Here is a 70,496-nt window from a genome sequence, read left to right on the forward strand (position 1 = left end):
GATCCGATATTGCTTTTGGTTTCTGCAAATTCCTATGTTCCAAACTTTGAGTGCAACATTTCCGACAAAATTGAGTGAATATGACTACATAGCATTCCCATATTCACGAAAAACAACGAGCTTGAAGTACTTTGGGGCTTATTATCTGTATCTTTCCATCGCATTTCCTCTATTTTCTCTTTCAGTACGAGACCATGACACACAGAGCTAAGGAAATTTAGCAAACTGAAATTGTGATTGTAAACCCTAACGTTAACATCCAACGTACGGCAGAGGATCTTCATGCCGTGGCCCTCATCTTTTGCGTCGTACGTTGCGCTTCATTTCTGATGCGCGCATGCATGCTGCATGTGTCTAGTCATAAGTCATAACACTCGTCAGTACAGAAATACATAACTAAGCATCCGTGTGCGTAGAGCATTCAACTACACTTCTGCAGCTCCGTCGGTCGATCTAATATATATTTGCTCTTACGGTAGATCATACAGTATATGGTACTCTCTCTTGTTCTAAATACTTGTCGCATAGGTAAAATATAGGCTAAAATCTATCTATATTTATTGAACCCGTGACAAGTATGGAGTGGTATAAAATTAGTGAAGATGCATGCACATGTGTACTCCTACTGGCCGTAGAGAGATAGTATATGCTTTGACCGTCGTTGAAGCATAGAGGACTGAATACCGCAGACCAAAGCTAGCTAGCATTCTTAATTTGCTGGTGGTTCAGTTCAATCAATTCGATGCTTAATTTGCCAGGGTGACCCATAAGTCCCCAACAGTGTCTGGTGTCAACTGTACAGTACCACACAAACAGACAATGAGGGTGGAAACTCCTTTTGCCACTCGAGCACTAGTACTGCTTGCCTGTGGAAGATATTTTTCTGCATCCCAGAACAACTTGAAAAGAAAAATATTCGCCCATGCATATGGAAATGTTGCCATATGCTAATTTTCGTGGAGAAAACAACCTTTTTATGAGATGGGCCAGGACGGCTTTGAGCCCAAAAGCGATTAAATATTCCCGTCTCTATTTGGACTCCAATTTTTTTTATCTTATTTTTTTTTGAGGTAAAATAGTGGGTAAAACCCACTGCAATTTTTATTATTTATTTATAATAAGGAAAGAACAGAGTACTGAATACAAAGAGAGAGTGAGAAACTCTCTAAAAGAAGAAAAGAAAAAAGAAAAGAACAAAGACAACAAAGGAACTAAGAAAGAGTCTGAATCCAATCCTTGAAGAGAGATAAGTGTTTTTTCTTCATTCTATGCACTAGTAGCCTCAGTTCTTGATAGAGTATAGCTTTCCAACTAGCGAAGTCCGCATTCTGTTCTTTAAAAACTTTGTTATTTCTGATAATCCAAATGCCCCAAGCTGACAGCATAATGATCTCCATAGCAAAAGGTAGAATAATCCTTTTTTTCATTTCCTCTAAAGCCTCCAGTATTGATAATCTTTTATTTCGTTGCGGGCATACAAAATCCCAGCATTGGTCTGCAAATGGACATGCCCAGAAAAGATGCACAAGTGTTTCTTCTGTATTGCAGCTTCTTACCACACAATTATGAGATTGTAGCTGAAAGTTCTTTCTTCTCAAAAGGTTTCTTATATTTAATCTGTCATGAAGTAGTAACCAAAAGAAGAACTTATGCTTTGCTTGACAAGAAGACTCCCAAATTGAGGTAAAGATCTTTGGGGTTGGATTTTTTTTATCTTAGACTGACATGATACGGAAAATACAAGGTTATTTCTATAAAGTTGGGTTGTACATCCACTTCAGAAGGTAAAAATCTTGACGGCCAGAATCTGCATGTTTGGTATGTATTTCAGGGGAGTTTATGGATTCTTTCTTTTGCACATAAAGAAGATGAGAATAAAATATTTATGTTTAAACCCTATGCAACGCTATATTCACTTAACCGTTGATATACCACCCCTGATCCAAAAATATAAGTTCTTGAAGTACTTTTAGTAGCCAATAATTTCTAAGTTTTGCCTTCTATAGAGAAAACAATAGTAGCATCCAAAACATAAAACCTGTGTCACTATATTTATCATTAATTCTTAATTTGGAAATCCATTTTTCTCGAGTTGGCCCCATTATACAAAAAAAATTGATCACCTGATACCACATTTTGGATTAAGCACATCTTATGTTTGCACCAAATGTTATTTTTTTGCTTCATGTTTCCATGTTGACCTCACACACATGAATTGGTAAGCTTAACTGAAATTGCACGCATCTTCTCTCCACAATTCCTATGCCAAATCTGATGAGCTCCCGACCTAGTCTAGCGTAGGTGGGTCTAGCTACCACATCGGAAATCATCCCGTAGATTATGTGTTTACCTTTTGATACCTTAAATGGCAGCATTGCTCGAAACCTACAAGTGGAGGCCAAGCTAGATGTAGCTATTTATTTTCAAAAAATCATAGTTATATCCTAAAGTTTTTTTAAAAAATGAAAAAAAAAATCTAGGCGTAACCAATGATGTACTACTTCTGGTCCGAAATATAAGCCTTTTTCAAGAGCCAAAAACTAGCTTTCTGAAAAGGCTTATATTTTTAAACGGATTCAATATGTTACAAACATGCAAAATTTTAATGTAGAATTCTTTGTATTCTTGGCTACACGAAAATGAAAATCTGACAAGTTTTATAGTTTTGAAATATGCACTATTCACCATAATCAGATCCACACATTTGTCATTTTTGTGCAGTTTAGAATACAATGAATTTTACATTCAAAATTATGCACGTTTGTAGATTTTATCATTGCCTACATCAAGGATCTTTTCAGATTTTTTTTTTGAAACCCGGACTCCGTTTGTCCACTCTCCACTATAGGTGTGGCGTGTGGGTAGTGTTGCAATATTTGGGGCATAAATTACAGTTGGTGCAACGTTTGACAAGCGTAAAATGTTGTGAAAGTGGTCAAAATTAGAAAATACAACGCAAATAACCAACTCTCTCGATAAAATAGGTGGCTTAAAATTGAAATGAAACTCTTAAATTTTATACGAGGAAACATATTTGCATATAAACTCATGATCAAAGTGGGATCATTTCTATAAAAAAAATATTTTGGAACAGAGAAACAAAACATAAGAAAAGGTTAGAGAAGACTTCGCATACGTTTTGCATCAAATTACCTGTATTTACGAACATGAAGAGCAGGCAGCGACGACAGGACGTAGTTAGACTGTTGGAGGCTTAGAAGCCGTACTATACTAACGCCGTTGTTGAACGTGGAGCAGCCACTAGATAGGTATGCAGCACGTTTTGAACTTTTGATGAGAATCATATAAGCTGCCGCTTTTACTGCTTCGACACGAAATTAGTGACTCGTATAACGAACGTACAATTGTACCGGCGCTCAACTCACTGCTACAGTGCTCCCAGTATTTCCTCTAGTCTTTTTTTTGCATGGTAATACCATTCTCATTGATAAATAAAAGACGAGATACAAAGTACGTATACACCGATCTTACAGATCTGAAAAGATAGGATAAACCTATGAGACAAACCAACGCCTATCCATCTTCTTCGGCACCACCGTAGTAGCCACCAAGGAAAAAATGGACAGATCACCTCTTCACCTGAGCTCGACGCGGCTCCATCGCTGATCATCAGCTTTTCGGAACTCCAATATAGTTTGCCATAGGACAAACCATTGTCGTTGAAAGAATCAGACCAGGGCAGCACGTCCCTGGACACGCCATCGAACTTCAGCACTGGCACCCACGCACGACGATGTCGGAGTAGGGAACCAGAACCATCAGCCTTCAACCACGAACCCACCATAAGGTGCACCATCTTCCAGCTGTCACCAGTGCAGACCACCGTCTGCACGTACTCCTGGACGAATCCTCTCTGCTCCACCTTGGCGCCGGAGACAACGCCGCAACAACTAGGACAGAGCAGGAGGAAAAAACCATCTGATGGAGTCATCGCCACCGCCTCGCCGACACCATCCATGAACCCTAAAGCCACCGATCTGAAAGATCTGCAAGCACACATGTCTAAGCATGGTCCATAGCAGCACGTACGAATGTATATACGTAGATTCCACAGCATTTTCCGTCGGGTCGGGGAGACGATGCACAAAGCGTTAGGCATCTGCTGCTTCTTAATGGGCTGGTACTTGGGCCTATTTTTGTTTTGTTTCATTGGGCCTTATTTTCTGGTTTCGTTAGCTCTCACGACCAGGGCCAGGAGGGGCGGCTGCCCCGGCCAGTCCTATAACACCGGTGGAAAAACCTATTTCCCGCCCATTAGCGGGACGTATTAAGCCTCATCCACATGTGCGGATTTAAATGGGGTGACCCAAGTACTTAGATGGGGAAAAATGTTTTTTTCCTGTTGTGGTTTTTGTTTCAAGTCCAATTTTCTGTGGTTTTTAACGGTTTTTGCTGTGTTTCTATGTGGTTTCTTCGGTTTTCTGCTTTTTTGAAATTTGTTCACTAGTTTCAATTATTTTTTTGTTTAGAACAGACATTTGTTCACTTTTAATTTTAGTTAAGTTTCCATTTTTTGTTCAAATTCAAATTTTGTTCACGTAGTTTTGTTTAGAATTGAAAATTGTTTAGGTTCAACTTTTGTTCAGATTTCGAATTTTGTTCAAATTCAATTTTTTATTTTAAAATTTGTTCACATTCAGAAAATAGTTGCCAATTGCTGGGTTCGAACTTGGGTCTCCTCGGTCATGGACCGGAGTTGCAACCAATGAGCTAGTGTTTGGATGGTGCACAAACCAAAAACACATTGTACTTCTTTTGAAGCGCCCGAAAAAATTAATGGGTCACCCACCCGGGATTGCCTTTAGGCGATGCCTCGTCGCTCACGCTAATGATTGGCAAGTAGGCACTCGCTACACCGGCCAGGTCGGTGCCTACAAGGCACCGCATACCCCTAGTCGTGTATTGGGCCTAGTCCATTTCGCTTTTTTCGTATTATGTTTCGTTTTTCGTTTTTTGTTTTCTATTTTCTGATTTCTTTTTTCTTCTTTTTTGTTTTCTTTCTTTTATATTTCTTTTTGTTGAAATTCAAAAAAGTTTGAATTTGAAAAATGTTTAAATTCAAAACTGTTCAAATTTGAAAAACATTCAAATGTGAAAACCGTTCATATTTGAAAAATGTTCAAATTCATCAAATGTTTATACTTAAAAGTGTTAAAAATATGGGCAAACATATATTTTCCAAATTTAAATATGCTTAAATTTGAAAATGTTCAAATATCAAGAGAATGTTCAAATTTCAAGAATATTTAAAAACCAAATACTGAATATTTTCTAAATTCTTTTTTCGAATTTGAACATTTTTCAAATCTTTTGTTTTTTCTTCATATTTTAGATATTGAAAAACAAAAAAAATTAACAAAAAAAGATAAAGTAGAGAAAAAGGAGAATAAAAACGTACCTAATCATGGGCCGCGACCGAAGGTGCCCCGTACACACCGACTAGGTCGGTGACTACTATACACAAACCAGTGCGGTACCGTACCGGCACTGTACACCTTTTGGTAGGCTTTGGGCCAGGCCAACATATATGGTTGCATGTTTATTTTGGGATATTTGTCCTGTTTGTTAGGTTTACGTTTCGATTTTGATGGTTCTTTTGATTTTCGGTTCCTTAAAAATTGATTATTTTTTTCAAAATATAAACGTTTTTCATCTAAGTAATTTCAAACCTAATACATTTTTTACATCTGTGCATTGTAAAAAAACTAAAAAAATAATGAAAATTTTCAAATCTGAAATGTTTGAAATTTGAACAACTTAAAAAATCTAGAAAAAATTCCAAAAATTCAAATCTTTAAGAATCTAATTTTTTTTCAAAATCCCAACATTTTCCAAACATGAACATTTTTCCAAATCTATTTTTTCTAGAAAATTAAGAATTTTAAAACTTTAATTTTTTCGAAATCTGTTTTTTAAATGGAAAAGGTAAAAAAGAAAAAGAAGCAAAAAAAAAGATGGACAACGCAAATTGGGCCCAGCCCATACCTGCACGTGGTGTGCGGCATGGTATATACACCGACCTGCTCGGTGAATAGAATTGGCCCTCGGTGAATCCTATACACCGACCAGGTCCGTGCTTACCAAGCACCGTACACCTTGGTCGGGTATACAGGGCCGGCCCATTTTCGTTTTTTTATTTTATTTTTGTTTTCTGTTTATTCGTTTTCTTTCTTTTTTTTGTTTCTTTTTCTGTTTTATTTTATTTTCTTTCTTTTTTCAAGTTTGAAAAAAAATGTAAAATTTGTATTAATTTTAAAAATGTTCAAACCTATAATTTTTTAAAATTTGAAAAATGTTCAAATTTGAAAAATGTTCAAATTTAAAATTTGTTCAAGTTTAAAAAATGTTCAAATTAAAAAATTGTTCAAACTTAAAAATTGTTCAGATTAAAACATTGTTCAAACTTAAAAATTGTTCAGATTAAAAAATTGTTCAAACTTAAAATTGTTCAAACTTAAAATTTGTTCAAATTTTAAAATGTTTCAAATTTTAAAAAAGCGAAAAACTTAATAAAATTTTCAAATCAGAAATGCTCGATTTTAAAATTTAAAAGTATTCAGATTTTGATAATTTTCAATTTGCAAAATATTCAAATTGTAAAAAAATTAACAGAAAGAAAAGAAACGAAAAAAGAAAAACGTTTACCTCATGTTGTTGGGCTGGCCCCATCAAGCCACGTCGGACCAGCGGTGATTCCTTCGTAGTAACAACCGGTCGGGATCGTGGGCCGGGCCCAACAACAGCCGAAGGGTGTGCGGCTCCTCGCTCGTCACCGACCAGGTCGGTGTAAAGCACCTCCCCTCTAGACCGTGCTTGGTAAAAGTGGGTTTTTTTTATAGGGAATACCGCCAAGAGTGGTAGATAGCCTGGCGAGTGGCGAGCGATTCGGCCGCCAAAGTAGGTTTAGTGTAGTCCTCGGTCAATTCGGTCCGTTTTTCAGCCCATTATAATGTGCTCAGCCCAGGGCCGGCTCTAGGATTTGGAGGGCCCTAGGGCAAATTCTATAAATGGGCCCCATTTAAGCTGCGTGCATGCTAGATGGGCTTAAATTTTTTTCTTCTACCATTTTCTATATGCACTGTAACAAAAATAATGGGTCCCCGTTTTGGTTGGGCCCCGGGCCGTCGCACTTCTCGCCCTGGGCCAGAGCCGGCCCTGGCTCAGCCATCATCTGTAGAGAGCACAAACCCTTGGGCCCTGGCTGGCAGTGGGTCAGTGGCACTCCGCGTCCGCCTCGTAGATGCGACACAGCCACTGCTGCTGCGTGCGACGGTGCGAGGGAGGTGAAGGCGAGGCATACGGTGCGAGGGAGAGAGATTGCTTGTAGGGGAAGAAAGCAGCGTAGACTTCTCGCTTACCAATCCCGATCAGCGAGCGGCGGAGCGCTTGGCTTCTCAACTCCGGCCGGCAACCGCTACAGGTAAAATTACCCTCGGTCCCTTGTGTGCCCTGCCCACCTCACCAGCCTGTGCTCGGCTTGTGACATGAGATGGATTTGGTTAGGCCTCTACGCTGCGCCGGGTGGTCGATCGAACGCGCGGTGGAGCGGAAGCATTGCTCAGCAGAGCCCGTCATCTACGGCGGCAGCGGCGGTAGGGACCCGTATAGTTCGTCGCGCTTCTGGTTTCCGATTCGTTGCACTCGGTTCAGTTCGATTTGCTTCCCCCATTGCGGCTGCTCCCTTCATTCGAACCAAACTTCTGCTATTTTTTGCAGGGTTGCACACGAATTGAGCACTGGACCAGGCATATCAGTCAGGGAAGCAACTTCTGAATTGTGGCCATCCCCATTTTCCAGAGAGGTGCGACATACCTTCCCCATCTTTTGCGCATGTACGCCTGTAGTTTGTTCGCTAAACTGTTGGATTGATGTTGTTTTTGGAGAACCACGGTCATATGCTGCTCTGCTCATCTGTGGTCAGCTACTCAGGTTCCCGAATTTTATTCTGACAAAAACATTTGCAGCATTATCTCAAAAAACTGTGTACATTTTTTGTTAGGGTATTTCTGCAGCTACTTAAGTTCTGATTATAATGCTACCATATTGTGACGAAACCATGATGTGAGCCTTAAATTTCTAGTGTACAAACATCTGGCCATGCTCTAAGTACTACAAAACCATACCAGATAGTTACTGTTTAGAAGCCTTAATACATGTTGATTCCACCATCACAGGTCTTTCGTGGCAATTTATATTGAATAACTGGAATCGGTTTTCCAGTAATGTGCTAATTGCTAAAACAAGTGTAACACCAGTTATTGTTTACAAATATGTCTGGAATGTTAAGCGCAAACCCTTGCGAACATGTACTATCAATTATCTGAGAAGTTACAAATCCCAGAGTCGTGTTAAGTACTCATTGGCATGTCATCTTACGGAGAGTTACTTTCTGTCAAGTACACCTTACAAGTAGTACTGTGCCATATTAGGAACCACTAGTAATGATTTTGGTATGCCATCTTATTGATGTTCTTCAGTAAGAAATGCCTACCTTTTACCTTCAAGTAAGCCCAAACATGCATTTTCGTGAACTTTTGTTTCGTGCTCCTTTTATTGGATTCTTCCTGCCATATCATGCCAATAATGTTAAAGAGAAGGTTCTTATTCCATCCAAAGATGCTGCAACACCAGGACGATATGCATGTTTAGGGACTGTACGCCGAATAGCTAACTGTACCCAGCCAGCGATATGGTATATCTTAGATACCCTCTTTTGGTTAAACCTGAATGTAGACTGTAGTATGCTTGAATTTGAAGATATAAGCCTTGGCATATTCATATATTTCTTACTCTCTTGCATTAGATTAAATATTTACCACATACACTGAATGTTGGCTGTCGTTTCCGTAAGTTCTTGTAGAGGGGGAAACTATGGGGAGGCTCGAAAATAAAATGATATCTTATATATGATTGATAATCAGTAGTTACCGTTGAGTCGCTATATGCATTTACTGTGCCAGCATTTTCTGACTTTTCATCCTTTCCATATGTCAGTGACATTCGGCTTGCTTTTGGAGGTGAATTTTGTTTCCGAGGATAATCTCTTTAAAATTTCCCTGTTTTTGGTTTAAATATAGCTTTATCTGTCCAAAATTATATTCTTCATTTTTATATTTTCATTAAGTAATCGATCAGTGTACACCATCGTTTTTGTTTTTAGTTGAAATCTTTGTAGAAGAGATACTAAAAGGGCATAACCAGGCTAGTGCACAGCTATCTACCCTGAGAAGGAGCAGTAACAGCCAAGAATTTCTGCATATCGTATCACTGATTTAAAATATATTGCTATTTCTGCACCACTTTCTGAATTAATCATTAGGAATCTACAAAACACCTTTTGCTTAAACCTGAATGTAGACTGTAGTATGCTTGAATTTGAAGATGTAAGCCTTGAAATATTCATATATTTCGTACTCTCTTGCATGAGATTAAATATTTACCACATATGCTGAATGTTGGCTGATATTTGTATCGTTTCCTTAAGTACCTGTAGAGGGGGAAACTGTGGGGGAGGCTCCACAATAAAATGATATTTTATATATTCCCTCCGTCCATAAAAGAATGTTGGAGGTTTGTTTAAATTCGGATGTATCTATACATTGAAGAGTATCGCTTATAATTTCTCTATGTTTGGCTTAAATGTAGCTTTATCTGTCCAAAATTTTCTTCTTGATTTTTTAGATTTTCATTAAGTAATCAATCAGTATACACTACTCTTTTTGTTTTTAGTTGAAATCTTGGTAGAAGAGATACTAAAAGAGCATATCCAGGCTAGTGCAGAGCTATGTACCCTGAGAAGGAGCAGTAACAGCCAAGAATTTCTGCATATCGTATCACCGTTTTAAAATATATTGCTATTTGTGCACCACTTTCTGAATTAATCATTAGGAATCTATAAATCACCTTTTCTACAATTACTTGAAATCGGTAGTTGTAATTAATACTAACGTTCAGGAAGTTTATAGTGCATATATTTAAATTTAAGGAGTGATTTCTGCTAGATGAGAGAAACATCATTTGCAGTTTCTTCATTACAATGCAATCATGAAGATAACTTTAATTGTTTTAGTGGCAATCAGATTTGATTGGTACTTGCTATACGTCATGCCAAATGATGGATATAAAAAATTGATGATTATGGTGCCATGTTGTTTTTCCCTTCAGATGAACCTTGCTTCCACTACCACAATGCTTTTTCTAGTGAAATGGTCATGATGATTGCATTACAGAGTAACGAGTTTTCTTTGGTTCCTGTGATCACAGTATTCTAAGTTGTCAATAATTGTGCTACTTACTCCGCTTTCCTGAGCTTACTATGCCACTCCTTCAATTGTCACATGGCTTGTTTCTATAACTCAGTTTGGTATACAGTCATTTAATTCCTGGGTCAAGGCGAGGCTTGATCCTTACTGCAAATTTCTTGCTGATACCTCTAGCCTATTTCTAAGTTACACTTTCTGACTTCTCAAGATTGACAGTTTGGCAGCAACTCTAACATGCTTAGGAAAGGATGACTTCTTATTTTTGTTAAACTAGTTAGTTCTTCTGTATGTAATTATTAGTCTAGTTATGAATATGATGTTCTTTTCCCCTGCTTTGACAGTATCCAGAATGTGGGTCCGTGTGTTCGCCATCCTTCTGTTCGCCTCCCAAGTCTTATCTGCCAAACTTGATGCTCGCGATGTGGTGGGGAGTTGTCGCTACGAGAAGACTAGTGTTGCTGTGCTCACTTGCCTACAACCGGGTGGGAAATGGAGTCCGCCATCAACGGCATGCTGCAAGGCGTTGCTGTATGCCATTGATCAGTTACCGGGAAGTGGTGAGAGCGGAGCGTGCTGCCTGTGCCGTCAGGGAAAGGACAAGCATATTGTTAATGTTAACAGATGGACGTTTCCTTTCACATCATGCTATCGAGGTACACATTTTCTGTCATCTTTGTTCAGACTTTGTATACAGAAAATCTGGTCTAGATAATATGTACAGTAACTGTTAATATGACAATCAGCTAGGGTAAACAAATTTAAAATTCTCAAAGCTATACATTAATGCCTTGTTGTTTTCTTTCAACCAGTTTGTCCAGGTAACAAAGGAACATCTTCTACCCAGAAAGATCGCCCAGTGGTACACGCGCATGGAGCAAGCAACACCATCTTCATGATAATTACTTCTATAAATGTTCCTAGACTACCCGGCCAACCAGGCCATCTGAAAGGGGCAACCTTCGTAGATCGTTGGATCAGCTCTGAACAGTGAAAATCTCCTCCCACTTTTCACTTCAGCCGTTGGATGAAGTAAAAACCTTTCCCACTCGTTTAGCTTCTAAAAGCTTCCATGACGCCTGGGACCAGCTATGTGCGGGGCCCGACGGCGAGAGGCAGAGACGCCCGATTGTTCGGTCGCGTTCTTTTTCCTCTCCGCATGCCAGGGGTGAAACCCTAGATCGCTGCTCCAATCGCCGGCCATAGTGTCGTCTGGATGCGGCAGCGTCTGGGCGTCTCTCTCTCCCTCCCCAATCCCGTCTCTCCTCCTCCGCCCCTCTCTCCCCGCCCCAGCCGCATGTGAGTCCGGAGAGGGCACTCCCAGGCCGGAGGAGGGTGGAGGCGAACGGATGGAGCGGGATGGATGACCACGACGGGGACGGCCGGGGTCGTGGGCTGCAGGAGCAAGCATGGAGGGCGGCGGCGCGCCGGCTTGAGAAGGTCATCCACAGGGGGCTGGGCTCGAGATCTTCTTCTCTGGTTCGTTATCTACTCCGCCATTAACAGTTGCTAGACGAGACAGATAAGAGCTGCAGATCTCGTCAAAAAATTGGTTGTTCCCTTCTTCTTCCATGCTGATTCAGGGCTCTAGGCGTGGAGTTCAGGGATGGAGCGTCGGCCGTCCCCCGTCGACCGGGTCGGCGGCAGAGTAGGCGCTTACGCGTGCCATCGATTTCGTCCAGCGGCGGAGAGAGGAAGCAAACGAGCGGCGACGGCTGGTGCGCGCGCCCTCGATTTCATCCTCGGCACAGGCCTGAGGTTCGTCTTGCTTCTCCCTCCTCTCGTTCTCTGTCTCTTCCTCTCCGTCTATCTCTCAATCTCTTTTCTCTCCCCCGATCCGCCAGCCGCCGCTGCTCTTCTCCCTGTCCGACTCCCTGTGACCGCCGGCCGTGGCTTGGGTCGCCGCAGACTCTCACTTGGACGGTGGACCCCGACCACGGAGCTTGCTCCTGGATGGGATTGAGCTGCGCAAGGCTGGTAGCAGGATCCGGAGCCGCGCGGGACACCAGGGAGTCGCGCGACGCGTAAGGTCAACAATCTCTCTTCTCACGGCTTGAACTGATGGATGGTGCTAATTTGATGTTGCCTGCCATAATTTATGAAGGTGTCTTCAGGATCGATGATTCATCTACCGCAAGAAAATACGCAGATCGGTGCTTCGGTGGTGCTTCAGACAAGATGACATGAAAAGTCCTACTAATCAGAGTTCAGATATTTTTTAATCCCTCTATGCATGCTCTGGTGCGTGGTTCTCATCGAATCTTCAGGTTTCCATCTACTTGCAGGCAAACAAATTGGCAGAACTGCAGAAGCAGCTAAATTGGTCGGATCTAAAAAAAAAGACTTCTTCCTTGGGTTTTACTTTGGACATATGTACGTTGGCATCTCCATCTTTGTTTTATTCATCGGTTTGATCCACATGGTGGTGTTTGCATCATTGCTTAAGTTCTGGCCATGCATTTGTGCGTACATTATGATCAAATAGCTAACATAAATCAGATGGTTTGCTAAAGTTAATTACTTGGAGGGGGCTCTATTAATCCCTACTTCCTAATAGATGTCTAAAATTTTGCATAGTCTTGATTTCTTATTAAACTTATAACCCTTACTTTTCAATAGCTGACAAAATAAGCATGTCTGTTGCTTTGGTCTTTTCCTTTGCAGACCCGGCTGTTTATTTAGTAGTGTGTCTGATAGTGAGTTTTTTCCATTCTCAGTGCAGGTGTGAAAAAATTATTTTGTATTGCATTGGGTGTATATGCTGACTCCAACTCAAATCTGTAATCTCAAGGATGAATAGAGATGCAGTGAGAGAAAAAGTTCGTTTTGATTTCAGAATAGGTTTATATATTTTCCTCTTTTCATTTAAACCTACAACTTTATATATGGTCTGACAAATAATGTATGTGTCCGGTTCCAAATTCAGCTATCTAGCATTACTGCGACAGCCAAGAGCATGGGTGGAAGCAAGTCCATAAGTTGCTGCTATTTACAAAAGTCTTCATCTAATTCTTGTGATTTCTGCGCTTTACAGAAGTCAGAGCTACCGGGCCTGGAGAAATTCGCCGCGGTGCGCCAAGACCACCTTCGTCTCCGTCTACTTCTCAAACCTCATCCGGAAGGTTCACCCTTCTTCCTTTGTGTGTGGTTAATGAGAATGGAAATGCGTGTTTTTGGCGCTTTGATATGATCGATTTGCTTGTACCTGCGTTGTGTGTACTCTAATTGGGCTGATTTTCCCTGTAACATATAGTGATTCCGTGAACTTTTTGTTCCATCGTATTCTGTGCCCAGTCTGATCACTCTCTGAATTTGCGTACTGATTCACATCTATTTTGCCTTTGATTGGTGTCTAGGTAGTTTTCAGTAGAAAGTTCAAAGGAGTGTGCAAATTCTCCAATAATTTTATGGTGCGCTTACTTAAGCTGAAACATTTACTAATCTTGGTTCAGATCTATTTTGCATTTGCTTGACTAAAACTTGTGCTTCATGCATTGAAGAAGCACTACAGTTTTTGTTTTTCGCTTGATTCTTCCGAATGGACCCTACAAGGATTCCACGAATCAAATATAAGGATCCAAAGGACAAGTTAAATGCCACCTATGTAGAGCTTATGGATTTCCTGCATTGTAGCTCAGAGCAAATGTCCTAAACCAACACTCAATTTTCATTTATATCGGTAGCTCCGTGTTTATAGTAGGTAAAAGACCAATCGGCACATTAGATTTGCCTTCACTATTTCCAATTTTTTCGGGAATGACCAACTTCCAGAGCCTTTGGTATCTGAAGCAATATGGGGGAATGCATTTTAAGTTGAAATGTCAATATTATGCTGTAACTCATGATTTTCCTATGTAATATATGCAGGTTTCAATCTCAAGTCATTCCATCATTTTACATCAAGTTCCTGTAGGACACGTTGGGGTAGGAGGTGCTCTTTTGAAAACCAACACTGCAGGTAGTTTTTTGTTCAAATGTTTCTTGGCTTTATTTTCTGTTTGATTGCCTTTTCATCTGAAGTTGTCATTTATTATTATTACCCAGTTTGAGCCACTACAGGTTACACTCTGTAATACCCTTTTTTAACGTATGATACCTAAATTCCTGATGATTTGTTTTTTGCTTCCTCTGAAATCCGCTACTGCTCATCCGTAAATTATGAGGTTGTTTAACTGTTTCAATCAATCTATTGTGTTGGTAGCTCAGCCTTGATGGTTCAGATCAAGTACACAACAACTTCAGTGTTGCGACTATTAAGACATCAGCTTGCACAATTTATTATTGATGCTGTCAGTAGGAGATAAAAGAAATTAAGTCTCATGTCTGTAGGAGATAAAAGAAAGATTTTGCCTATATGGAATTAACCATCATTCTTCCTCATTCCACTTCTGTTACGGGGAAGCCTGTATTTTGGCTCACCTGAAAGTACACAATCCAGCATATTAGGCCATCCAAGAAGCCTGTCAGATCGATTAAAACATGTTATGTTGAGGTTAGCTCAGTACAACGGTGGACTAAATCTAAAAAAATCAAAACATTAACTAACAAGTAGGGATGATCTGTACAGTAATGAAATATGGGTCTCAAGCTAGAAACTTAGCGCTTCCACAATTATATCTCCCAATTAAACCATGTTAGTAACCTCTAGAAGACGACTAAAATGTTATTGTTGTCTTGTTCATACCGCAACAATTTTTTGGCTTGATACTCGCTTACATGAGCCTAAGATTTCCATTCTTTCAAATCCTCTCTTCTAATGATCCTCACATCCTGTGGTGGTCACTGAAACTGACTCTCCACTGATAATATGATTTTAATTCGGTTGAATTGGCTTTGATCCATCCAGACCATATTACTTTTTATATTATGTCTCCAGACAACATTACTTTTTCAACGCGATTATTTAGTAAGAATAATGCACTTGGCTCCATGTTTCTTGCAGCCATATTTCTGCATAGGAACTTTGGATTGTTGAGAATGGGTATCTCTTCTGGGTAATATTTACCCACCAGTGGATCCATCAAATTTGCTTCTACTCAGTCTTCACTAATTCTTGTGATTTTCTGAGTTGTACAGAACTTGGAGCTGCCGGGCCTAGAGAAATTCACTGCGTTGAGCCAAGACCACCCGCATCTCCATCAATCTGTCCAGTGGCAAAGTCACGCCAACCTCATCCAGAAGGTACACTCTTATTCCTTTGTTTGTGGTTAATGAAAATGGAGGTGTGTGTTTTCTGGGTTTTGATAGGATCGATTACCTTGTACCTGTGTTGTGTGTACTCTTCCTGGGATGAGTATGCTTAAACATGTGCCTTCATGTCTTAGTAATTCCCTGTAACATGTATATTCCATGAACTATTTGTTCCATCATATTCTGCACCCAGGCTGGTCACACTTTGAGTGATGTGCCAAGATGCTCAAAACAAGCTTTGCGATCTTGCTAGGCAGAAATCTGCAGAAGAAACTTTTACCATCTACATGACACAAAGAACTTACTGATATGCCAATAGTTATGATTTCAGAAAAAAGTCTGAAAGATGGGGGTAGATAATAATCTGACATGCAAGCTTAATTACTTTGCTGCTGACATGCTATCTTGTCATTATGTCATAGCTTGGTCAAAAGAAGAAAGTGCAAACGGTGGCTTATGATTTCTACCTCGATGCATGCCCCGGTAGGCAAAACGACATGAAAATATAAGGTAGGGTGGATTAGTGTTAATGCAATTTTGTTGTCAAGGTAATGGCTCATGCTACAAAGGTTTTATGAAATGAGTGCGTCTGCAGCAGTAGGATCAAATGCACCAGTATGAAACTGGGCCTAACCATGTTGTATGTTCTTTCTAGGAGATCAGAGCATGTTTCCTTTTTTTCCATGCCTACATCTCGATGTAGGTAATGCTATTTTTATTTGGCCGTGATATTATTATTAGCGTAAGGATCATTTGGTGAAAAAACATATCAGCCTTCTCTCTAATAAGTAAACTTAATAGTATGTTATAGTGCATCATTACCATACAAAGCAATCTGACTTGACAAGTGGATGTTATAATTTCTGTTTGCTTGAAATGGGAGTTGAGGGTTGATTTGTGCAATATTTGGCTATGGTTATTCTATTACAAGTGCATATCCCGCATTTGATTGATTTACTGGAAAACTTGCATTGAAATTAGATAATGGTTTCTTGCACACCACTTTCCTTTCTCCGGATGCCATATAATAATAACAGCTACACAGTTCAACATGATGCCATATAATGCTTGATAAGATCAGATTTGTTTTCTCTACAGAAATCTGAAGGCACTATATAAGCATGTGTTATTCTAAGTTTAACGAGAGATGAACTTTTTCTGTTTGGAACAAGTAGCGTTGTTCATGGCTTAGTGATCAAGATAAAAGTTCATTCCTCTTTGTTTCAAGGGTGTGGTAACCTTTTCATTCTTGATATAGTATTTGAACCCTTCTACTCTATCAAAAGGTTGTTTTCCTCTTTGGAAGTTCAATGGTATTATCTAATTAAGCTCCTTAACGGGGATAAGTTATTTATAACTTCATATTTCTATTTCCTTTGTCGTACCAAGGCACACCAATTGTGATATCTTAGCTGAACTCTGAGTTGGAGAAAGCACATATAATAGTACTATTACCAATTGTGATATCTTAGCTGAACTCTGAGTTGGAGAAAGCACATATAATAGTACTATTATGAATATATACTGCGCAAACACATAGGTATTGTATATGAGGTTCCATTATACTCACTGATGTTCCATCTGCTTTCAATTTCATGAGATGATGTGCGATTAAAAAACAACTCTGCAGTAGTTGTGGTACTTAAGAGTCATGCTATTATGGTGCTTCACCTTCCTTTTATATGTCTGTATCCAATTTTTATACAAAGTCTTTGCAGTGAACTTTTTAATCACATTCAGTTATTCCTTCCGTCGTGCGATCTTTTCAGCTCAAGAGCTCTTACCAGACCAATATCTCTATGCGTTGGACATTGTCTACTAACAGTATGTGAAGATAGCGAGGATTGCTACCGGAGCATGGCCGCTTGCGCTGGTTAACGAATGAGCACAGATGTGACAGTTAATAGAAAATCCGTGTTGCCCGAGACCAAGCTCAAGGACGGGGATAGAGTTGAAGTGAGGTTTTCTCTGCATATTAGCCGGAGTAATTTATCAGGTTGGCTACCACCTCCTAAATTTGTAAATAATGAAACCATCTGGTAGTAATTTGTGCTGCAAATATAAGTTTTCATGCAATAAATTCAAGTTTGAATTGCATACTCGTGCCTCTGCTTCCTGAGTTTATACATAGTGCTATTGTCAGCAGGACAATGTTATTGGACATTCTCTAAATTTCCGTAGAATTTACATGCGAATTCCACCCCTTTGCGTTGGGGACGGAGTTGTTATAACCCTGAAGCCCATTTATAATAGTTTCTGGTTTACGTGGTACTGGTTAAGTGGGTTAAAATTTCGAACCAAACTTTTTATCCTCTTGCTCGCAATAAATACAATCAAAGCTGAATCTTATAGTTTAGATTTTGCCATTTGCGCGATAGCGCAACCGGTCATCTAGTGTGTATAGCCGCTGCTGTGGTCTGCCTGGTGCTGCTCGTTTGCTGCTGGTACTTGTGGTGGGCTAAGCCAGCAGCAAATTCGACCAAATCATCTCAGTCTGCTGGCGGACCGTTTCTGGAGGCTGCAGAGCACAGGAGATTGTCGTCCGGCCGTCGTGACTCTGCGCAGCTAAAACTACGCAGGACGTCGTCTTCCCGATCATCGCCCAACAGTTAAGGGGCTCTGAACCATGGCTCAGAATTACTGGTGTTTCAGTTGAAGGACGTGCAGAAAGTGTTACTGCTTCAGAGAACCACATTCGTACCAGCATGCTATCGCAAGGGGAAAACAGAATACTATCCATATATATGACAACTCGGCGCATTTTACAATAGCACTAGACCGAGGGTTATGAAATTGTGCGATCTCTGCAGTTCTCATTGAACTAGTATGGTGCTGAAGTTTTGTTTGAATCCGGCTCGAATTCATACTTCCACTTTGTTGAAGATATGCTTTTTTTTTCTTTAACTGGATTTGTGGAAGAAAGGTTAACTTTGTAAGTAGGTCAGGGATAAGTTGCGTATCAAGGCTCCAGAACTCGAACAAAACATAATCGTGGATGAACTGGAGTCTGCCCGGTGGGGGCACCGCTGTGCCATATATATATATATATTGACAGAACCGCTGTGCCATATAAGGATGGCATCGGGCCGGCCGATTCGCTTCAGTCCGTGGCTGCAACGATGGCTCCTGACTGCTGCCTCGTCAGGGCTAGTACTGGCGTTGCGATCTTGCTTCTTCTGCTTTTTCTCTCCTTGGCCACCACGAGTTAATGGCACTGGGAGTCACACAACTTATTCCGCATGTGCAGATAAGTCACGAAAGTTGTGAAACGTACAAACCAGTCATATCTACTATACTAAAGATGAACAACTTCCTTTTTTCTTAGAGTTTTGAATTTTTTTTGCGATTAATATCATGCAGACACGTATGGTGTTTTGGTTTCTTCTTAATTCCTGTGTACGTTTGGGTGCTCTTTTGCAATTTTGTGAGAACTTCTAAATTTACTTCTCTCTCATAGTGCTTTATCTTGGTCCCTTAATTGTGTGGTTGTAGCAGTAAAACACCCAGTTGGTCAAAGCGGTGGTAGACATGCCCACGAACGGTTTGTCGGCCACCTATCGTCCCCTACCTCTACTTCTCCTCTAATAATTTCATGGCAGCGCTCCTCCCCTCTCCCTCTCCATTCTCTCCCCACCCCCCAGATGGTTCACCGATGAGGCCACTCCGGCGGCGACCTGAATAGCCGGCGACGAGGATACGGGGCAAACACACGGAGCAGCAGCTGCGGCCGGCGCCTCCTCGGCTCCACAGCGGCCGGCGCGTCCGCGGCGGCAGGCACCTCCTCGGCTCCCTCGCTGCCGGCGCGTCCTCGGCTCCCCGGCGGTCGGCGCGTCCGCGGCGGCCGCCGGCGACAACGGGGCTGCCGCGGGCCGGTGGCGGCGGCCGCGGGATGGGGCAGCCGCCTGCCGACGGCGGCGACCGCGAGGCTGGCGCGGGCCGATGGAGTCGACCGACCAACGCTGCAGCTCGTGCCTCGTGATGAGCCGTTGGGGCGGAGCGGGGCGGTGGCCTTGGAGCGGAGCACGCGTGGGCCGGCGGCGGCCACACCGGGGCGGAGAGCCCCCTCGGCTCCCCGGCGGCCGGAGCGTCTTCCGTTGCCCTGCGGTCGGCACGTCTGTGGCAGCCGGCGGGCTCCAACGCGTTCTGGAACCGAGGGATCTCCGCCTGCGCCGTGGGCGACGGCGCCGCGCCCATCTTCCGGAACAAGCTCATCGCCGTCGTCGGCGGCGGGGACTCGGCCATGGAGGAGGCCAACTTTCTCACCAAGTACGGCTCGCGCGTCTGCATCATCCACCGCCGCGATGCCTTCCACGCCTCCAAGATCATGCAGGCCCACGCTCTCTCCAACCCCAAAATCCAGGTCGTCTGGTACTCCGAGGTCGTCGAGGCCTACGGCGGCTCGGACGGTGGCCCCTTGGCGGGAGTCAAGGTGAAGAACCTGGTCAGCGGCGAGGTGTCCGACTTCCAGGTGGCAGGGCTCTTCTTCGCCATCGGGCACGAGCCAGCGACCAAGTTTCTCGGTCCACAGCTCGAGCTCGACCCCGAGGGATACGTGGCCACCAAGCCGGGCTCCACGCACACCAGTGTCAAGGGGGTCTTCGCTGCCGGGGACGTTCAGGACAAGAAGTACCGCCAGGCCATTACTGTCGCTGGATCAGGTATGTACTAAGCTATATTCAACCCTTAGCTTCTGTTTTTGTTGATCAGGATCAAGTCTTTATTATGTCTAAGTTGCCTTGATGTTACTGCATTACAATTATGACTAGAAATCAGTGCCAATCATGGGTGTGCCATTTGGTTAAAATTAAGAATTAAGTTCTTCGCTGCATCATGATTTTCCCCATTTGTACAGTGAGCTCCAGCAGTATACAATCATGATACTGAATTAGTTGTTGTTGTATATTCTACAGAGCAAGAGCGACAGAGACTAAAGATGGTTTTGTCGTAGGTTGACAGAGTGTTGATTTAGTAATTCGGTGTGCTCTTAATTTACATGATTAGGCCACCCAATGTGCATACGAATTGATGTTCAGACAATTCTTAGTATTCATCTCCTCCACAAGTCAAGACCCATCTAATAATGCCACTATTCACAAGCCTTGATGTGGTCACGATTCTCCAACATTGAAAAGAATAATGCACAAATGTCTCACCAGAGGCCCCTTTCTCAACTTCACTATGCAGATTTCAGTTTGAGTTTTTGAAAGAGAAGTTCCTATTAGTGTTTATTGTGAATTCTTACTGTAGAATGGGATATTTGGATGACAGAGTATGCTTCCAAAAGATTTTTTTGCTTCTTCACAAAATTTATAGGTTAGAAATTGAGATGCCTGCAGTATTTTTTAACATGATAAATGAAGGGCATACGATGGAACCAAGAATTTATGCATTTTCAGTGCTGATAACAGTATGATTGTTATGGACCTGCTGACACCGCTGCTGCCAACTGTCAGACGCGGAAGCTCATGGAAAAGCATCACGATGGTGTTAAAAGAGATATTGTTCTCCATGCCATACCACATGTTTTTCTGCTGAAGATGAAATGTGAGGAGGTTTGCTGCCACAGTACACATCTGTATGGTTGTTCTTGAGCAAATATGCCGTCTTTGTTGATAAATCTGAATATCTCCATGCGATAACTACAAGGCATGAATATGACAGTGCACTGTCGCATTTACAAGCCATATAGTTCATCTAGCTGAGTGCTACATCTCACCCAGGTTCTTCAATGTGGCAGCCCAATTATTTATTGGCAGCTTTTTTTTGCTTGCCGAGCCTGATACCTACTTTGTATCTCTCTCGGATATATGTAGGTCTGTTGAAGAAAATATGCGCATTTCGTGTGCATGTCAACCTAAAAGTACTAGAGCATTCCTGTTGTTCTTTGATCAGCACCAGATGTTCATGTCCCTACATGCCCTGTTATCTATCTATTTCTTTTAGAGAATGGATACATAAGAGAGACTTGCAACTCATATACCTACGGTTCAGTTCGGTTGTGTTGTCTCCCAGGCAGTGCATTTGAAAATAAAAGGTCTACCTATGAACACTTATATTTTAATCGATCTTCTTTGCCCATTGAAACTATGCTCGAATTATAGCTTACCAGTATTAGTTATCTATGTGCTAGAAAAGCTTAAATATTTTTTAATCCCATTGTCATTAGTCTATAATACCTTTTATGTCATTTCCATGTGCGTTGAAGGTATAATATTATGTAGCAGAATCATGGAGGAGTTGGTTGTTTATGACTGGTGTGACAATCTCCCAAGAAGCACTGGGTAGTAATGATATGGTGTTCGTGTACATAGACCATGTTTGTATGGATAATAAGTAAAATATATGTCAATATATGTCTTTCCTTAATCTAAAGTAATCTCATAATTCTGCAGAAAAGAAAATGGTGTTAATGTATTATGGTTCCTAAAGTTAGTCTGTCTTTGGTCTGAAGGTTAAGTGTCGAGCCCAATGTAGTACTCTGCATGTCCAGCGAATGACATTGTGCTACCTTGGTCCATATTTGGTGTTCCTGGCAGTGCGATCTATATTAGTCATTACACCAAAGCTCTGATTTTATGGTATGATCTTATATATTCATAATATTCTTTTCAGTGCCAATGCAAGAAGATTGGTGTTGGATCAGAATCGCATTGGGAAAAAAACTCATCCCCGTGTTGATGCTTATAAGTGCCCTAGGAGTTCATATATATCAGACGAGCTAAGGTAACCTTATTTTAAAAATTGATCTTTTCCATGAGGTTAACCAATTGATGATTGTGCTTTTATTTAAAGGTCCATGGTGCTTGGTTTGACATTATGTCTGTTATTATGGTAAAACATCTGCTGGAAAAGTTAGCTGCCATATTTGGATTGTACATCAATCAAGGTAGGTAGTTTGTTATTCCATCTCAACGCTAATTACGGCACAATCAATTTTAAAGAGTAAAAGTTAGTTAGAATCTTAACAGTAATACCTTATTCTCCTCACATCTACCACAATGATGTACTTCCTAATTTCAATGTTCTCTGATGGTACGTAATTTTCGGTTGCTCCAGAAGTTAACATTCAAAATTAATATATATTTGCTTATAGTAATGTTGCCGATAGAGGAGTAGGGTTGATGCAACAGCTACTGTGATTTCAGTTTTTTCTTGGAAGTGAGCTTTTGTTTTGGTTGGAGTTTCTCTTTTATGTCATGGTTTTAAGCATAATGAGTCTCCTTTTACGATTCAGATGTTGATGTTACAAAAATATGATCTGTCGATATGTCCCATCGTCCAAGGATGAATGTCCAGGGTTTTTCTTTTTCCAATTTCTTATTCCTTCACTTGGTACGCACGGTTAATATGCCTTAGTAGATAGCGAGTTGGAACATAGGCGTGTTTCCTTTATTTTTGTAATATCTGTCATGATTACTTGGTTTGATTGTCCTTTTGATTTTCCACTATATTGATCTACTATCTTGCTAAAAAAACTCCTTTTTTGGGGTGCTTTTTGACTGATTTACAGAGAGGCAGAATGGAAGGTACAGTTCCTGGAAAAAGAGTAGATCAGTTTAGGGATCAGCTGAAGGAGGGGTCTATTTACACCACTGAAAAATTTGATTTGTATGATCCTAGAAAGAGCTACAGGTCAGTGGATCATCCTTTGCGGATCTTCTTTACTATGAGGGTGGTGCTGCCGCCGGAGAATTTTTCCTATGTATACCTATACTATTGTCCCGTTTAGCATGCTGTCGGATTGCATTGATCAGAATAACTTAAATCCAGTAAGAATACAGTCGTTTTGATCATTGATTTATTGGTGTATCGTTTGTTTTCTTGGCAAAGTTTGTTTCGTGTTATGACAATTTAATTACTCTGTGCAGATTTACAGATGTTGTCGGATGGCTTAACAAAGTCACCGATGTTTTTGCCTCCTTTTGGTAATACAAAGAGCCAAAAGCGACAAATTTATATCACGGATGGAAGGTGTCGATCGCTGCTATCTTAAATTACTTTTTTCCATAGTGAGTATTTGCTTCTTCTAATTACCATCTGGTTTATACATGTGTTACTTTATGAAGCGAGCATGCTATTGTTACTTTGTCGGGAGAGATGCTGATGGACTAATGGAGGCATCAAATCAAGAACATGCTATCGTGTTAATTGCTCTCACCTCTGTTTTTGCATTGTCCTGTTGTATTTCTTTCTTTTCTCCTGATTTGTGCTAGCTGTTGTATCCAATAATGTGCTGCAGGCTATTTGTTTAATAACATACGTATCTTGCATATGCCACAGGTCGAAGCATCTGCCAAGGCACGTCGAATTACACACTGGAAACCAAAGTCATACAGAGCCGACCATGTCAATGATCGCGGAAATAGCGACATTAGGACCCAATTGCATCATGGTATGTTTGGTGTTTTATAGTATGTTTTCTTCCCTGCATTCTCAGAATAAATCAATTGATAATCGTGTTAAGGGTGAACGGTACAAGATGTACATTTGAATTACTGAGGTTCTTACAGACAAAGGCTGGTATTACATAAGTTGCAAAGAATGTTAGAAAAAACTTAAGCTAGATGATAGGGTATACAAATGCCCTCAGTGTCCTGCTGTTATACCTCTTCCAAGGTACACACGTATTTGTCATATCTTCTGTTCTTCAGGATGTTTATTCTTCAGTTTCTTTTTTTGTGGCAAATGCTTACATCATTTTTTTCCTTTTGTTATTGCTTTGTCAGATATAGGTTTATTGTCCGAGCAGTTAATTCTGCTTCAGCAGATCCACATACCGGCAAATTCACAAACTTTATTTGTTTGGGCCTTGCAGAGAGGTTGTTGTCGGAAAAGAAACATTACACTTGTGTCCAGTGTCAGAGGAACGGCTAATACTGTGCTTCAGGATTTGCTTGCCATCGTGGGAAGATAGTTCAGCGTTGTTGTCGCTCCTAGACGTGAATCTCGCTGGATACATTGCACAGCCACATTCGGGTACAGATTGCTGATCCAATTTCCGTGTCACTGTTACTCGACGACAGGGCATGGATGATTCAGCCACAAGTCAAGGCAATGAGACTCTCTCTGCTCCTCCTGAAACTCCAAAACATGTTCAAGGTCCAAGTGAGACTTCCACTCCACGCCACAAAGTGCAACATCATCGGCTTCTGTTATTGATGAGGTATAACTGTGTTGCCTTACCAGAACACATGTTCTTTTAGGTTTCTGACAAGCTATGTGTTTCTATTGTAGACTGGCTCTCATGTGGCGGAAGGGGAAAAAAGAAAAAATATTGTTGCCGACAAGAACACTAATCTTAGAAGGGATTACACTTCACAGATGATGACTAGGATCTTGGACACACAGGATATAAAGGGCACAATATCTTGGACATCTGTCTACACACTGGTCTTCTGCAGATAAATGCAGCGAGGGAGCTTTGTTATTCCCGAGCTGTTGTTCAGGGCCTATATGTTTGGACCCTGAATACACTTCCATGTTTATGTATCTACGTCAACCACCCGGTTAGGCTATGTGCTTAGGTTGTATGTGTTATTTAGCCTCATAGATGTACGTTGTGTTTGGATTGCTAGAAGCGATTTGTCAGTTGCCGTTTCTAATGTATTATATCTTTCCCCGCACTGCTTATGTTTTATATTGTACAATTTCCAGGCTCTGTTCTTATGTTATGACTATGATCATTTGTTGATTTTGTTTTGCCACCTATACATATGCTATTTCCTCATTTCTTCAGCCTAATAATAATTTGCACCTTATATTTTTTCGTCGTGTTGATTAGTGTTGCAATTTTATTAAATGTGTATATTATGAACTGCACCTGACATACGTTTACCACGACCTGGCGCGGCGTGCCGCCGCGCCTACTTTTGCTAGTATAACTTTACGGTCGAGTGCACGCGAGGTCACAAAACGGCTTGCCGCCCGGTTCGTACCAAAAACCGGACATGTGCATTGCACGTGAGTTGGAGAGAGACAGAAAATTTGCAGCAACCCCCTCGCCAACTCTATTCTGCTCCAAATGGATTCAGTCACAGGTTAAAAAAGAAAACGTGGATTCAGTCTGGACATCTATCCGTTCGTATGCTTGCCCAGTTCAGAGCTCATGGAGGAAACGAACGCGGCCTCAGCGGCCGCCGCGAGTTCGTCGCCGGCACCGCCGCCGGCTGCAGAGAAGACGCCGGCCGATGATGCTCCTCATCTCAGGCTAGATTGGCAGGAGACCCCGGTCCACGGTAAGTTCAATTTCGTCCCCCATTAGCTAGGGTTCGTGCATCCGCCGATTCTGATTGTGGCGAATTCCCTCGCTTCTGCTGTTAGTAGATGTAGGGGATTGTTAAGGGAGTAGATACAGGGGATTTCTCTAGTTCAAAGATCTAATTTTGCTCCGATTTGAGCCGAATTTTTGTCAAGTTCATCACGGGAGTAGATGCAGGCCGGGGACTGTTTTGCTGACTGGAACGTATAAATGTCAGTGTGTCATTTTTAACTGAATTTAGGTTGTACTTCTAACTCAACTTAACTGAATATTCACGGTATCTATAACTGAATTTTATTCTCCTTTTTGTAGGTATGGAGTCAAGTAAGTTCAGTGTGCAAGTTCACCATGGTGGATATTTTGTGGGATCTGGAGAGACTGTTAGCTATACGGATGAGAAAGGAATTGCATGGTTTGACAACTTGGACAGAAACAACTTTAAAATGGACACTATAGACCTCATGATCGATCAGTTATGCTATAAGGAGAGGAAGTTTGTTTTCTGGTGTCCACCTGGGAAAGCAATTAATGAACTGGTAGAGATATGTTTTGAGAAGCATTGTCACCTTATGTCGAATGCATCTGTGGAGTGCAAGGTTCTTCTTTTATTTCTTCATCATTTGGATGACCATGAACAACAGGTGAAGGAAGAACTCTCCCATAAGGGTGGTGATACTGATTGTTCTGAAGATTCAGAAGAAGAGAATTTTCAGTGTGACTCAGATGGGGATCCTGCTTGGTATGATAGTGACTATGATATGAAGGAAGATGACGAAGATTTTGCAGATAATGTGGATGATTCAGAGAATGATGAAATGGTTGAGTTGGGAAAGCAGATTGCAACACAGCATGCACATGTACCTGGCTATGATGATGTCAATGAAGCTGATCTGGAGTTACCGGTGGAAGATGACAATGAGAGGAGACACAAGAGCGATTCTGACGACGAGGAGTACAAGAAGAAGAAAAGGAAGAGTCAAGTGACGTACAAGTTCAAGCCTTTTAACTCAGCTGGTGACATGGATGATCCTAAATTTAAAACAGGCATGGTGTTTGACACCGTGGAGGTCATTAGGAAAGCAGTGTCACGGTATGCGATCAATGAGAGAGTTCAAATTAGGAAGATAAGGAACAACGAGATCAGGTTTGAGGCCGTTTGTGAAGGAAAAACAAGTAATGGTGAAGTATGTAAATGGAAGTTCATTGCTGTAAATGGATATTTCTCATTGACTTGTATTGATTTCTTTTTGTCATTTGCTGATTTTTTCCCTCATTTACTTGTTATCATTTGACTTGTAGATACATCTTAGATGCAAGGGAGCTCCCTGTGATGTCCATGTTTGAGAAAATTAGATCACAGATTCAGCACAGGCAATACACGAAGAGGAAGGAATCACTTGAGAAATGGACAGGCAATATTACTCCAAAAATTAGAGACAAGTTGAGGAAAAATACCGAATTTTCAAGAGATGTTGAAGTTTCACCAGCTAGTGGGGGAGTATTTGGAGTGGAGTCACATGGAAGGGATTATGTGGTAGAGCTTAACATGAGAGCTTGCTCTTGCAGAAGATGGCAACTTACAGGTATCCCTTGTAGCCATGCAATTGCTTGCATGAGGCATGATAGAATAAAGCCTGAAAGCATGGTTTCAAGCTGCTACACTCTGCCAACATACATGCTAGCATATGGTGGGCAAATCTTTCCTCTTAGAGATAAGGATGAGTGGGCACCTGTAGATGCAACTCCTATCTTACCTCCTCTTTATGAAAAAAGTGTTGGAAGGAGGAAGAAAAATAGAAGGAAGCAACCAGAAGAGAGTGAAGATGGCACTAGACTGAGCAAGCATGGTGTTACAATGCACTGCGGATATTGCAAAGTAGCAGGCCATAACAGAGGCGGTTGCGGTGAGCTAAAATCTGCAATAATAAGGGAAAATGATGTCGCTCTTGGCAATAATAAGGAGCAGGAGCTGCAACAAGAAGAACATGCACAAGATCAACAATCAGTGCAACAAGAAGAGCAAGCTGCAGCACATATAGAACCACAGAGTAGCAAAATAGAAGGAAAAGCTTCACCCGGTCAAGCTCATGAGAAAGGAAAAAATACAAGCTCAAGAGGAAGGAAAAGAACACAAAGTAGCAAGATGAAGGAGCATGTTGAGCATCTTTTGCAGATAGCTAAGAGGAAAAAATCAAAACAGATTCTAGATGAAAATGGTGATATTGACTTCCCTGTGATTAGAACTGTGAGTGTTCTTCATGTTTTGCCATATTTCTTATTTATATTATCATCAAAGCAATACTTGACATATTTCTTATTAAAATGAATAGCACATTCATAAACAAGAAAGGGCGGATCTACATCTGAAAGATTCCATGGTTGACATTCTGTCACGTGAGGTACATTTCACTATCCAAATTCTTTCACATGTGTTAAATAAATATTGATGACATTATATGTGTGTCTAAATAGGGGCCTGCACAAGCAATACCTGTAACTGTAGAGGAAATGCCAGAAGAAAGTTACTTTGTTGCAGAACATAGAGCCAATATTCCTTCAAGAAGAGGTCCACTTGTCAACACATCTGGGAGAGCACTAGGATCAAGAGGAACTAGAGGGGCAAGAGGAGCAAGAGGAGCAAAAGCAGTTTAATTGTGATGACAATGTCTTAATAGTGCTCACTTTTGATTTTATAATAGGCCATGAATACAACTATATTATGTACACTGGTTGTGACAACTATTGATGCCATTTTGCTGTAAAATATGATGTTGATTTTCTTTTAGGGAAAACATGATGTTGGATTTGTGTCAATAGATGCTGTCAAAAATTTGGACAAAAATGCTGTCAAAAATCTGGACGGAAATGTTGTCAAGAACATGTTATTTTGCTGTCAAAACTAAATATGCTGGATATTCCAGTCCTAAAATAACTGCAGCAGGGGGTGAAGTGCAATAAAACAGCCCCTCTCCATCTCACGTGCAACGCATGTGTCTGGTTTTTGGCATGAACCGGGCAGCAGACCGTTTTGTGACCTCGCGTGCACACGAGAGTAAAGTTATGTGACTGGTTTGCACGTTTCGCAACTTCGGTGACTTATCTGCACATGCGGGAAAAGTTGTGTGACCTCCAGTGCCATTAACTCGTCCACCACCGTCCCTGGGACGCCACGGTGGTCGCCATCGACATCGGCAACACCAATTCATGCGTCGCCGGCTACGCCGACGGCAGGGCCCAGACCATGTTCCAGCTCTGCATCCCCTCATGGGTCGCCTTCACTGGAAACAGCACGCTCCTCGTCGGCGACGACGCAAGGAACCACGCCGCTGTTAACCCAGGATCTGCCATCTTCGGCTTCAAGAGTCTCCTCGGAAAAAGGTAATGCAATATCTCACAAAGTAGTAGTACTTCCTATTACTAAATTCGAGACAATTAAAAGGGATCGGAGGGAGTCCCGTTTCAATGACGAAGCCTTATATCTTTTTTTTTATTTACCCTGAGTTCTAGGTTGAGTCAAAGTCAAACTTTAAAATATTTGACTAAATATGTCTAAAATACAATATTACTATTACTAGAACCACAATAAATTTATTTTCATATTATATAAATTTGATATTACGAATATTGCTATGTTTTGCTACTTATTTGGTCTAACATTAAAAAGTTTGACTTTCACTAAACCCAAAATGCAGGGTAAATAAAAACATAGGAAGTAGTAAAAACCATGAACATGGACAACACAAAATCAACACCGTAAAATATATTTCATGTGATATATATATATATAATTTTATAGTTATGGATAGATTTTTCTAAAATTTTGGTCAAACTTCACTTTGCTTGACTTTTTAAGAAAGATACTATAAGCCTTATTCATGAACAGAGGCAGTTACTCTCTTAGGCTACCCGTAGTGGACGATTCATAGGTACTATAATGCATTACATACATGCAAAAAGCTAATGTGACACTAAAGTTAATAATGACTTATGATCGTAGTGGTATCATAGGATGATAGCGTATCATAGTACCCAAAGCTAAAAAAAATAGTATCAAACTGATCAACATAGTTTTGCATTGAGATTCTACATATCAACATGTCAAAAAAAAAAGATTCTACATATCAATAAATATAGTGAGGCTATGGTACTAATAATACATGATACGATGCATTATAGAGATAGTACCATACGCTAACATCATATGCATGATACTAATATATGGTACCACCCAGTATGGCCAACCATATAGATGAACAAAGCAGCCTTTTCAAGATAATAGCTCCTTTCAACCCTTTATCCGGAAAGAATGTGTTCGGTGGCAGTAAAGTATTTTTTAAATGGCTTTTAAAAATACCATAGTTTTAAATACTTTTAGTTGGTTGACTTTAGCAAGAACTAACTATTTTTAGAAGAATAGGGCCTAGCCTAGGTTCCATTTCTGCAACCATCAGAATTATAACATCCAAATTCTTTTCCGTTCCAGAAAAGAATTAACACAGTAGTTTTTACATCACACCAACAAAACTATTACCAAACAACAAACGAGGGAACTTAACAATAAGAGACAGCTAGCTGGAAATGACTAGGGCCTAGGCATCACTATGAAGCCTTCTCCACGTCCAACCAACATTAGTGTGTTTGCCTTCAAAGTCCTCGCTAGGTCCAGTGATGTGGTCTTCCAAGATTCACCATCCTCTTGGAGTTGGTTCTACACCTCCACCTCGAACTCGGTCTTAGGTCTTTTCCGAGGTGTCAACCAAGATCTGACCACAACAACAGCGGTGTGGCACGAGCTAATGCCTCCAGCATGCTCACCACCTCCAGAGGCTTTCCTCTTTTCACCTCTTTTAACATGATTCTCCATTGAGCAAGAGTGTATGAAACTTTTCTCGAGAGCACCTGCACTCCAGCCCATGGAAGTACGATTGAAACATAAGTCATTTCTGATTAGCCAGATATTTCACATAATTGCTGCATTTATCATATTAGGCACCACATTCTTTTTAGTATTGTTCCATAAGTCATAGGTACTAGCTAAGTATTTTCAAAGTTTTCCTCACGATACTTTGGTTTCTAAAAATATTGTCGTTTCAATTAATTTTAGGTGTTTGGCTATAACAAATATTGTAGTTTAAAATATTGTCGAAGTATCTCTACCGAAGGTTTTTTCAGTATTGAAGGAAGAGGTATATGACCCTCTTTTTCCTATAATTGAGAATCAAGAAAAACTATTATAATTGTTAGCCAAATGCTGAAATAATTCATTTTTTAAAATACTTCGGTTTTGACAATACTGATCTAGTAAACCGAGCCTAATTTATTAAAACAGTACATATTGGTTGTAAGAGTTGCGTAAAATTAAACCAAAAATTACGTAAGTTTGGAGAATTAGATCATTACATGGCTTGTATTAAAGACCATGTCTATCGGTAGCTAGTAGGCGACTCTAGCCTCTTAGATCCACAAGCCGACTATTTCCCGGCTCCGATTGTGTTACTGCAGTAAAGGACCAAGCTAATTAATTTTTCATCAGGAACAACAGTGAGTTTCATATTTTGCCCCTAGATTGATAATTTTACGCTAGTTAACCCATTTAACCGATTTTTTATCTGGATATTCCCATCCATTTAGCGATTTTTGTCCACTTCTTTACCACTTCTAAAATCACCGCTATGGTTATCATAAGATTGGCACTGACGTATCATTTCCATTACGTATCGTAGATGGAACCACTGGTATGACACAGAGGTTGTGCAGAGAGTGATCAACACCGTGCCATACAAGCTCGTGGAGAAGAACTCAAACCCTCACATACAAGTGAAGCTCAATGGTGGCGCGGCCAAGGAGTACGGCGCCGAGCAGATCACTGCCATGATTATCGGCAAGCTGATGGAGGCAGCCGAGGGGTACATCGGCCGCGATGTCCGCTACGCCATCTTCACCGTCCCGCAGCACTACAACCAGGCGCCGACGGAGTCCACGTGCTATGCTGGCCATATCGCCGGCGTGCGTGCCACGAGGATGCTCGACGAGCCCATCGCGGCCGCTGTCGCTTACGGCCTCCACCAGAAGCTCCGCGAAGAGGGCAACCCCCTCGTCGTCCACGTAGGCGGCCGCACAGCTGAGGCGAGCGTCCTGACGCTGGTGGACGGCGTGTTCCAGTTCTACTCGGCGCGCCACGACCCGTTCCTCGGAGGAGACGACTTCGATCAGAGGATCCTGGACCACTTCGTCGAACTGATCAAGCAGAAGCACAGCAAGGACATTAGCAACGACAAGGAAGCACACGGAAAGCTCAGAACAGCGTGCGAGCAGGCCAAGAAGGTGTTGAGCACTCGACGCCACGCGCAGCTCGCCATCGAATCACTCGTGGACGGCCTCGATTTCATGGAGACGCTGACCCGGGCCAAGTTTGAGGAGCTGAACCACGATCTGTTCCTCAAAGTCATAGCCTTGTTGGACAGGGCCATGGTGGAGGCTGAGCTGGAGAAGAAGAGGAACATGGTTGATGAGATCCTTCTCATCGGCGGGAGCACCATGATCCCCAAGATTCAGAGGCTCGTCAGGAACTATTTTGACGGGAAGGAGGTAAATGCGAGTCTGAAGCCTGACGAAGTGGTCACCCTTGGAGCTGCTGCCCTGCTTACCCATCCCTCGGCAGATGGATAGAGGAGTTGGCATCTCCGATTCTCCGTCTGGTATGTCTCAAATTTGTGTTACCATATTTATGGTTATAAGCGCATTGTTATTGTTTGGATGGATAGATCATGCATCTTGTCGATGTATTGTGGATTCAGTTTTTTTATGCAGTGTTGTTGAACTGATAACAATGTTACATTTTTTTAACCTTTTCCATAATCAGTGCTACACTATATGTTTCAGCTATTTAGAACAGAGTTGTAAATAACATTGCATCAAGAAATTTTCAACGAAACATCCAGAAATTGTGCATATAGAAAACTCTAAAGAAAGAAAAAAAAATACTCATGGCATGCTTTTAAAATCTTTCCTATTTAAGTTTCAAAAAAAATCTTTCCTATTTAGTTGTCCACGTTTCTCAAGGAGAATAATTAATTCGATCGTTGTGGTAGGAATCTATTAGGGATTTCTGACAAGGGAAGGGTATTGAACCGGCGTATGGTTCTTACCTTCATACTTCAAACGAGACATTGAACATTGAATGCCACTCTTCTTATTATAATGTACTCCACCAATCCGTGGAGCGAAGGGATGAAAGAATTCTCAAGTTCTGCTTCCTGGCCGCGTCCATAGTTTCCTTTTTAGTTTTTACACATTCCACTGGCCAAGATCATAAGTCCAAATTAGAGAAGCACACACGAGTTTACTATACCCTTTGTCCCAAATTAATTAACTCAGTTTTATCTGGATGCATTTGTATGAGCGCTGCTATACATACGACAAATTGCGTACGATATTCGTCCGATCCTACGTGGCTATGACCTGCGAGCCTTCGTCGCGCGATGCAATGGAAACGTGGGTTTGGGCTGGGATTTGGGAACGGGGTCGCACCAGTCTCCTGTTCTAGTACCGCAGGATGGCAGACATCACTGTAGCAGGTTAGGAGCTCTCTTATTAGGTTATTAGGGCATCTCCAGCTGAACGACGCAAACGCACATTGGGCGACCGTTTGCGTCCGTGGTCAAAAAATGCGTTGGGGCCCTGCTCCAGCGGGACGATGCAAAGTGACCTGACCCAAATATGCGTTTCAGATGCGTATCCGCGGACGCACAAAGTTTCCGTTCGTGTCTAGCGGACGTTTCGTCGGGCCCACCTAGCAGCGACCCTGGCTCGATGCGTCTTCTCTGGCGCGCCAGTGACTGGCTCCGCTGCGTCGCCTCGGTAGTCTGCGCTAAGTTAATGGCGATGCCTAGCATGCCGAGCGGCCGTCGCCCACCTCCGCCAAAGCAGTAATGGCGATGCCACGCGTCCCGCGCCCGTCGATGCCGCGGGCCTGGGCGCCCCCAGGGCCGTCGCCTGCGCCGTCCTCGTCTTCGCGGGAGGAGCGCTGCTTCGAGTTCCTTCTCCGCATCGACGACGACCCCCTCGGCATCAAGCGGCTCCCGAACAAGTTCACCGAGTTCGTCAATGGCGTCGAGCCGGCCCAGTTGCAGCTACGGGAGACCAGCTGCAACTTCTGCCGGTGGCCTAAATTTGAAGCGGGAGATCCTGTGGTGGCGATCTTACTTGCCTCCAGATCTGAGGGGCGCCACTGTCACCCGCATACGGACGACAGCCTGTTTTGTGTCCGCAGGCCGCCACATCCAAACAAAATGGACCGCACCGTTGGAGATCGCCTTAGCGCATAAGAAGTGGAGAAGGGGGCGCATAACGACCCAAGGAGAAGGGGATGCGGCGCTACCAGCCGAGGGAGAGCAGTACTCGCGATTTGCTGGCTCGACTTGAATCGGAGATGAGAGCTCGATGCAACTATGAGAGCTTCAATGGCAGAGGCGAGTGACAGAGGCGGACCCAAGATTTTCATCAAGCCTGGACGTACTGTAAGCCCGGCTAATTTTTCATCAAAATATTTATCAAATTTTCATCAAAATAGGGTGCGCCGCTGGCCGAAAGCCTGGACGTGTGTCCGGGCTTAGGGATGGTTAGGTCCGCCTATGACGAGTGCCACGTATTACTTCTTACAAAAATACATCAAATCTTGTGTAGTACTTCAGCAGGATTGTTGCAGATTACTTGTTACTGATTTGTAGATCGGCAAGGAATCGATCTTTAAGAAGATGGGGAAGCAACTTGTTTTGTACGAGGATGAGGATGCGTGAAAGGAAGATAGCGGGCAGGGTTTGGGTTTGATTTGGGCTGGGCCAGGGAGTTTTGGGCACACGTAAGTAATTAGGTTGCGTTAGCTTAAAAAAAAGTTCTAAAGGAAGTATCGTACAAGAGTCGTACGCAAAATGTCGTGTGTGAGGCAATTCCGCATTTGTATAAGTGTCTAGATACATGCATATCTATATAAAGTTGGGCCAATTAATTTGGGACAAAGGAATACTAATAATAATGGACAATGACATGAATCACTAGTTTCAATCTATTACAGTGGAGAACTAGGATACTAGTACTGTCTTTTATGGAAAATAGATCAGTCTCTCCAATCAACACGCACGAGGTTGAAATCCAAATAACCTGGCCTGGAGATCATACACAACCCTGAATGATCTCGTCGCTTTGTTCCCTAGGATCTGGACGTCTCTCACACCAGCAGCATCCGGCTTAAAGGCCAAGCAAACTTCACCAGTTGACGACGACGGTCCGTAGAACACGTTCACTGGTGGAAGCTTCAGGCTGGTCCTCGTAAACTTCATCTCCACCGTTGGAAGGTCACCCCATTCCACCGAGTTACCACCAGGAGGCGTGAAACAAGTCATCGTGCCATCAATGTCACTCACAAACCCCTTGGCTCGCATTGCTGTTATCATAGCCTTGCTGAACGCATCAAACACCGGGGCTACAAGGAAGGTGTCGGCAGTTCCAGAATCGACAATCAGCATCCGCTCTCTGTACTCAGCTGGATCGATTTGGAGCCGGTTCCCGTCCACCATCATATCGATCAGTTGAAGTGAGTACACCAGCCTATCCCCAAATTCGGGGATCAATTGGGTATAGACTAGATTATACTTGGGGTAGGGTCCGATGGACAGGAATCCCTCGGCCCTGTGGTCACCTGGAAAGCAATAGGAGAAGGCGGTGTAATTCGCGTGCTGAGCTACCTGGTTGAAGAAGGAGAAGCTCTCATCCCCAAAGCCAATCATGCCCGACTCACGGCCGTTGAAATTGTCATCTTCGCTGCACCCAAAGACGAAGCCATCAACGACGGTACTGGAGCCGCTCCCGATCGTGAGCTTGTCTTTCCCCAGCCTGCCTGCAGAATACTGGCCTGACGAACCTGAACCGTATCGCAGGCTGTAGAGGCAGGTGTCGGTCTCCTCGATGCAGCCGAATGGAGCCACAAGGCTGCGCTGCACTTCGGTGCAATCTCTGCTCGAGCACCCCACACGCTGGTATGTTGTTGAGTTGCTGGAGTTGAATGCGGCTCCGGCCTCCGGGGCGGTTGGGTGGCATACGATCTGGCATGGTTCACACACAACCCAGGAAAGCGTGGAGCCGGTGTCGACTGTGACAAGATTGGACACAGGCGGTGTGCCAAGGCCGATGACCATGAAGTACTTGCCTTCGTGGATCTCATGATTCCCGATGATGGGGCTCGCTGATAAATCCGCTAGATCGTCTAGAGTAGATCTTAGCCGGGTAGGATTGGAATACTGCGGGTTTACCTTTTCCATTGGAGGTGGATCTCGCCGATCTGGACATGGCGAGGATGGCGGTGCGTGGGCGAGGTGGTGGTGGTGCTTCCCGTCGGCACTGCACTTACCCTGATCGGTGGGTTGTCTGGTGGGGCGAGTGGCATCTCAGGGCAACCTCGTACCGAGTGCCACTGGCCCCCACCACTTTATATAGTGCAGGCGACAGGGGTCCACCAACCAGCGAACGGTTGGGCGCCCCCGATCAGGGCGCGGACGAGGTCAAGGGGTCGTGCCAGAGCCGTTGGGCTCTGGTGCGGTGGAGATCAATCCTAACATTCTCCCCCTTGATCTCAACTTTTCTTTTAACTTTATATTTTCACTTTATTCGTTTCATTTTGGATCAGTCCATAGGGCATGTTTCATCGTCACAGCTCTATTGCCGATAGAATCAGACAGCCACAATACACTTCTCTGTTTTGAAACAAATTCTTTTACTTTTTGGGCCTCTTATGATCCAGGATAGGTAAGACTTTCCCTTAAACCCATGCCGGCTACGTGCTCCTTGAGCACGCTGGGTGGTAAGCCTTTCGTTAGCGGATCCGCAAGCATATCTTTTGTCCTTATATGCTCGAGACTTATAGTTTGATCCTGGACCTTGTGTTTCACAACATAATACTTAACCTCAATCGGTTTCGTAGCTGTACTCGACTTGTTGTTGTGAGCATAAAATACTGCAGGCTCATTGTCGCAGTACACCTTTAGTGGTTTGTCAATGCAATCTACCACTTTCAAGTCGGGTATAAATTTCTTTAACCATAATGCCTGCCCCGTGGCTTCATAACATGCTATAAATTCTGCATACATCGTGGATGATGCAACTATGGTCTGTTTGGAGCTTCTCCACGAAATAGCTCCCCCTGTGAGGGTGAATACATATCCAGATGTGGATTTTTTTATCATCTTTATCCCCCGCAAAATCTGCATCTGAATACCCTTTTATTTCTAGGGAATCAGATCTTCTGTATGTTAGCATGTAATTCTTTGTGCCTTTCACATAACGCAATGCCTTCTTTACCATTTTCCAGTGTTCAAAACCTGGGTTTCTTGATATCTACCGAGTACTCCGGTGATAAATGCTAAGTCAGGGCGAGTGCACACTTGTGCATACTGTAGGCTTCCAATAGCCGAAGCATATGGAACCGCTTTCATTTGATCGAGCTCGTATTGATTTTGGGGACTTTGATGTTACCCAAAACTGTCGCCCTTGACTATAGGGGCAGGTGTGGCACTGCACTTATGCATATTATACTTACTTAAAATCTTTTCTAAATAAGACTTTTGCGATAGTCCTAATACTCCATTGTTCCTATCTCGGTGAATTTCTATGCCCAAAACATATGACGCTTCACCAAGATCTTTCATATCAAAATTTGAGGACAAGAACTTCTTTGTCTCTTGCAGTAGACTAACATCACTGCTGGCAAGCAGAATATCATCCACATACAAGATTAGGAAAATATATTTCCCACTTTTAAACTTTGCATAAACGCAATTGTCCTCAATATTTTCTTTAAATCCAAATCTCTTAATTGTCTCATTGAACTTTAGATACCACTGTCTGGAGGCTTGCTTTAATCCATAAATGGATTTCTTTAGGCGGCATCCCATTTCTTTCTTGCCTTCCATGATAAAACCCTTGGGTTGTTTCATGTAGACATTTTCTTCTAAATCCCTGTTTAGAAATGTCATCTTTACATCGAATTTGATGCAACTCTAAATCAAAATGTGCAACTAGTGCCATGATGACTCTGAAGGAATCCTTACATGAGAGCGGAGAAAATGTCTCATTGTAATCTATCCCTTCTCTTTGTGTAAAACCTTTTGCCACAAGTCGTGCTTTGTACTTTTCAAGAGGTGGCTGTTGTTGCTCCCTTTCATGCTCAACAAATGGTTCATTCGGCTCCTGACGGACAGGTTCCGAAACTTTCACTTATCGTTGTCATGGGTGGAGTCACAACAGGCGCTTGCACCACAATCGCAGGGATCGTCGGTACAGGTGCACATGGTAGCGCAAAAAATGGCTCCTGAGTCATCGGATTAGGTGCATGCACCCTCTTCTCCTCAAGATCAATTTTCGGAGCTACCATGCTCCCCCTCATCATTTCGATTTCTAAGAAGACAGCATGTCTCATTTCCACAAACTTTGTGTATTTCTCTGGACAGTAGAAACGATAACCTTTTGACTTTTCAGGATAGCCAATAAAATGGCAGCTGACTGTTTTGGTATCTAACTTTGCGATATTTGGATTGAATATTTTGGCCTCAGCAGGGCTCCCCCACACTTTCAGGTGGTTTAGAGAAGGCACTCTCCCTGTCCATAGCTCATACGGCGTTTTGGGCACCGATTTGCTTGGTACTCTGTTTAGAATGTGAATAGCGTTTTTTAACGCCTCAATCCACAATCCCAATGGTAGGGTGGAATAGCTCATCATACTGCACACCATATCCATAAGGGTACGGTTGCGCCTTTCAGCTACCCCATTCTGCTGAGGTTCGCCCGACATCGAGTACTAGGCGACTATTCCAGTCTCCTGTAGGAACCTTGCAAAAGGTCCAGGGACTTGGCCATATGGAGTATGTCGACCGTAGTACTCCCCTCCACGATCAGACCTGACTATCTTTATTCTTTTATCATGCTGATTTTCAACTTCAGCTTTGAATATTTTGAATTTATCCAACACTTCTGTTCTTTCTTTTATTGGATAAATATAACTATAACGGGAGTAATCATCCGTGAATGCTACGAACGAATCATAGCCATCCACACTTTTCACAGGAAATGGTCCACATATATCGGTGTGAATTATTTCTGGTGTTGTTGTGCTTCGATTTGCACCCTTTTTAATTTGCTTTACAAATTATCTTTTAATGCAATCGATGCACTGTTCTATGTCTGAGAATTCTAATGGAGGAAGAATATCATTTTTAACGAGTCTTTCTATTCTCCCCCTCGAAATATGGCCTAAGCGACAGTGCCATAATTTCGATGATTCATCAGTTATTTTTCTTTTCTTTTGTTCTTTGTCCGACGCGGACAACATTCTTTCACTCACATTACACACAGACAACACCCACATAAGCATTATTACAACATATGGCACACTTCCCATGTCCTTCCTGTCCATGTGTACTTTTCTGTCACCAGTTGCTTCAGCAGCTGGGTCGCACATATCTTTGAAGAACCAGTGAACTGGCTCTTTATTCTTTCAAGATACTCCCATACGGAAGCACACTTTGCAATTGAGCCCACAATAGCGTTCTCAATTGTATTCTTTATAAATGGCACTTAGCCACTTTTATTCTGCCATGCAGAATCATCTTTCTTGTCATTTCTGACTGGATCTTTGGTCTGACCGGCTGTGGGAACCCAGTCCACCTCAGCACAAATCGACCTTCTTTTCTCCATTCAGTGTAGTTGTCACCTTTGAGGGTTGGAACATCTTTGATGCAGCTCATCAAGTAGTACCCTCCTTTAAACTATAATGAAATGAGAACATAACAACAATTGCATGCAATAATCCAACGTTGGTCCAAATTAGAACATACAACTGTTTGTGAAATTACATCTATATCACCGTTGGGCAGAAAATAGAGATAAATGCACACCTTATTGCAACAAATCATGATCATGTCATTAATAACGTTGGTTAAAAAATAACAGAACCATAATTGTCACAATAATCACTTTGATTATCACCTTTGCACATGTTATTACAACAAAACATGATCATGCCATCAATAACGTTGGTCATAAAATGACATATCATAATTGTCTCAACAATCACTTTTATGCAACTTTTGAATTTTAATCATCACTTTTGCATTTTTCCAAATTGAAAATGCATCTTAACTATTTGCAGCGGAAACTTTGAAGTCAAACTTTAAACTTTAAACTTTTTTTTAGAAGCATCTATGTTACTTTTTAATTTTCACAAAACAAATATCTCGTTGGTTCAATTTGCTCAGGAAAAAACTGTAGGATAACGTTGCATAGAAAACAAAAATTTTCCTACCGCGAACACGCAATCCAAGCCAAGATGCAATCTAGAAGACGGTAGCAACGAGGGGGTATCGAGTCTCACCCTTGAAGAGATTCCAAAGCCTACAAGATGAGGCTCTTGTTGCTGCGGTAGACGATCACTTGCCGCTTGCAAAAGCGCGTAGAAGATCTTGATCACGATCGGTTCCGGCGCCACGAACGGGCAGCACCTCCGTACTCGGTCACACGTTCGGTTGTTGATGAAGACGACGTCCACCTCCCCGTTCCAGCGGGCAGCGGAAGTAGTAGCTCCTCTTGAATCCGACAGCACGACGGCGTGGTGTCGGTGGCGGTGAAGAAGTCCGGCGGAGCTTCGCTAAGCTACGCGGGAGATATGGAGGAGTGGGGGGCGGCTAGGGTTTGGGAGGGGGTGGCCGGCCACTTCAATGGGGCGGCCAGCTTGTGGTCTTTGGGGTGGCCGGCCCCCTCCCTTGGCCCCTCATTATATAGGTGGATCCCCAAGTGTTGGTGTCCAAGTCTTCGAATAAGACCCGAACCAAAACCTTCCATAAGAGGGGAAACCTAGCCCAACTAGGACTCCCACCAAAAGGTGGGATTTCCACCTCCCATGTGGGGGGTGGCCGGCCCCCTATGGAGGAGTCCACTTGGGACTCCTCCCCATCTAGGGTTGGCCGGCCATGGAGGTGGAGTCCCATGTGGACTCCACCTTCCTTGGTGGTTTCTTCCGGACTTTTCTAGAACCTTCTAGAACCTTCCATAGAACCTTCCGCGACATTTTATTTCACATAAAATGACATCCTATATATGAATCTTATTCTCCGGACCATTCCGGAACTCCTCGTGATGTCCGGGATCTCATCCGGGACTCCGAACAAATATTCGAACTCCATTCCATATTCAAGTACTACCATTTCAACATCCAACTTTAAGTGTGTCACCCTACGGTTCGTGAACTATGCGGACATGGTTGAGTACTCACTCCGACCAATAACCAATAGCGGGATCTGGAGATCCATAATGGCTCCCACATATTCAACGATGACTTTAGTGATCGAATGAACCATTCACATACATTACCAATTCCCTTTGTCTCGCGATATTTTACTTGTCCGAGGTTTGATCTTCGGTATCACTCTATACCTTGTTCAACCTCGTCTCCCGACAAGTACTCTTTACTCGCTTAGTGGTATGTGGTCTCTTATGAACTCATTCATATGCTTGCAAGACATTAGACGACATTCCACCGAGAGGGCCCAGAGTATATCTATCCGTCATCGGGATGGACAAATCCCACCGTTGATCCATATGCCTCAACTCATACTTTCCTGGATACTTAATCCCACCTTTATAGCCACCCATTTACGCAGTGGTGTTTGGTGTAATCAAAGTACCTTTCCGGTATAAGTGATTTACATGATCTCATGGTCATAAGGACTAGGTAACTATGTATCGAAAGCTTATAGCAAATAACTTAATGACGAGATCTTATGCTACGCTTAATTGGGTGTGTCCATTACATCATTCATATAATGATATAACCTTGTTATTAATAACATCCAATGTTCATGATTATGAAACTAATCATCCATTAATCAACAAGCTAGTTTAAGAGGCATACTAGGGACTTCTTGTTTGTCTACATATCACACATGTACTAATGTTTCGGTTAATACAATTCTAGCATGATATATAAACATTTATCATAAACATAAAGATATAAATAATAACCACTTTATTATTGCCTCTAGGGCATATCTCCTTGATCTCCCACTTGCACTAGAGTCAATAATCTAGATTACATCGTAATATACCTAACACCCATGGCATTCTGGTGTTGGTCATGCTTTGCTCTAGGGAGAGCTTTAGTCAATGGATCTGCTACATTCAGATCAGTGTGTACTTTGCAAATCTTTACTTCTCCATCTTCGATGTACTCGCGAATCGAGTGGTAACGCAGCTTGATATGCTTCAGCCTCTTGTGTGACCTTGGCTCTTGTGCATTGGCGATGGCACCCATGTTATCACGTAAATGATTAATGGGTCCAATGCACTAGGAACCACACCGAGCTCTACAATGAACCTCTTCATCCATACCGCTTCGATGAAGCCTCTGAAGCCGCTTATGTACTCGATTCTGTTGAAGACTTCGCCACCGTGCAATCGCTTCGAGCTTGCCCGGCCATCGCAGCACCATTCAATATAAACACGTACCCATTGTGACTTAGAGTCATCAGGATCAGTGTTCCAACTTGCATCGGTGTAACCGTTTACAACGAGCTCTTGGTCACCTCCATAACAAAGAAACATATCCTTAGTTCTTTTCAAGTACTTCAGGATATTCTTGACCGCTTGTCCAGTTGTTCCATTCTGGATCACTTTGATATCTGCTAGTCAAACTAACGGCATGTGCTATATCCGGTCTAGTACATAGCATGGCATACATGATAGATCCTATCGCCGAAGCATAGGGGATATTACTCATCCTTTCTCTTTCTTCCGCCGTAGCCGGTCCTTGAGTCTTACTCAATACCTTGCACAGTAACATAGGTAAGAACCCTTTCTTACTTTCGTCCATTCTAAACTTCTTTAGAATCTTGTCCAGATATGTACTCTGTGATAGCCCTATTAGGCGTCTTGATCTATCTCTATAAATCTTGATGCCTAATATATACGATGCTTCACCAAGGTCTTTCATTGAAAAACTATTATTCAAATAACCCTTAACACCGCTTAATAGTTCTATATCATTCCCGATCAATAATATGTCATCTACATATAATATCAGAATGCTACGTAGCTCCCACTCACTTTCTTGTAAATACAGGCCTCTCCATGACACCGTATAAACCCGAAGTCTTTGATCACCTTATCAAAACGTCGGTTCCAACTTCTTGATGCTTGCTTCAGTCCATAGATTGAACGCTGAAGTTTGCATACTTTGTCAGCATTTTTAGGATCGACAAAACCTTTGGGTTGTACCATATACAACTCTTCCTCAATGTCTCCATTAAGGAACGCCGTTTTGACATCCATCTCGCCAAATCTCATAATCGAAAAATGCAGCTATTGCTAACAAAATCCTCACAGATTTTAGCTTCGCTACGGGTGAGAAAGTCTCATCGTAGTCAACTCCTTGAATTTGTCGGAAACCCTTTGCGACAAGTCGAGCTTTATAGACAGTAATATTACCATCAGCATCTGTTTTTCTCTTGAAGATCCATTTATTCTCGACAGCCTTTCGGCTATCAGGTAAGTCTACCAAAGTCCATACTTTGTTATCATACATGGATCCCATTTTGGATTTCATGGCTTCTTGCCATTTGTTGGAATCTGGGCTCATCATCGCTTCTTCATACGTCGCAGGGTCCTCATCATTGTTATCCACAATCATGACATTTAGACAAGGATCATACCAATCTGGAGTGGCACGTTCCTTGTCGATCTGCGAGGTTCAGTAGTTTCCTCGTTCGAAGTTTCATGATCATTATCATTAGCTTCCTCTGTTGCCGGTGTAGGCGGTACAGGTACAACTTCCGGTACTGCGCTACTCTGATCAACGAGTATAGATTCATCAATCTCATCGAGTTCTACTTTTCTTCCAGTCACTTCTTTAGTGAGAAATTCTTTCTCAAGAAAGGTTCCGTTCTTAGCAACAAAGATTTTGCCTTCGGATCTGTGATAGAAAGTGTACCCTATAGTTTCCTTAGGGTATCCTATGAAGACGCATTTCTCCGCTTTGGGTTCTAGCTTGTCCGGTTGTAACTTCTTTACATAGGCTTCGCAACCCCAAACTTTCAGGAACGACAGCTTAGATTTCTTATTAAACCATAATTCATACGGTGTCATTTCTACGGATTTTGATGGTGCTCTATTTAAAGTGAATGCGGCTGTCTCTAATGCATAACTCCAAAATGATAACGGCAAATCAGTAAGAGACATCATACTACGAACCATATCTAAGAGAGTTCGATTACGACGTTCGGATACACCGTTTCGTTGAGGTGTTCCCGGCGGTGTCAATTGTGAAAGTATTCCGCATTTCTTTAAATGCATGCCAAACTCATAACTCAAATATTCACCTCCACGATCAGATCGTAGAAATTTGATCTTTTTGTTACGTTGATTTTCTACTTCACTTTGAAATTCCTTAAACTTCTCGAAAGTTTCGGATTTATGTTTCATGAAATAGATATACCCATATCTACTCAGATCATCTGTGAAGGTTAGAACATAACGATAACCACCGCGCGATGCTACGCTCATTGGTCCACATACATCGGTATGTATGATTTCCAATAAGTCAGTAGCTCGCTCCATCATACCAGAAAATGGAGTCTTTGTCATTTTTCCCATTAGACATGCTTCGCATCTATCAAGTGACTCAAAGTCAAGTGATTCAAGTAATCCATCGATGGAGTTTCTTCATGCGTTTCACTCCAATATGACCAAGACGACAGTGCCACATATAAGTAGAATTATCATTCAATTTAATTCGCTTAGCATCAATGTTATGTATATGCGTATCACTACTATCGAGATCTAACAGAAATAAGCCATTCTTTTGTGGTGCTCGACCATAAAAGATATTATTCATAAAAATAGAACAACCATTATTCTCAGACTTGAATGAATAACCGTCTTGCATTAAACAAGATCCAGATATAATGTTCATGCTCAACGCGGGTACAAAATAACAATTATTTAGGCTTAAAACTAATCCCGAAGGTAGATGTAGAGGAAGTGTGCCGACAGCGATCACATCGACTTTGGATCCATTTCCAACGCGCATCGTCACTTCATCTTTCGGTAGTCTTCGTGGATTCTTTAGTTCCCCGCTTCGAGTTACGTATATGAGCAACCTAACCAGTATCAAATACCCAGGTACTAGTACGAGAACCAGTGAGATAAACATCTAGAACATGTATATCAGATATACCTTCTTTCTTTTTCTTGATAAGGCCGCTCTTTAGATCAGCCAGATACTTGGAGCAATTACGCTTCCAGTGTCCCTTCTCCTTGCGATAATAGCACTCAAGATCGGGCTTAGGGCCGTTCTTAGGTTTCATAGGAGGCGTGGCAGCTTTCTTGCCACCCTTCTTGAATTTTCCCTTAGACTTGCCCTGTTTCTTGAAACTGGTGGTCTTGTTGACCATCAACACTTGGTGCTCTTTCTTGATCTCAATCTCAGCAGCTTTTAGCATGCCAAAGAGTTCAGGTGACTCCTTGTTCATGTTCGCATATTGTAGTTCATCACAAAGTTCTTGTAACTTGGTGGCAGTGATTGAAGGACACGATTAATCCCAGTCTATTAGGAATCACTATTCCCAAGTCATCGAGTTTCTTCGCATGCCGGTCATGGCGAGCATGTGCTCACTAACGGAGCTGCCTTCTTCCATCATACAATTTGAAGAAATGTTTCGATGCTTCATAGCATTCCACGGCCGCATGAGTCTCGAATATAGCTTTCAGCTCATTCATCAACTCATGAGGATCATGGTGCTCAAAACGTTTTTGAAGATCGGATTCCGTATCGCACAGATGGCACACCGAACTTGAGAGTACCGAGTTTTCCGAGTCGCGTAAACAGCTTTTACTTCATCGGTTTCATCTTCTGCAGGAGGGTCACCTAGCGGTGCATCAAGCACAAATTGCAGATTTCCGCCAGAGAGGAAGATCCTCACATGACGGAACCAGTCGGTGAAGTTGCTACCGTTGCTCTTAAGTTTCTCTTTCTCTAGGAACTGATTAAAATTGATTGGGGACGCCATCTCTACAACATATATTTGCAATAGTTTAGACTAAGTTTATGACAAATTGAGTTCAAATTTTAATTCAACATAATTAAAAACCTAAGTGAACTCCCACTCAAAACAATATCCCTCGCATTGTCTTAGTGATCACACGAACCAAATCCACCGCACCTATGTCCGATCATCACGAGACAAGGTGTGATTTCAATGGCGAACACTCAAAGTGTTTATCATCTCAACCATATGATTCATGCTCTACCTTTCGGTATCACGTGTTCCGAGACCATGTTTGTACATGCTAGGCTCGTCAAGGCCACCTTAGTATCCGCATGTGCAAAACTGTCTTGCACCCGTTGTATGCACTTGTTGATTCTATCACACCCGATCATCACGAGATGCTTCGAAACGACAAGTCTTGGCAACGGTGCTACTAAGGATGAACACTTTATTATCTTGAGATTTTAGTGAGGGATCATCTTATAATGCTACCGTCGCGATCTAAGCAAAATAAGATGCATAAAAAGGATTAACATCACATGCAGTTCATATGTGATATGATATGGCCCTTTTGTCTTTGCGCCTTTGATCTTCATCTCCAAAGCACGGACATGATCTCCATCATCTTCGGGCATGATCTCCATCATCGTCGGCGTAGCGTCAAGGTCAATGGCGCCGTCTTCATGATTGTCCTCCATGTAGCAACTATTACAACTACTTTGAAATACTACTCAACATGAAATTTAAAGACAACCATAAGGCTCCTGCCAGTTGCCACAATACAATAATGATCATTTCATACATATTCATCATCACATTATGGCCATATCACATCACCAAACCCTGCAAAAACAAGTTAGACGTCTCTAATTTGGTTTGCATATTTTACGTGGTTTAGGGTTTTCGAGAGAGATCTAATCTACCTACGAACATGAACCACAACGTTGATACTAATGTTTTCAATAGAAGAGTAAATTGAATCTTTACTATAGTAGGAGAGACAGACACCCGCAAAGCCTCTTATGCAATACAAGTTGCATGTCGAACGAGGAACAAGTCTCATGAACGCGGTCATGTAAAGTTAGTCCGAGCCGCTTCATCCCACTATGCCATAAAGATGCAAAGTACTCAAACTAAAGATAACAAGAGCATCAACGCCCACAAACCATTGTGTTCTACTCGTGCAACCATCTATGCATAGACACGGCTCGATACCAATCGTAGGATAACGTTGCATAGAAAACAAAAATTTTCCTACCGCGAACACGCAATCCAAGCCAAGATGCAATCTAGAAGACGGTAGCAACGAGGGGGTATCGAGTCTCACCCTTGAAGAGATTCCAAAGCCTACAAGATGAGGCTCTTGTTGCTGCGGTAGACGATCACTTGCCGCTTGCAAATGCGCGTAGAAGATCTTGATCACGATCGGTTCCGGCGCCACGAACGGGCAGCACCTCCGTACTCGGTCACACGTTCGGTTGTTGATGAAGACGACGTCCACCTCCCCGTTCCAGCGGGCAGCGGAAGTAGTAGCTTCTCTTGAATCCGACAGCACGACGGCGTGGTGTCGGTGGCGGTGAAGAAGTCCGGCGGAGCTTCGCTAAGCTACGCGGGAGATATGGAGGAGAGGGGGGCGGCTAGGGTTTGGGAGGGGGTGGCCGGCCACTTCAATGGGGCGGCCAGCTTGTGGTCTTTGGGGTGGCCGGCCCCCTCCCTTGGCCCCTCATTATATAGGTGGATCCCCAAGTGTTGGTGTCCAAGTCTTGAATAAGACCCGAACCAAAACCTTCCATAAGAGGGGAAACCTAGCCCAACTAGGACTCCCACCAAAAGGTGGGATTTCCACCTCCCATGTGGGGGTGGCCGGCCCCCTATGGAGGAGTCCACTTGGGACTCCTCCCCATCTAGGGTTGGCCGGCCATGGAGGTGGAGTCCCATGTGGACTCCACCTTCCTTGGTGGTTTCTTCCGGACTTTTCTAGAACCTTCTAGAACCTTCCATAGAACCTTCCGCGACATTTTATTTCACATAAAATGACATCCTATATATGAATCTTATTCTCCGGACCATTCCGGAACTCCTCGTGATGTCCGGGATCTCATCCGGGACTCCAAACAAATATTCGAACTCCATTCCATATTCAAGTACTACCATTTCAACATCCAACTTTAAGTGTGTCACCCTACGGTTCGTGAACTATGCGGACATGGTTGAGTACTCACTCCGACCAATAACCAATAGCGGGATCTGGAGATCCATAATGGCTCCCACATATTCAACGATGACTTTAGTGATCGAATGAACCATTCACATACATTACCAATTCCCTTTGTCTCGCGATATTTTACTTGTCCGAGGTTTGATCTTCGGTATCACTCTATACCTTGTTCAACCTCGTCTCCTGACAAGTACTCTTTACTCGTACCGTGGTATGTGGTCTCTTATGAACTCATTCATATGCTTGCAAGACATTAGACGACATTCCACCGAGAGGGCCCAGAGTATATCTATCCGTCATCGGGATGGACAAATCCCACTGTTGATCCATATGCCTCAACTCATACTTTCCGGATACTTAATCCCACCTTTATAGCCACCCATTTACGCAGTGGTGTTTGGTGTAATCAAAGTACCTTTCCGGTATAAGTGATTTACATGATCTCATGGTCATAAGGACTAGGTAACTATGTATCGAAAGCTTATAGCAAATAACTTAATGACGAGATCTTATGCTACGCTTAATTGGGTGTGTCCATTACATCATTCATATAATGATATAACCTTGTTATTAATAACATCCAATGTTCATGATTATGAAACTAATCATCCATTAATCAACAAGCTAGTTTAAGAGGCATACTAGGGACTTCTTGTTTGTCTACATATCACACATGTACTAATGTTTCGGTTAATACAATTCTAGCATGATATATAAACATTTATCATAAACATAAAGATATAAATAATAACCACTTTATTATTGCCTCTAGGGCATATCTCCTTCAAAAACTTGACAAAAAATGCTTCTTTTACTATATGCAGCGGAAACTGTGACTTTAACTTTTGAACTTTTCAGAGGCATATCTTTCACTTTTCAATTTCTGAACAAATATTTCGTTGGTCCTTTTTGTTTAGAAAAAAAATAGACAAAATTAGGCCTAAAACTGCCCAAAACTGCCAAAAATGCCTCTGGAAATTAAAAAACCAGAAAAAACTATTCAACACTGTGCGCAACCCAAAAGCGTTCTCGCGGCCCACAGTGCACTGAGCGAAAAAACTTTACGCGCCGCTCGGCGCGTCACGGCGGCAGCGTCCTGGACGCGGCCTGACGGCCCACGCGGCCTGACGGCCCACGCGGCCTGCCTGCACGGCCCGCCAACGCCTATTAACGCGGCCCGCGGCCAGCTCTGCACCGGCCCGGCTCGCCCCGCCCCAAAACATTCGGGACGGTCCGATCTCCATCGACGATCGTCCGCGCCGATAGGGGGTATAAGAGGGTGTCGGTTCGCGGGGAACCCTAACCCTAGCCCCATTTTCCCCGCACCGAGCTCTCGGCCTCTCTCTCTGGCGGCGGCGCCGCCCGGCTGCTCTGCCCGGCGGCTCGCCGGCGACGGCGGGGCTCTCCCGCCACTTTCCCTTTCTTTCCATTCCTTTCTCTTTTCTTTTTCACCACCCGGACCCGACGGCCACCGTGGAGAGAAGATCATGGCGGAGACGCGCGGTGGCGCCTCCCTGCTCCTCTTGCCGGTGTGTGCTTCCACCCGAGCGGTGGGCGCACCGCCGTCAAGCGGTGCAGAGGCGGTACCTTTCTTTGCCGGCGGCCGCTCACTTACAGCAGCAGCAGCCGGTGGGTTGTTCTTTGCCCCCGGGAGGGGTACTCTCATTCGGCTCTTGCCGTTCATCCGAGGTAGGGAGGTGAGAAACTTTCCCCTTTCCCCTTCTTCTGTTTCTTGTTACGAGAAGGGTTAGGGTCTACTGCATCTTTGCCGGCCAGCCCGAGAGCAGCGGCCGGTGGTGGATTTCTTTTCCCTCTCGTTTACTGTGGGGAAATTGAAAACGATCTAGGGTTTCTATGAACATTTCTACCCGAAAACATGAGATCTACAACACTAGCAGGCTCTGATACCAATGATAAATCCGCTAGATCGTCTAGAGTAGATCTTAGCCGGGTAGGATTGGAATACTGCGGGTTTACCTTTTCCATTGGAGGTGGATCTCGCCGATCTGGACATGGCGAGGACGGCGGTGCGTGGGCGAGGTGGTGGTGGTGCTTCCCGTCGGCACTGCACTTACCCTGATCGGTGGGTTGTCTGGTGGGGCGAGTGGCATCTCAGGGCAACCTCGTATCGAGTGCCACTGGCCCCCACCACTTTATATAGTGCAGGCGACAGGGGCCCACCAACCAGCGAACGGTTGGGCGCCCCCGATCAGGGCGCAGACGAGGTCAAGGGGTCGTGCCAGAGCCGTTGGGCTCTGGTGCGGTGGAGATCAATCCTAACACTCGCCTCTGCAGGTAAGCTGGCTAGATGGATCGACGAGCTTAGGCAAGGGTGCTTCCTGTGGTACACAGGGAACTGGAAGGCGCCATCTTTGTTCAAACCAGTAGTACCTGCTAGATACATCCATTGATCCATAAGTAAAATAAATTTTGATCACATTCATCTTACAATGATACTAGAAATCATATCTTAGAAAAGAAAAGGAAAGTTAAGCTGTGGAAATATACTAGTTAAGCTACAATGAACAAATATTCAGGAAAAAACAGGGGGAAATAATACCAGATCATGGAGCACAGAGATTACCATAGGCTGAAGAAGAGCATACGCCAGTGCAGCCACATGACTGAATAGTGCAGTTCAGACTTAGAGGAAGCAGTACGATAACAAGCAGCAACTCCATAAATATAAAGATCAGTGTGATGTTACGATATGTAGTCTGTTTTTTTTTCGATAAAGGGCGCTTTCATTACTTATAATAAACATTACACTCGGCCTCTGCATAACAAGATGCACACAGCCGCACACACACAAAAGTATCAGTGTACTCACGCACAAAAACAATAGTCTTTCGAGTAACTAAAAGAAGACATCAACATAGATGAAAGCCTAAGATGCTGAAGGCTCTATCCGTAGATTACGCCGTCATCCATATTGAGAAAAAATATCCTTCGTCACATCCTCCAACCGTGAAGATACCTCCATAAAAAGGTCTCGACTCTCTGTGCGTTGTAGCAAAGACCACGAACGGAGCAATGCAGTCCGTGGATGGTTGGATTTTGAGGACCTTAATTACTACTCCTAAATTTGCTATCTAACTGGCTAGACATGCATACGAAACAAGCTCACCACCTACCAATCATGTCAATCGAATTGTCATGCAAACGGTATGCCGATAACCGATACAAGTGTTGGTAATATGCCGTGTAAGCTTTACCAGACGGTACAATAAGGGATTGATGGCCCTGTATAGAAAAAATAATAGTTATACTGAAAACTAAACAGATATGCGCGCTTTGCCATGTCGTGTGCCTAACGTTGTCACACAGGATCTAGGTTTAATGCGGTGTCGTGCGCCTAACATGGAGAACCCATGCGCCTAGTACTTCTATGCCATCGCGGAAAATTTTCCAAGATGGATTAACTACATGAATGGCCAAAATCCCAATGCCATCCAGAAGAAAGCTCAAAAAAACACACATGACCTCTTTGCAAAAGGATAAAACCCATGTATAGCTAGCTAGGAAATTCTCAGGGGTCGCATTCTAGCAAAACATGCAACAAAACCAAATTTGACCGATGTTATTGAAAACAACTGAATTGGTAAATTAAAACCTATAGATCTCTGGTAGGAAATTTACATGGTATGTGTACATAGGAGTTGACAAAAATAAGAAAGGACTATTTTTACATCTAGAAACAATATTATTCTGGTGCATATGTCATCATTACATGCACATGTGTCAGCAAACATACATACATATAATCAAGCTGCTCGTAGGGGGAAACTTAGCAATTCACTTGCTGCCTTGGTTGTGCCTTTGCGCTTTGTATACAACCAGATAACCATCAATAGCATGAATGATCTTTACTGAATTTCAGACTGTGAAATGTCAGTGATGATTAAAGGAGTATGTGCAAGAGATACACTGCATTTCAGCATAAAAAACATGTACCATTATTTTACGGTACAAAGTTGTGTTCGATATGGCATGATGGTAATAATATACAATATCACATCTCCAAGTCAGGTACATGTACAGTGAGTTCTGTTGCGTCTATAACAAGAAAATTACAACATTGCAAAAACAAGACGATACTACATAATTAATAGATATAAATGTATGCACCTCTGCCAAGCAGTCGAGAGACAAATAGGACAGAACATGTTAAAAGTCTCGCAGTTAGCTCTTTGAGCTGACATTTTGTTCTTCCTTGGAGACATGCTGGTTAAGGCCTATTTGTATGGATCCTATAGAAGATGATCCCTTAAAAATTTGTGTTTGATGGCTACAAAATCCATTTTCCTCTTAATGATCTTGAGATTATAACTCCACGACATTACCGACTTCAATGATACTGTAACAAATAAGCATGTGGTTTTAATGAACATTATCTATGCTATGATGAATCTGTAACTATTCTGATTTGAATAACAAGGAACAACAGGATGAAATGCCATGACATTTGAGATTCAAACAAGCAACCTATCACGGTTGTTTCCCACGAAGAAAAGTGATAGGTGGTTACTGCAATAATATTGTTTTTGTGCTTCAGCAGATAACTCTACTTTTGGTAGCAATTCAAGGGAAGTAGAAGATCAAAATAAAATGACTTGTCAGGTAAGAGTGACATCTTGTTAATAAAATATATATCTTCCTACTTTGCAAGGTAACACATCTATAACCATGGGTGGATTAACATGTCACCATGCATTGCAATGAACCTATCCACGTCCACACAAGAGGAAAGACAAAGTGAAACCTGAATCGCTCAAACATCAATCATATATACTCTAGATAACGGAATTTTAGCAGTAATCCTCTAGCATTAGAGATCATACCTAACAATAAATATTGTTCTGGCCTCTCAGAGTAGAATGCGACTGTTATGTGGCTGCTAGGGTTTGGGAGGGAGAGAGAGAGCTGCGAGGGCGCGAGAAGGCCGGCCGGGAACCTTTTGCCCATGGCCGGGCAAGAGGGAAGGGATTTCCTTCTTAATTCTTGCTTGATTAGATTGATACATCTCCTCTCCTTATATAGAGAGGTTTACTTGACTCCCAAGCAAGACTTACTTGACCCCTAAGAAAACCATAAGACTAACGGGCACAGGCCCATGACGTACTCTAACAGCGACGATAATATTATAGAGCACCTAAATATATGCATTAGTAGAAGCATCAAGACGAACTAATGCCCTACCATATATACCTTATTGGATGTGCTCCTTGACTTTTTATGTTCAATATTTTCCACCAGGCATTGCTAAAAACAACACAACCACTGTGCATCTGCAATGTCAAAGTAAGAGTTGGACAGCACATTCGAGACCACAAAGATTAATAAAAAGATTATATTGATGCCCCAACAATTTTATTTCTGAATGTATTGATAGACCATAGATAAGCAGTCAGCAGCAACATTGCCAGAGCCGACCGCCCCAAGTCCGCTTCACACATTGCTGTTGCAAGCCTCCGTGCCTGCCAAACCATCGTGTTTCAGACCGATCAGGTACAGTTGCTACAGTAATATAACTTAATCATTTCCCCTTAATCAGACTATCCAACATGCATCCAATGGCTATATTGCCGATAGGAGCAGTTAAGTACAGAACGAGCCTGGACGTCTCCCCTCCCCCGTCTGTGCGAGAGGGGCGATTTTTTTCCACCTCCCAGTCGATCCACCACCTCGCCGTCGATCCGTTGGATCCCTCGCCCTCCGCCGGCCGCTCCGGCGGCGGGAGGGTGGGGGATCCCCGCCTCGCGTGTGTAGTTTTGGTGGGCTCGGTTGGGGCTTCAACCGGCGGCGCGGAGGAGAAGCTGAGGTCGCCGGCGTTGCTTTTGGTGCAGGTGGGCGTCTTCTTCGGCGGCGGCGCTCGTGGAGCTCCGTGGTGGCGCACCTGCTTGCCGTGCACCCGCGAATCGGAGGATTCGTGCCGTGCTCTCTGCCCCGGCCAAATCTTGCGACGGCGGATCTGGGTGAAGAATAAGATGGAAGCTGCTGTTCATGGTGACCGCGTCGACGGCGGTGGCGGTGCAGGGCGGAGGCTCTACGGAGCCGAATGGCGTCGACTTCCCGTCCGCACTGGGGTGTCTCCCGATCCAAGGCTTTGGGGAGTTCGTGCGGCGGCGCGCCGGCGCGACGTTCTCGTTTCCGTCTCCGTTGCTGGGGTTCAGAAGGACCAATTTGTAATTTCTTTTTGGTTTCTGGACTGTTCTGTAAGAACCGCGGTTTAATATGAACAGGGTTTTCTCGCAAAAAAAAAAATGGCTATATTGCCCTGCTGCCTTCTCCCTTTCCCAGCTCTTTGAGAACAGAACCATCTCTCTAGGAAAAGGAGAAAGATTTTACAGCTACAAACTGAGTTAAAGAAAGTTGCCGAGGTTCAGATTAAGTTCTAGCAAGACAGAGCTACAGACGAGCACAGTAACGTGACATCAATTGCAAATTTGCAATACAAAAGAGCATATCCCAGTAGCTTTTACAAGAACACTCATTACAGCTATCCTTTTAAAATCACACCCTTCATGTGTGAGTTTTTCTATGTTTTCTAGATCTATTCTGCCATTTAGTAGCGCCATCTCTTCCTGGGAAAGAACCATACCATACTGGCATACTTTACTTACAACTTCCACAAGATCATCTCTAAGAAACCACCAAAGTTCGAATTTAAAAGGTTTATCTATTCTCTGTTAATTTAAACCAAAGTCTAGCACTAGCGGGGAATGATCAGAAACTTCTCTATTATAACTTTAAGGAACATCAAAGGATATAAACTTTCCCAAGATAAAGAAACTAGAATTCTATCTAATGATGCAAATATGATTATGATATAACCGTTGCATGTAAGACGGCAACCACATAAAAGATATTCCTACCTTGCATAAAAGATGTCTGATTTTTATACTCTCTTCTAGAAAAAATAAAGCGTCTATCTTTAGTTAAATAGAAATACTTTTGTACACCCACGCATGGGTGTGGGTGTTTCCATCACCGTTCATTTATTTCTCGAGATTCGTGCCCACCATAGTATATGGAAAGATTCTTTTCTCTCTCCTCTTTTTATCCGAATCTCAAAGCACAATGGACGATGATGGAAACACCCACACCCATGTGTGGGTGTACAAAATCCACCTTAGTTAAATAATCAAATTGTCCTCACAGTTAACATTCAGTATCCACAAAAAGTTAATTTTCAGTAACAACAAAAGCATTCCTTCTTGTAATCTTCTCCCATGTCCATTGCTGTCTGGACAACAAAAGTCAGCATTGCAGGGCATAAAAGAACAAATGATAAAGTGGAAAGGCAGATTGCAATCTTGTGTTTTTTCAGCAAATTAAGACAAAATCTAAAGGAAGGAAGCATTATTAGATCCTTCTCCTCTGTATCGAGGGGATATCTGGAATGACGCTTTTTATGACCAATAATAAAACTGAAACAAACAGACGCTATCGAAAACAGTCGTCCTGTTTGTTTCGTTGTGTCCGCGCACGTATCCTGAAACAGAATGGTTTGATCACAAGCTTGTCCTGTACCTTGCGATCCAAACGCCGGGGATGAGTTCCAAGAGAATAATCTCAATCTTCTCAGTTACTCCACCGAGATGCGGACAAGGGTGGCATCGCGCACGCCGCAGATGCGTCCAGCCTTGGAGAAGGCCCAAGAGATAGATTAAGGGACGCTGACACAGGTTGGCTGCAAGGGACAAGGTCACCACATTGGAAGGTATGAACTCCAGGCCTCGCCATTCTTGGTGCTTTCGAAGAGGACGACGAGATGGAACAATGCCAATGTCTTCACTCGATAACCTTGATTACTTAGCGCGATATATGCTCTGCAGGGAGTGGAAGCACACATCTGGTTGTTGGTGATCGGAGGAGAGGAGCACAGCAACATGTTCCAGCAGCAGCTTCAGGAGGACGTGCTGTCGTCGGCGACGTCGTCGCCGGCGTCCACGCTGTACTCGCCGACGCCGTATCCTGCCACCGGGACGTGGGTGCAGGAGCTGAGCTCGGACCAGTGTAGCGTGCGGCTCATCAGCCTGCTTTACCAGTGCGCCTCCGAGGTGGCGGCGGGGGCCTTCGACCGCGCCAACCTCTGCCTGGAGCACATCATGCAGCTCGCGTCCCTAGACGCGCCGCACACGCTGCAGCGCCTCGCCGCCGTCTTCGCCGACGCGCTGGCCCGGAAGCTGCTCAACCTCGTGCCGGGCCTGTCGCGGGCGCTCCTGTCGGCGTCGGCCTCCGCCGACACGCACCTCGTCCCGGCCGCGCGCCGCAGCATGTTCGACATGCTCCCGTTCCTGAAGCTCGCGTACCTGACCACCAACCACGCCATCCTGGAGGCGATGGAGGGCGAGAGGTTCGTGCACATCGTCGACCTCTCCGGCCCGGCCGCCAACGCGGCGCAGTGGATCGCGCTGTTCCACGCGTTCCGCGGCCGGAGCGAGGGTACGCCGCACCTTCGCATCACCGCCGTCCACGAGAGCAAGGAGTTCCTTGCCGGCATGTCCGCGGTGCTGGCCAGGGAGGCCGAGGCGTTCGACATTCCGTTCCAGTTCGACGCCGTGGAGGCTAAGCTGGAGGACATGGACTTCGATGCGCTCCGGCACAACCTCCGCGTCAGGTCCGGCGAGGCGCTCGCCGTGAGCGTCGCGCTGCAGCTGCACCGCCTTCTCGCAGCAGACGACGCCGGCGGCGGCAGGAGGTACTGCGGCGCGGGCGGCCTTACCCCGCTCCAGATCATCGCGCGGTCCAGCCCGAGCAGCTTCGGGGAGCTCCTGGAGAGGGATTTAAACACGCGGCTGCAGCTGAGCCCCGACGCGTCCGGGCTCTCGCCCCAGTCACCCATGTTCTCCCCGGCGGGGCAGGGAAGGCCGAAGCTGGGATCGTTCCTGTCCGCGGTGAAGGCGCTGTGTCCCAAGATCATGGTGGTGACGGAGCAAGAGGCGAACCACAACGGCGCGTTGTTCCACGAGAGGTTCGACGAGGCGCTCAACTACTACGGGTCGCTGTTTGACTGCCTGGAGTGTGCGGCGGCGGCGGCGCACCGGGGCAGCGCCGCGGAGGAGCGTGCGCGGGTGGAGCGGGCGGTGCTCGGCGAGGAAATCAGGAGCATCGTGGCGTACGAGGGCGGAGAGCGGAAGGAGCGGCACGAGCGAGCGCAGCAGTGGGCCGGCAGGATGGAGGCGGCCGGAATGGAGCGGGTGGGGCTGAGCTACAGCGGCATCATGGAGGCAAGGAAGCTGCTGCAGAGCTGCGGGCGGGGCGGGTCGTACGAGGTGAGACACGACGCCGAGGGCCATTGCTTCTTCTTCTGCTGGCACAAGAAGCCGCTCTACGCCGTCTCAGCATGGAGGCCGGCCGGTGCAGGGTATCACCACGCCGGCGGCGCAAGGTCCAGATGAGAGCTTGTGAGCCGTGACTATCGATCGACTCGGGCGCTGCTCTGTTTGCAGCGTATCTCGTGCCGTATGTGTCAATGTGTGTTCTAATTGAGGTATATGCTAGATTGACTGTGCAAGTGTGGATTGGATTGAAATGAACAGCTTTAATTTTACTTTGCTGAAGAACAGTTTTTGCAAAAATTTCACCTATCTATTATAATCATCAATGATCTAGTAAAAATAGCCTCAAAAATAATAAAAATTACGAATGCGTACTTAGACCACCTAAGGATGACTACATACACTAGCACGAGGCGAACACGCGTCGCCGTTCTTACCCCTCCATGGGAAAACCTTGTGAGAGTAAAGCTTGTTATAGGCTAGAGCATAAAACATCGTCGATGATGATAACCGTAGATTGGAAGAGACCGACATGAAACCACACCAGCAAATACCGCTAGCCACACGACTCCACGCACCACGAAAGAGAAGGTGGTGCACGGGCGGTGCACTGCCCTATACACTGTGACAGAAAGCAGTTCAACACAGAACTAGATGGCAGTGCACGGGCAATGAACTGTCATCGTGCACTGCAGAATATAAGATGGTGCAATCTACCACGAAAGGCAGTGAAAAAAGAGTTCATAGAAACATATCAACATGGGATCTAGTTGAATATCTCGACATGACGAAACATTCATGAAAACGGATTAAAATTTGGACTTATGGTTTGAAAGATATTTCTTTTTTTCTAAACGAATCTAGGAAAAAGGGAAACTGTTGGGGGGATGACCCCCGGTATGCCAAAGGCATGCCAAACCGGATGGTTTGAGCCATCAAGATACCGGTTTAATGTTTATACCGGAGCACAAAGATAAGAGTTTGGCTAAGTAAAGCTAAGCCGGTATCCCTAAGAGGGGTATACCGGAATCGGGTAAAGAAGACACCGGGCTACCGGTAAGAAGAGCATGTCGGCAGGACTGGTCAAAGATTCTCTTCAGAGCTAGAGGACAAAGATGAGCTAAGCAAAGTAGCTTTAAACGAAGCCCTGGCGCCAAAGAGGAAGATGACGCTGAAAGAAGCCGGAGGACGTCAGCCTCCCTGATTAAAGAAGACCCCGGCGTCATCTATGATTAAAGTTACTTTGTAAAGTAGTTTGTCCAGTCAAAGATGCCATTAGGGTTTCTTGCTCTGTAAGCCACCCTCCCCCCTATATAAGGAGAGGGGGCACACCCGTATCCGGGATGGTCGATCTCTAGAGAAACCTTGTGTCCATAAACCTGTATCCTGTTGAGATCAATGAAGAAAGTGATCTAGAGTAGAGTTCTTCCTTGTGTGTTTCTTCTTGTATCACTGCCTTTGGCTGAGTTCTTGAGGAAAGCATCCGGAAGTTCATCCCATCTAATCACAAACGCTCCCCCGAATCCTCTAGCGCCCATTCGGCCCCAACTTAAGCCATCCCATGGCATCTGCTCGTTCACCACGACGACAGAAACCAACTAGCAATGCACTCCATAACCAACACGTGGCGCATAGGAAAGTGAGCGCGGGGGATGTCGGAAGCTTATGGTTGCGCCACTTGTTGTGTAGGGAAGCAAGGTGGGGCGCCATTCTAGGGAGGGCGCCCTTTTGTAGCATTTTTTGAGAATATCCCTCCATTGATCGCCGATCATCCATACCGTTTGCCAGTCATGATCTGGGGACTAGAAATCAGTGTTGAAGAGCAAGACCGAAAGTGAAGACTACTAGAATCGCACATATCTGAGAATGCACGACACACCTTATTAACAACCAAGGACATATCTGAACATGTCACTATGAGATATTGTAGGCCACCAACAATGTTGGGATATTGAGTAGCCTCCTCAGCTGAGAGAACATTACCATTAATGCTACACAAGCGCTCTATCGAGGCAATATGCGTGGTAGTAGGACTACAGTTCAACATATCAGCATGCGCAAGAAGCTCAAAATCTTACTTGTGATGTTGAAGATGAAGACTACAACAGAGAGTGTACCTCGATCCCAAAGATAAAGTATAGCTAATATAATTCACACGATTAATTTAGCTTAAGTGTGTAACATTCCAAGATTTGAGCTTACAAAAGAGAGTACACATACGTGTGCATTGTATTCTTGCATAGAAAATCTGGAGAATTTTTGTGCTTTTAAACAAAACTTATCACGAGGACTGAGGTTTCACTTGAGTTGATGGAATTGAAGTAGCTCATCAAGTCAAGCGCTGCAAACTTCAATGTGATATTGTTTTGGGTAGAGGTGATTTGAACTAAAAGTTAGATCAAATTTGATTAGAATTATTACTGCAACACATTAAGTAAGGATTTAATACCAAATCTTCTAAAGGATCATAATATGGTATTCCTTGCTACACCATATGAATACGAATTAAACTATAAAGCAATGAATCATAAAGAATTGAGAAACTATTCCCGACTTATCTTTTCCTTGTCCAAAATCAATGTTCTTACCATTATCCTCATGGTATATTTTTCAACTCTAATCTTGAACTCATGTCAAATACATTCACCCAAGTTCTTCATAAAAACGTTGACTATTCCAATCTTGTCTATCCCAATCTATCTTCATCAAACCTCAGATATGGGAGAGAACTATTCATGTATCCATATGATTATATCATTATCCCTTGGGTAAAACCCTAGGTTATTATTCAAGTCATTCTCTATTAAGTGAAGTCATGGATACTAATCTTAGCTATGTCTATCCAACGGAGTCCAAGAGAAGTGTTATATCCAAGTTGTTCAAGTCAGCACTTGATCTTGGAGGTGAAAACCATATTTCACTAGTAATACCCTAGAAAGACAATACTTTGATCATCACAATTTGGAAATGATCATAAACCCTAAGAACTTGAAGTGGAAGTTATTTAGAAATAGTTGATCATGTCTAATGCATGATCATTCTTTGGGGAGATAGAAGTATAAGCTAAAACCTAATGTGATAAGCAGATATCATCCATCACAGGGAAACTATTAATAATCAAACCTGTGGAGAAATTCTTGATATGCTAAGTAGAGAAAACAATTTAATGACAACAACACTTTGCCTATCCAAGCACCTATGTCGAACCTAGCATATTTTGAAGAAATTAGTATCTCAGTTGTGAGAAAGAGCAACCCTAGTCAACTCGGCATATTAACCAAACACACTTGAAACACTATACCATAGTTTCAACTCAAGCTTATGCTTAAGCTTGTGATTATAACAAAACCTTGGTACCATGCATTACATTCAAACTCAGGAGTTCTCATAAATTGACTATCCTTAGAAACTAATTCAAGACAATAAACCAAGTGATCACCTCACACATAAATATTGATGTGTACTCAAACCATGATCTCAAACAAAAGAAAGAGATAAGAATCACCTCTAAGTGTCCAAAGTAATTGCTTGGGAACACACCACTTAAACCTTGGAATAATTTTCAAGTCGTTAGAAAATAAAGGTGCTTATAGATAATGCTACTTTTATTTACCTATAAGAAGAAAATAATAATTCAAACCTTGGTTAGTTCCTTTTATATCAATAACTCAAAATAAAGTTATTTTATAATATATAGGAGTCAATCAATGCATTAGAAAATAATTCTAATTCCAAAAGAATACGAATTGGAATTATATCTATCAAGATACCATTTAAAACCTAACCATAAATAAGAAAATTACAAAAATACTAGTATGTGTAAAATACTATTCAATACCAAACCATACTCCATACAATTTCTCTGCATAATTCTTGCAGATGTTATACATTTGAAAACACTCAAAATAGAGTTGAATGCAAACTAGAATTAAAACAGAAATAAGAAAAAGGAAAAGAGAGGAGTAGGCCACCACATCCCAACATTGGCCTAGGAGCACCATCCCACCTGGGCCAAAAGGCTGGACCAAGAACCTCTTCGCTTCGACATAACGCGAGGAGGCGTCGTCGTCTTCGCCTTGGCCTCGAGAGTGGATGCACGAAAGCGTAGAGGATCGAGTCGGCCATGTCCCAATCATCATTCCAGACCCCGTTCGACGCACCTCACGATATATTTAGGCTACCACATGCTTAGTCCTATCCTGGGACAAAGTGATTCGTGCCAAACCCTAGATGTCATCTCTGCAGTATCCCAGCCGTCGTCGATGGATTGTTGTCGACCCTAAGCCTCCCTTGAGCTATAAATTCATCGAGAAGACCACCGGAACCCTAGCTACCCTCGAAGCCTCTCCATTCTCTCTCAATGCCTCTCTATTCTTCGTTATCTTCCTCAAACCACCAACATAGTCACCGGAGGAAATCGTTAACCACCATCGCTTGAGACCATCTTGGAGCTATGGAAGTGGTCGAGAAGGAGTGCCTAGACGAGAGGATCATTTGTGCAGATCTGAGCATCAATGGAAGCTCTATGTACGTACGACGAATTTCGTCCCCATTTTTGACCGGGTCTACGGTGGGCTTACGCCAGCCTAAACATTTCATATAATCAAACCAAAAGTATTACATGAATCCATTACAATAGAGTAGAGGGTCGAGGGAGGGTATAAGGGGCAAGTCGGATCAAGGCAGATCGAAGCTAATACAACAATTAATGAGAAAGGACGAAGAGGAGGGGTGGTGCATCGAAACGCCCAGAGGCGGACATCTTTAGTGTAGCGACTGGCGACCGTAGCGAGGTCTTCATCTAGGTGGTTGAATATAAAGTTATTTCTTCTCTTCGAGATGCTCGAAAAGATGGAGGTGGAGATAGTATTTGCTTCGGTGTTGGAGAAGCGCCAGCGAAGCAAATAAAAAAAAACTTCAGATGTCATGGGCGGCGGGGTCAAGGTTGAAGTAGCTCCAGACCTAGGAAGCTTTCGGGCAAGCAATGAGCAGGTGCTCAATCCGTCAACTGATACCAAAACCACCTCTCATTTGTGGGGATACGACATCGCCAAGCAAGCCAACAGAAGATCTTGCACTTCAGAGGTGCAACACTCCTCAAAACCTTATCAGCTAAATCATCAACCTGCAGATTCCAGAAAAGAGTTGGAGTAGAAATCTTTGTTTGAAACCATCTTGTTAATAAGGCGGCACACACTATTATCCAGAACATTATGGTGAATAGTAACAGAGATGAGCTCGGAGGTGAGAGTAAGAAGGTCATCCGTAGTGGCCCTAGTATGGCGTGGCTCAAGGTAGTTCTGAAATCCAGAGGCAACAATGAGGGAGACCGCAGCGTTGGGCCGGGTGAAGTGGAAGAAAAGAGCGGGAAAACACTCTTTGAGAGTTGTGGGGCAACCAAAGTAGGTGGCCATGGAAGAGGTGGTGTCATCATCAGTTTTAATGGGGACAAATGTGCTTTTGTGAAAGTTGATGGAGAGGCCAGTGGCACCAGAGAAATCATCCAAAACTCTTTTAAGATTGGCCGCATGTTGAGGAATAGCACGAATAATGATGAGGGTATTGATGTCTACGGGTGCTTCTATTCTTGTAGATAGTGTTGGGCCTCCAAGAGCAGAGGTTTGTAGACCAGCAGCAAGTTTCCCTTAAGTGGATCACCCAAGGTTTATCGAACTCAGGGAGGAAGAGGTCAAAGATATCCCTCTCATGCAACCCTGCAACCACAAAGCAAGAAGTCTCTTGTGTCCCCAACACACCAAATACACTTGTCAGATGTATAGGTGCACTAGTTCGGCGAAGAGATAGTGAGATACAAGTAATATGGATGAGTATGAGTGATAATAGCAATCTGAATAAAATATGGCAGCGAGTAAACATTCAACAAAACAGTAAACAAACGGAGATTCAATGCTTGGAAGCAAGGCCCAGGGATCCTGCTTTCACTAGTGGACACTCTCAACAATGATCACATAATAGGACTACTCTACACCCTCTTGTTGGATGATGAACACCATTGTGTAGGATTACACGAACCCTCAATGCCGGAGTTAACAAGCTCCACAATATTCAATGTTCATATTTAAATAACCTTAGAGTGCAAGATAGATCAACACAACCAAACCAAGTACTAACATAGCATGCACACTTCTACCATCACACTATGAAAGGAGGAATAGATCGCATCAATACCATCATAGTAATAGTTAACTTCATAATCTACAAGAGATCACAATCATAGCATAAACCAAGTACTACACGATGCACACACTGTCCACATTACACCGTGCAGGAGGAATACACTACTTTAATAATATCACTAGAGTAGCACATAGATGATATTCAACTTGATCACAAAGAGAGAGAGAGATGAACCACATAGCTACAGCGGAGCCCTCAGCCCCGGGGGTGAATTACTCCCTCCTCATCATGGAGGCAGCGATGGCGGTGAAGATGGAGGTGGAGACGGCGGTGGAGATGACTCCGGGGGCAATTCCCCGTCCCGGCAGGGTGCCGGAACAGAGACTTCTGTCCCCCGAATTGGAGTTTCGCGATGGCGGCGGCTCTGGATGGTTTTCTCTGGTTTCGTTGAACTGGTCGAGGTTTTTAGGTCAGGGATGATTATATAGGCGGAGAGTCGGAGTCGGAGGGGCCACGGTGTGCCCAGATGATAGGGGGGCGCGCCCCCCCCCCTTGGGCCGCGTGATACGTCTCCGACGTATCGATAATTTCTTATGTTCCATGCCACATTATTGATGTTATCTACATGTTTTATGCACACTTTATGTCATATTCGTGCATTTTCTGGAACTAACCTATTAACAAGATGCCGAAGTGCCAGTTGCTGTTTTCTGCTGTTTTTGGTTTCAGAAATCCTAGTAAGGAAATATTCTCGGAATTGGACGAAATCAAAGCCCAGGGGCCTATTTTCTCACGAAGCTTCCAGAAGTCCGAAGGAGAGACGAAGAGGGGCCACGGAGGGGCCACACCCTAGGGCGGCGCGGCCCCCCCCTTGGCCGCACGGCCCTGTGGTGTGGGGCCCCCGTGCCGCCTCTTGACCTGCCCTTTCGCCTATAAAAAGTCTCCGTGACGAAAAACCCAAGCATCGAGAACCACGATACGGAAAACCTTCCAGAGACGCCGCCGCCGCCGATCCCATCTCGGGGGATCCAGGAGATCGCCTCCGGCACCCTGCCGGAGAGGGGAATCATCTCCCGGAGGACTCTACGCCGCCATGGTCGCCTCCGGTGTGATGTGTGAGTAGTCTACCCCTGGACTATGGGTCCATAGCAGTAGCTAGATGGTTGTCTTCTCCCCATTGTGCTATCATTGTCGGATCTTGTGAGCTGCCTAACATGATCAAGATCATCTATCTGTAATTCTATATGTTGCGTTTGTTGGGATCCGATGAATAGAGAATACTTGTTATGTTGATTATCAAAGCTATGCTTATGTGTTGTTTATGATCTTGCATGCTCTCCGTTATTAGTAGATGCTCTGGCCAAGTTGATGCTAGTAACTCCAAGAGGGAGTATTTATGCTCGATAGTGGGTTCATGCCTCCGTGAACTGGAGGAGTGACAAGAACCACTAAGGTTATGGATGTGCTGTTGCCACTAGGGATAAAACATTAGTGCTATGTTCAAGGATGTAGTCACTAGTTACATTACGCGCAATACTTAATGCAATTGTCTCGTTGTTAGCAACTTAATAAAGGAGGGGGTTAGGATGATAACCCGAAGGTGGACTTTTAGGCATAGATGCAGTTGGATGACGGTCTATGTACTTTGTCGTAATGCCCAATTAAATCTCACTATACTCATCATGATATGTATGTGCATGGTCATGCTCTCTTTATTTGTCAATTGCCCAACTGTAATTTGTTCACCCAACATGCTGTTCGTCTTATGGGAGAGACACCTCTAGTGAACTGTGGACCCCGGTCCAATTCTCTTTACTGAAATACAATCTACTGCAATACTGTTCTACTGTTTTCTGCAAACAATCATCTTCCACACAATACGGTTAATCCTTTGTTACAGCAAGCCGGTGAGATTGACAACCTCACTGTTTCGTTGGGGCAAAGTACTTTGGTTGTGTTGTGCAGGTTCCACGTTGGCGCCGGAATCTCTGGTGTTGCGCCGCACTACATCCCGCCGCCATCAACCTTCAACGTGCTTCTTGGCTCCTCCTGGTTCGATAAACCTTGGTTTCTTTCTGAGGGAAAACTTGCTGCTGTGCGCATCATACCTTCCTCTTGGGGTTGCCCAACGAACGTGTGAAATACACGCCATCAAGCATATTTTCTGGCGCCGTTGCCGGGGAGATCAAGACACGCTGCAAGGGGAGTCTCCACTTCTCAATCTCTTTACTTTGTTTTTGTCTTGCTTAGTTTTATTTACTACTTTGTTTGCTGCACTAAATCAAAATACAAAAAAATTAGTTGCTAGTTTTACTTTACTTGTTATCTTGTTTGCTATATCAAAAACACAAAAAAATTAGTTTACTTGCATTTACTTTACTTATTTCATCATGTTTCCTTTTAATTTTACCACAAAAGACATACCGGTAGGACGTGGGTCTATAGTTGGGAGAAATAATATAGAAGAATTTTTCAATCATGTTAGTACTATTGAAAATTTTGAAGATAGACACTTGGTAGACCTTGCGCCTACTTATGAAATTGCTGCTGCACATTTAGTTCGCCTGTTGGAAACTAAATTTGTTAATCTTAATCCTATAATCCAACACATGTTCTTCACACTTGGCGATATGGAAGAAGGGGAAAAGAAAGATTTTGTACTAGAAACCCTTCTTAGAGAATTTGGTGGTCTAGCAAGAGAAGCTAGAAAGGTGTTTGCTAAGTTTAATATGCTTGGTTCTCCTACTAATTTTGTTAGTCTCCTTGAAAAGATGGATATGGATAGAATAAGATACACTAATAATATTGATGATGGAGGGGAGATAAAAGCACCAATACCATGTAAGCTCTTAGCTATGAATGATGCATTAGAAAATAACTATGCTTGGCTAGTTCCTGAAAATTTGTTTGATGAGAGTAGCACGCCTAAGACTAATGAAAAGGGAGATGCTGAAACTTATGTATCCAATATACTATGCCTAGTTGAGAAAACTCCACACCCCGCTGAGAATGCATCACCCTTCGATAATACTTGATACACACTTACAGCGCCTAGCTGAAAGGCGTTAAAGAAAAGCGCTTATGGGAGACAACCCATGTTTTTTTACCTACAGTGCTTTGTTTTTATTTTGTGTCTTGGAAGTTGTTTACTACTGTAGCAACCTCTCCTTATCTTAGTTTTGTGTTTTGTTGTGCCAAGTTAAGCCGTTGATAGAAAAGTAAGTACTAGATTTGGATTACTGCACAGTTCCAGATTTCTTTGCTGTCACGAATCTGGGTCCACCTCCCTGTAGGTAACTCAGAAAATTAAGCCAATTTACGTGCATGATCCTCAGATATGTACGCAACTTTCATTCAATTTGAGCATTTTCATTTGAGCAAGTCTGGTGCCATTTTAAAATTCGTCAATACGAACTGTTCTGTTTTGACAGATTCTGCCTTTTATTTCGCATTGCCTCTTTCGCTATGTTGGATGAATTTCTTTGATCCACTAATGTCCAGTAGCATTATGCAATGTCCAGAAGTGTTAAGAATGATTGTGTCACCTCTGAATATGTCAATTTATAATGTGCACTAACCCTCTAATGAGTTGTTTCGAGTTTGGTGTGGAGGAAGTTTTCAAGGATCAAGAGAGGAGTATGATGCAACATGATCAAGGAGAGTGAAAGCTCTAAGCTTGGGGATGCACCCGGTGGTTCACCCCTGCATATATCAAGAAGACTCAAGCGTCTAAGCTTGGGGATGCCCAAGGCATCCCCTTCTTCATCGACAACATTATCAGGTTCCTCCCGAAACTATATTTTTATTCCATCACATCTTATGTGCTTTTTCTTGGAGCGTCGGTTTGTTTTTTTTTGTTTTGTTTGAATAAAATGGATCCTAGCATTCACTTTATGGGAGAGAGACACGCTCCGCTGTAGCATATGGACAAGTATGTCCTTGGTTTCTACTCATAGTATTCATGGCGAAGTTTCTCCTTCGTTAAATTGTTATATGGTTGGAATTGGAAAATGATACATGTAGTAATTGCTATAAATGTCTTGGGTAATGTGATACTTGGCAATTGTTGTGCTCATGATTAAGCTCTTGCATCATATGCTTTGCACCCATTAATGAAGAAATACATAGAGCATGCTAAAATTTGGTTTGCATATTTGGTTTCTCTAAGGTCTAGATAATTTCTAGTATTGAGTTTGAACAACAAGGAAGACGGTGTAGAGTCTTATAATGTTTTCAATATGTCTTTTATGTGAGTTTTGCTGCACCGGTTCATCCTTGTGTTTGTTTCAAATAAGCCTTGCTAGCCTAAACCTTGTATCGAGAGGGAATACTTCTCATGCATCCAAAATACTTGAGCCAACCACTATGCCATTTGTGTCCACCATACCTACCTACTACATGGTATTTTCCGCCATTCCAAAGTAAATTGCTTGAGTGCTACCTTTAAAATTTCATCATTCACCTTTGCAATATATAGCTCATGGGACAGATAGCTTTAAACTATTGTGGTATTGAATATGTAATTATGCACTTTATCTCTTATTAAGTTGCTTGTTGTGCGATAACATGTTTACTGGGGACGCCATCAACTACTCTTTGTTGAATTTCATGTGAGTTGCTATGCATGTTCGTCTTGTCTGAAGTAAGAGAGATCTACCACCATATGGTTAAGCATGCATATGTTAGAGAAGAACATTGGGCCGCTAACTAAAGCCATGTTCCATGGTGGAAGTTTCAGTTTTGGACAACAATCCTCAAATCTCAAATGAGAAAATTATTAATTGTTGTTATATGCTTATGCATAAAAGAGGAGTCCATTATCTGTTGTCTATGTTGTCCCGGTATGGATGTCTAAGTTGAAGAATAATCAATAGCGAGAAATCCAATGCGAGCTTTCTCCTTAGACCTTTGTACAGGCGGCATAGAGGTACCCCTTTGTGACACTTGGTAAAAACAATGTATTGTGATGATCCGGTAGTCCAAGCTAATTAGGACAAGGTGCGGGCACTATTAGTATACTATGCATGAGGCTTGCAACTTGTAAGATATAATTTACATGATACATAAGCTTTATTACTACCGTTGACAAAATTGTTTCATGTTTTCAAAATCAAAGCTCTAGCACAAATATAGCAATCGATGCTTTTCCTCTATGGAGGACCATTCTTTTACTTTCAATGTTGAGTCAGTTCACCTATTTCTCTCCACCTCAAGAAGCAAACACTTGTGTGAACTATGCATTGATTCCTACATACTTGCTTATTGCACTTATTATATTACTCTATGTTGACAATATCCATGAGATATACATGTTACAAGTTGAAAGCAACCGCTGAAACTTAATCTTCTTTTGTGTTGCTTCAATACCTTTACTTTGAATTATTGCTTTATGAGTTAACTCTTATGCAAGACTTATTGATGCTTGTCTTGAAGTGCTATTCATGAAAAGTCTTTGCTATATGATTCACTTGTTTACTCATGTCATATACATTGTTTTGATCGCTGCATTCACTACATATGCTTTACAAATAGTATGATCAAGATTATGATGGGATACGTCTCCGACGTATCGATAATTTCTTATGTTCCATGCCACATTATTGATGTTATCTACATGTTTTATGCACACTTTATGTCATATTCGTGCATTTTCTGGAACTAACCTATTAACAAGATGCCGAAGTGCCGATTCTGTTTTCTGCTGTTTTTGGTTTCAGAAATCCTAGTAAGGAAATATTCTCGGAATTGGACGAAATCAAAGCCCAGGGGCCTATTTTCTCACGAAGCTTCCAGAAGTCCGAAGGAGAGACGAAGAGGGGCCACGGAGGGGCCACACCCTAGGCGGCGCGGCCCCCCTTGGCCGCGCGGCCCCGTGGTGTGGGGCCCCGTGCCGCCTCTTGACCTGCCCTTTCGCCTATAAAAAGTCTCCGTGACGAAAACCCCGCACGAGAACCACGATACGGAAAACCTTCCAGACGCCGCCGCCGCCGATCCCATCTCGGGGGGATCCAGGAGATCGCCTCCGGCACCCTGCCGGAGAGGGGAATCATCTCCCGGAGGACTCTACGCCGCCATGGTCGCCTCCGGTGTGATGTGTGAGTAGTCTACCCCTGGACTATGGGTCCATAGCAGTAGCTAGATGGTTGTCTTCTCCCCATTGTGCTATCATTGTCGGATCTTGTGAGCTGCCTAACATGATCAAGATCATCTATCTGTAATTCTATATGTTGCATTTGTTGGGATCCGATGAATAGAGAATACTTGTTATGTTGATTATCAAAGCTATGCTTATGTGTTGTTTATGATCTTGCATGCTCTCCGTTATTAGTAGATGCTCTGGCCAAGTTGATGCTAGTAACTCCAAGAGGGAGTATTTATGCTCGATAGTGGGTTCATGCCTCCGTGAATCTGGAGGAGTGACAAGAACCACTAAGGTTATGGATGTGCTGTTGCCACTAGGGATAAAACATTAGTGCTATGTTCAAGGATGTAGTCACTAGTTACATTACGCGCAATACTTAATGCAATTGTATGTTGTTAGCAACTTAATACTGGAGGGGGTTCGGATGATAACCTGAAGGTGGACTTTTTAGGCATAGATGCAGTTGGATGACGGTCTATGTACTTTGTCGTAATGCCCAATTAAATCTCACTATACTCATCATGATATGTATGTGCATGGTCATGCTCTCTTTATTTGTCAATTGCCCAACTGTAATTTGTTCACCCAACATGCTGTTCGTCTTATGGGAGAGACACCTCTAGTGAACTGTGGACCCCGGTCCAATTCTCTTTACTGAAATACAATCTACTGCAATACTGTTCTACTGTTTTCTGCAAACAATCATCTTCCACACAATACGGTTAATCCTTTGTTACAGCAAGCCGGTGAGATTGACAACCTCACTGTTTCGTTGGGGCAAAGTACTTTGGTTGTGTTGTGCAGGTTCCACGTTGGCGCCGGAATCTCTGGTGTTGCGCCGCACTACATCCCGCCGCCATCAACCTTCAACGTGCTTCTTGGCTCCTCCTGGTTCGATAAAC

The 70,496-nt window shown here is 43.3% G+C and overlaps 7 protein-coding genes and 1 long non-coding RNA gene across 26 annotated transcripts; 7 read left to right on the forward strand and 1 right to left on the reverse strand.

The window, feature by feature from the left end:
- The first annotated feature begins 7,242 nt into the window (after positions 1-7,242).
- LOC139831595 (uncharacterized) lies at positions 7,243-18,482 on the forward strand. The gene is made up of 6 exons (XM_071820892.1): positions 7,243-7,441; positions 7,525-7,613; positions 7,738-7,822; positions 10,625-10,936; positions 11,093-11,269; positions 17,866-18,482. Exons 4-6 carry the CDS (start codon positions 10,633-10,635, stop codon positions 18,081-18,083), a joined length of 699 nt encoding a protein of 232 aa, XP_071676993.1. The 5' UTR covers positions 7,243-7,441; positions 7,525-7,613; positions 7,738-7,822; positions 10,625-10,632; the 3' UTR covers positions 18,084-18,482.
- LOC127302663 (uncharacterized) lies at positions 11,270-17,567 on the forward strand. 16 transcript variants are annotated; one of them, XR_007853048.2, is made up of 10 exons: positions 11,270-12,038; positions 12,125-12,309; positions 12,385-12,653; positions 12,998-13,121; positions 13,315-13,402; positions 13,637-13,690; positions 14,148-14,238; positions 15,357-15,461; positions 15,893-15,980; positions 17,240-17,567. XR_007853048.2 is itself a non-coding variant. In XM_051333193.2 (9 exons), the coding sequence occupies exons 3-9, from the start codon at positions 12,464-12,466 to the stop codon at positions 17,290-17,292; spliced, it is 501 nt and encodes a 166-aa protein (XP_051189153.1). In that variant the 5' UTR covers positions 11,270-12,038; positions 12,125-12,309; positions 12,385-12,463; the 3' UTR covers positions 17,293-17,567. The 16 variants fall into 16 exon arrangements, 11 of the variants coding, with proteins under 11 accessions (XP_051189153.1, XP_051189155.1, XP_051189154.1 ...); XR_007853049.2 differs by having other exon boundaries at positions 12,998-13,099; XR_007853044.2 differs by lacking the exon at positions 13,637-13,690.
- A 107-nt stretch (positions 18,483-18,589) lies between the features above and the next one.
- On the forward strand, positions 18,590-25,197 carry LOC127302665 (thioredoxin reductase NTRA-like). The gene is made up of 5 exons (XM_051333202.2): positions 18,590-18,620; positions 19,454-20,128; positions 23,751-23,862; positions 24,286-24,633; positions 24,705-25,197. Exons 1-3 carry the CDS (start codon positions 18,590-18,592, stop codon positions 23,822-23,824), a joined length of 780 nt encoding a protein of 259 aa, XP_051189162.2. The 3' UTR covers positions 23,825-23,862; positions 24,286-24,633; positions 24,705-25,197.
- LOC139831023 (uncharacterized) lies at positions 22,083-23,744 on the forward strand. The gene is made up of 5 exons (XR_011744996.1): positions 22,083-22,193; positions 22,263-22,356; positions 22,981-23,239; positions 23,339-23,441; positions 23,537-23,744. It is a non-coding gene; the product is annotated as an uncharacterized lncRNA (long non-coding RNA).
- Positions 25,198-25,443: 246 nt separating the features above from the next.
- Positions 25,444-28,570, forward strand: LOC127302667 (uncharacterized). 4 transcript variants are annotated; one of them, XM_051333205.2, is made up of 5 exons: positions 25,444-25,705; positions 26,041-26,936; positions 27,028-27,973; positions 28,059-28,127; positions 28,201-28,570. In XM_051333205.2, the coding sequence occupies exons 1-3, from the start codon at positions 25,576-25,578 to the stop codon at positions 27,070-27,072; spliced, it is 1,071 nt and encodes a 356-aa protein (XP_051189165.1). In that variant the 5' UTR covers positions 25,444-25,575; the 3' UTR covers positions 27,073-27,973; positions 28,059-28,127; positions 28,201-28,570. The 4 variants fall into 4 exon arrangements, with proteins under 4 accessions (XP_051189165.1, XP_051189164.1, XP_051189166.1 ...); XM_051333206.2 differs by having other exon boundaries at positions 25,445-25,705; positions 26,041-26,912; XM_051333204.2 differs by having other exon boundaries at positions 26,041-27,973.
- A 300-nt stretch (positions 28,571-28,870) lies between these two features.
- LOC127304314 (luminal-binding protein 5-like) lies at positions 28,871-32,447 on the forward strand (the record flags this gene model as incomplete). Its single annotated transcript, XM_051335006.2, has 2 exons — positions 28,871-29,106; positions 31,452-32,447. Coding segments are annotated over 2 exons (1,182 nt in total), but the record flags the coding sequence as incomplete, so codon positions are not given.
- Positions 32,448-34,856: 2,409 nt separating this feature from the next.
- LOC127304315 (aspartyl protease family protein At5g10770-like) lies at positions 34,857-36,044 on the reverse strand. Its single transcript, XM_051335007.1, has one exon. It carries the CDS (start codon positions 36,042-36,044, stop codon positions 34,857-34,859), a length of 1,188 nt encoding a protein of 395 aa, XP_051190967.1.
- A 19,714-nt stretch (positions 36,045-55,758) lies between these two features.
- LOC127302668 (GRAS family protein TF80-like) lies at positions 55,759-57,590 on the forward strand. Its single transcript, XM_051333208.2, has one exon. The coding sequence runs from the start codon at positions 55,923-55,925 to the stop codon at positions 57,432-57,434; it is 1,512 nt and encodes a 503-aa protein (XP_051189168.1). The 5' UTR covers positions 55,759-55,922; the 3' UTR covers positions 57,435-57,590.
- The last annotated feature ends 12,906 nt before the right edge of the window (positions 57,591-70,496 follow it).

Source organism: Lolium perenne, chromosome 5 (genome assembly GCF_019359855.2).
Source record: "Lolium perenne isolate Kyuss_39 chromosome 5, Kyuss_2.0, whole genome shotgun sequence".
In the NCBI taxonomy this organism is placed as follows: Eukaryota; Viridiplantae; Streptophyta; class Magnoliopsida; order Poales; family Poaceae; genus Lolium; species Lolium perenne.

Bases quoted from the DNA above. Each gene is read 5' to 3' on its own strand.
- LOC139831595 (XM_071820892.1), top strand. From the start codon at position 10,633: ATGTGGGTCCGTGTGTTCGCCATCCTTCTGTTCGCCTCCCAAGTCTTA. The intron at 10,937-11,092 runs GTACACATTTTC...TCTTTCAACCAG, and splicing joins TTTCACATCATGCTATCGAG to TTTGTCCAGGTAACAAAGGA. The intron at 11,270-17,865 runs AGTGAAAATCTC...CCGGTCATCTAG, and splicing joins TCGTTGGATCAGCTCTGAAC to TGTGTATAGCCGCTGCTGTG.
- LOC127302663 (XM_071819986.1), top strand. From the start codon at position 12,514: ATGCTCTGGTGCGTGGTTCTCATCGAATCTTCAGGTTTCCATCTACTT. The intron at 14,239-15,356 runs GTAGTTTTTTGT...TGAGTTGTACAG, and splicing joins TTTGAAAACCAACACTGCAG to AACTTGGAGCTGCCGGGCCT. The intron at 15,462-17,239 runs GTACACTCTTAT...CGATCTTTTCAG, and splicing joins ACGCCAACCTCATCCAGAAG to CTCAAGAGCTCTTACCAGAC.
- LOC127302665 (XM_051333202.2), top strand. From the start codon at position 18,590: ATGGCTCCTGACTGCTGCCTCGTCAGGGCTA. The intron at 18,621-19,453 runs GTACTGGCGTTG...CCTCGTGATGAG, and splicing joins CTGCTGCCTCGTCAGGGCTA to CCGTTGGGGCGGAGCGGGGC. The intron at 20,129-23,750 runs GTATGTACTAAG...CATATGCCACAG, and splicing joins CATTACTGTCGCTGGATCAG to GTCGAAGCATCTGCCAAGGC.
- LOC127302667 (XM_051333203.1), top strand. From the start codon at position 27,059: ATGTCCATGTTTGAGAAAATTAGATCACAGATTCAGCACAGGCAATAC. The intron at 27,974-28,058 runs GTGAGTGTTCTT...TAAAATGAATAG, and splicing joins ACTTCCCTGTGATTAGAACT to CACATTCATAAACAAGAAAG. The intron at 28,128-28,200 runs GTACATTTCACT...GTGTCTAAATAG, and splicing joins TTGACATTCTGTCACGTGAG to GGGCCTGCACAAGCAATACC.
- LOC127304315 (XM_051335007.1), bottom strand. From the start codon at position 36,044: ATGGAAAAGGTAAACCCGCAGTATTCCAATCCTACCCGGCTAAGATCT.
- LOC127302668 (XM_051333208.2), top strand. From the start codon at position 55,923: ATGTTCCAGCAGCAGCTTCAGGAGGACGTGCTGTCGTCGGCGACGTCG.